This window comes from Panthera tigris, chromosome C2, assembly GCF_018350195.1.
Source record: "Panthera tigris isolate Pti1 chromosome C2, P.tigris_Pti1_mat1.1, whole genome shotgun sequence".
Taxonomy (NCBI): Eukaryota; Metazoa; Chordata; class Mammalia; order Carnivora; family Felidae; genus Panthera; species Panthera tigris.
In genome coordinates this window covers 4,290,087-4,360,142 of record NC_056668.1, presented here as the reverse complement: position 1 = coordinate 4,360,142, position 70,056 = coordinate 4,290,087, and the positions used below count along the sequence as shown (strand labels likewise).

Here is a 70,056-nt window from a genome sequence, read left to right as displayed (position 1 = left end):
TTTGGATTTTGTGGTGTCCCGGAGGACGTTTTTTTGTGTGCAGACAAGACTATTTGCAACCACCTTTAAAAATCCACTGTTTGATTTATCCATAACTGTATATTTTATTTTTTTAAATTATTTAGTGTGTGTGTGTAAAAGAGAGAGAGAGAGAGAGGCAGAGAGAATCCCAAGCCGGCTCTCAGCTCGAAGCCCAACACCGGGCTCAATCTCAAACCTCGAGATCATGACCTGAGCCAAAGTCAAGAGTCAAATGCTTCACCGACTGAGCCACGCAGGCGCCCCCAAAGCTGTACGTTTTTAAACCTCTGTTTTTTTTTTTTCTCCCTTGGGCTTAATGTTCAATTCACTTACTTTAATATAAATCTGGAGACTTTTGATAATCACTTATGGGAGGAGAGGAGGCTTCCAAAACTGTTTATTAAGTGTCCTTAAACGTTACGAATTGCATTTCTTATTTTATGTATTTAAAAAAAATTTTTTTAAACATTTGTTTATGATTGAGAGACAGAGAGACACAGAGCGTGAGCAGGGGAGGGGCAGAGAGAGGGGAATCTGAAGTAAGCTCCAGGCTCTGAGCTGTCAGCACAGAGCCCGACTCGGGGCTTGAACTCACAAACTGTGACATCGTGACCCGAGCCTAAGTCGGTCGCTTGACCAACTGAGCCGCCCAGACACCCCTACACTTCTTATTTTAAAATATTTTTATTTTTGGGGGGGGGGGGCGCCTGGGTGGCTCAGTCAGTTAAGCGGCTGACTTCGGCTCAGGTCATGATCTCACGGTTCGTGAGTTCAAGCCCTGCGTCAGGCTCTGTGCTGATGGCTCAGAGCCTGGAGCCTATTTCAGAATCTGTGTCTTCCTCTTTCTCTGACCCTCCCCCGTTCATGATCTGTCTCTCTCTGTCTCAAAAATAAATAAACGTTAAAAAAAAGTTTAAAAAAAAAAGAGAAAGAGAAAGGGGACACATTTATGACTAAGGAAGGACCTCCAAAGCCTTGGAAGGGGCTCACGTGTTCGAAGGACTTGCAGATTAAGCCATATTCGTTTCAAGGGAAATTCAACTCTTACCTCTGTTTCTCTTCAAAGCCTTCCCAGGGGTTCAAAATGACCTACCTGGACTGTTCTTCCACCACCAAAAGGAATGAAACGTTGACACCTGTGGCGTGGGGGACCCTCGACAACACGATGCTGAGCGAAAGAAGCCACGTATTGTGTGATCCTGTCAGTGGGAAAAGCCCAGAACAGGCAGATCACAGCACCAGCCAGCACATTCGTGGTTGCCTAGAAGTGGGTGTAGGCTCGACGGCCAAAGGGTGATGACAAGTTCCAAAACTGACTGTGGTGATGGACGCACAAGTCTGTCACTACACGGAGAACCACTGAATGGCACCTTTACGATGGGTGACACACTGGTATGTGAATCACATTTCAATAAAGCTGCTGCACAAAATCAGTTACCTGCCAACTAAAACATTTGATATTCTAGCCAAGTTCAGGTGATCCATCAGGCACTGAGGTCCCTGACTGGCCAGAGCCCATTGGTGGGGACTTTCACTCTGGCTGTGACATCCGAGTGGCCACCAAGCACCGAGCACTCGACTGACAGCAAGGTCTGAGGTGGGTGTTGCAATAACACCTCAGGACGTTAGGGGTGGTGGGAAATCCTCAAGGCCACCAGAGAGAGCAAACAGATGACTGATAAAAGGACAGAAATTAGCAGACAACAGACCTTTCGTCACCGATAGAGGAGGGAACAACCTCTCAGTGCTGGGCGACAATGGCCATCATGCCAGCATCTTGTTCTCAGCAACAGCTGAGTGAGATCCAGAGCGAGATCCAGAGCGAGAGTGAAAATAAAGGTATTTCCAGACAAGAGAAGATTCAGAGAACTTTCCTTGTACCATCTCCCTTTCAAAGAATATTAACATATGAGCTTAAAAAGTAAACTGAAACCAGTGTCCAGCAGGTGGTTTAAGAGGTAATGGAGACCACAGATGGGGGCACCTGGGGGGCTCAGTCGGTTAAACGTCTGACTCTTGGTTTTGCTTCAGGTCATGATCTCGCAGTTCATGGGTTTGAGCCCCACATTGGGCTCTGTGCTGACAGCGTGGAGCCTCCTTGGAATTCTCTCTCTCTCTCTCTCTCTCTCTCTCTCTCTCTCTCTCTCCCTCTCTCTCTCTCCCTCTCTCTGTCCCTCCCCTGCTCATGCTGTCTCTCTCTCTCAAAATAAATAATATTTTTAAGAAAATATATAGTATGGTGTTAAAGACAGATGGTCCCTAAAAAAATACAAATTCCAGGGGTGTGGAACCATCAGGGAACACGTCAGAGAGACCAGGGCGTAGAACAGAAAATGAGGGAGCAGACTTCCCTTTGTTGGGGACTGATGTGGGCTGCAGGTGTCACAGTGGAGATGAAGGCAGAGGGTGCCCGGGGAGCTGGAATTCCTGTCCCCTAAAAGGTCCTTCTAGCCAGCCTCAGAATCAGGTTGACATGAGACAGATTAACAGAGAAAATCAAATGTGATCGTGTACGTACGGGGAATCCACACAGACACGGGCATTCCAAAGACCGTTGGGCAACAGGAGGCATGCGTGGGATCCTGAACTAAGGAGAAAGGGCCAGGGGTCTGGGACCTCAGAGGGAAGCAATGCACCTCCTGGGCCACAAAAAGAGTAGATGTTTGGGTCACCTGCACAGCTCAGTCGGTTAAGCGTCCGCCTCTTTGTTTCAACTCGGATCATGATCTCACGGTTCGTGAGACTGAGCCCCGAATCGGGCTCTGCCTCTGCACTGGGCGTGGAGCCTGCCTGGGATTCTCTCTCTCCCTCTCTCTCTGCCCCTCCCCTGCTCTCTCTCTCTCTTTTCTCTCTTTCTTTGTCTCTCGAAATAAACATTAAAAAGGTAATTAGATGTTTGCCCTGCTAGACAGATAAAATTGATCTCTGCTAATAACCCTTATTTTGTAAAGACCCTCCCCCCAGTCGAGACTTGTCTATGTAGTTAAGGGAGGGGCAAAAGTTTCTCTTGAGCCCACAGGGTCTCAGTTGACTTCAGCTCAAAATAATCCGCATGGCAAAGTGACATCTTCTTGGGGGAGGTGCTGTTTCTAACTCCTTCACCCCTGACCAAAAGAAATACTGAGGGGTCCTATTGATTAGGGCCACACAACTCAGTAATAGCAGGTTGTGTGGTGTCCAACAGATGTCTCTCAATACGACACAGGGCCCCCTGAAAATTTGCTGAGGTTCCCCAGGGTGCCTTGACACCCAGTTTGGGAACCATCGCCTTACAGTCCTGGGTAATTCCTTTCCTTCACCTGTATGTCACTCAAGAGACTTACCTGGGAGGTGGGTGACTTCCTCACAACTTGGGGGTGCCTTCAACAGGGGGGGAACTGTCTCCGTGGACCCAGCAGCAAGGCGGCCGCTGATGGGATGAGGTCACTCTCTCGGGTCCCTGTCTCCCAGCTGCACTAGGACTGGGCGGGCGCTGGGCAGAGACACCGGGGGAGTCCAGTCACTGAAGCCAAGGCAGGGCTGGGATTCACTGCAACTTTGAAGTCTGGCTGGGTGGGGCTTGACTGGGGTTGGTTAGGGTCACAGGATTGGAGGAAAGAGCCGGGAGGGGATTTTGAGGGAGGGGACTGATAGAATCTTTGGGCTGTCTGTGGATACTGTCCGTTGGAAGGTTGATGGATCATTCCGGAACGTCCTACGCTGAGAGCTCAGGTCATCTGCCTGCGAGCAGACGCCGAGAGTAGAAAAGTCACGCTAGTGAGCACGTGAGATGGTGTCCTTTCCTTAGACGGGGGTGTGTGTGCATGTGCGTGTGTGTGTGTGCACGCGTGTGTGTGTGTGGTTTCTGCTCTCAAATCAGTTCATCTCATTAACAGATGCATTTCCGATAAAGTTACCGAAGCTAGAAGTCACAACCGCGTCCGAGTTTGTACCTCACATCGCTGTCACCTGCTGTGCCTTAGCCAGGTGATAAGGACAAGTCAAGAGCCACTTTCCCATACTCCGTGCCCTGTGTTCCAGATCACTTAGATATTACATTTTCTTCTGGAGAACAAAGTAGGTTCGCCCCCAAATCAAAAACCAACCCGGACTTTGTAAGGAGACACTTTGAGCAAAGTCTCACGGGAGGGAAAGGGACCCCAGGCAAGGGGAGGAGACCGTGGCCACAGCAAGATCGCTCTGAAGCTCAGGCCGCATCTCAAGAGCCAGGCGAAAGGGGGTTTTGTTCCTAGAGAGGAGCGGACAAAGCTCGAGGGAACGGTGTGGGGAAGTGACGTGGAGGAGACACGGGAAGCCTGAGAAGCCTGATCAGTGTCAGGAGAGGTTGCTGCCAGCTCAGGCCAAAGTCTGGTGGCCCGGAAGGGACCTGCACTCTAGTTAACCAGCATTTTGTTTCAATGGAGCAGTGGGGATGAGCAGTTGAGCTCATCATTTACGAGGCAGAGAACGGAGATTTGGGGGTCCATGCCGGGACGTGTCACCGGTAAACCAGGTGGCATCTGTGAGTCCTACCAAGTCCCGTGAGGGAGGGCGTTCCTTGGAGTAAACCACTTACTGCGGACGCAAAAGGGTAAGGGGATTTCATAACCCTCAGGTAAAGTTCAACGCTGTCCGTATTTAATAGACTATATTCTGAGGATGCTGTAGGGGTGGGGGGTGGAGATGCAAGTCGGGGAGAAAAGAATCCACGTAAAATTCCTGGCTGTTCAAGAAGAGCTGGTTCTTGGCTTTGTAAATGGCCAGCGGCTGGGGGCGCCTGGGTGGCTCAGTCGGTTAAGCGTCTGGCTTCAGCTCAGGTCATGATCTCACGGTCTATGAGTTCTAGCCCTGCGTCGGGCTCTGTGCTGACAGCTCGGAGCCTGGAGCTGCTTCGGATTCTGTGTCTCCCTCTCTCTCTGCCCCTCCCCTGCTCACACCTCTGTTCAGGGCCTGGAGCTCCTTCCGATTCTCTCTCTCTCTGCCCTTCCCCCACTCGCATTCTGTCTCTGTCTCTCTCAAAAATAACCATTAAAAAAAAATAAAAAAATAAATGGCCAGTGGCTGATGTCAAATTGCTGCGTTATGGAGATTCAACTGGATGCACTTTAAAGATGATAAAAGTGTTCTTTAAGTGTCAATATCCACGATGGGCTGGATTCCACACTTCACTGATTAAATGTATGCTAGTGTTTACGTAGCAGCTTAGAAAGTTCAGGGGCCGCATGGTCTTGCAGAAATGCCAAGTTATACGAGGGAGCATTTGAAGGCGGCTGCCCCAGTGGGTGGGTGGGTGGTCCCATGAAATTAATTACATTTAATTTAATTAATTTAATTAATTTAGTTTAAATTTAATAAAATTAATTAAATTAAAGATTGCTGATGTTTCGGAGGCACCAGATACGATCAGCCTGTGGCCCATTTACTGCACGTGCAAAAGCAGTATCCAGTCCTGACGCCCAGAGTACCTCCCAATTTGCTTACAGTCACGGAGCTGCTTCATGTCCCTGAAGACAGGGGACACTGGCCACCAAAGGCCCTTTCATATGAGAAAACCCATAAAGGATTTACTGACAGATTGAATCGCCAAACCTCTACTGACAATACAGCATTTATTAATCCCATCACACGCATGAAAAGATCAGATGTCGTACAAATAAATTCCTAATCACCCGAGGACTGAGTTTCCACACGCAGTTCAACGAAGACTTGCCTTTGAAGCGCGGTTCGTGCGCGTGCACGATGCGGACCCACACCTGTGTGTGCCATCTGGCAGCTTTCCAGAGGATGTTAGACGTCTTCACTTGGGTCTAATTCCCTTGAGCAACAGCCAGGTGACTGAGGAGGGTGCCGTCCCCTAGAGACTGTATCCCAAACTGTAAGTGCTACTTACATAACCCCTTTGCGTGTTAATCCTTTTGTGGGTGAATTTGCACAACACGGGCACCCTATTGTTTTTAACGTAGTCTTTAAAAAAAACAAAAAGTTTACTTAAAAAAATAAATAAAACAAAAAATAAAGGCTTCTTTTTAACACCCTAGTCCTCTGAGTGTGAGGTCATACTTTCTGGAGTAATTCGATCCTCATTAAATATCTTTTCTTCTTTATCTTCTGTTAGTGGTTCAACCAGGTGGCCACTCGAAGCATCCCTACTGAGCACGGACCGAGGTCACTTGAGGCTCTTGTGCTGCCAGGAAAAAAGAAGTGTGCTTTCTGCAAAACTGTGCTTCACGATACAAACATTGTTTGAAAAGCAATTGTGAGTGCCTTATAACATGAGAAACCCGATACGAACTTCCATAGAAGAAAACCTAATCTTTTCCGGGGGAGGATTTCTTTGGGGGAAGCCACGTTAGTGAGGGGTATACACAGTGGTTGTGATCGCTGAAGACTTTGAGGTCATTGACACCATCAGTGGCTTTTCTTTGTCACTATTCATGCTTTTTGCTCGTCAATTACTGTTAGGTTGGTTTTATTTTTTTTTTTTTTTAATTTTTTTTTCAACGTTTTTTATTTATTTTTGGGACAGAGTGAGACAGAGCATGAACGGGGGAGGGGCAGAGAGAGAGGGAGACACAGAATCGGAAACAGGCTCCAGGCTCCGAGCCATCAGCCCAGAGCCTGACGCGGGGCTCGAACTCACGGACCGCGAGATCGTGACCTGGCTGAAGTCGGACGCTTAACCAACTGCGCCACCCAGGCGCCCCATGTTGGTTTTATTATTAACTTACCTGGTTTTAGGTTGTTTGGGTACAGCAATGCCTTAATAGGGTTTTTGGTCTGGAACTTAATAGGGTTTTTGGTCTGGAACTTAATAGGGTTTTTGGTCTGGAACTCTCTCACAATTAAGCCCTGCATCATCGGCGTTCACGTGTGTTACCACCTCTCCCAGGCAGGGGTGGATGGAGGCTCGTGCTTGGGGAGCTTTGCGGAGGCAGTGACACTGGGCTGCCTCTGAATCCGCACAGACTAAAGTGCGTGCAAAATTCTCTGAAGGAAAGCATACTAAAATTATTGGATCGTTTGAAGTTTTATAGAGCGTCGTTTATAATATCAAATAGTATATACAGGCTGGTATTCTTTTCTAAGGGAGACATAACTAAATGAGGCATGTACATTTCTAGGCGATCTTCATTCACCTTTGTTGTTGTGACCGAGTCCTTTTCTGCCACAGAGTGAAAACGGGTAGATGTTGGCAGACCTCTGGGCCTTTGGCTGAAATTAAGTTCATTGAGATCGAAAAAGTGTGTGAGTTAGCCAGTCTTTAAATCTTATTTATTTTTTTTATTTCTAGGAGCCCAGGAGATATATGCACGGTGGACAGCACAATTGTGTGTGTGCACACACATGCACATATGCTTTCACACATACTTGCACGTGTACCATCATGACTCACACATGCACATACACGCACATGGCCACACAACATGGTGCTCAAACATGACAACACACATGGGCACACACTCACACACCGTCCTGTAATCCTATGTTTTCTGTGTAACAATTTTGTTCCCTGGGGCAAGATTCACACAGAGAGAGTGGGTTGGCTTTAAATTTTACTGCTGCCAGGGGAGGGGAAAGAAGGAAGAAGGAAAGGGGGGGAAGAATCATTACAAGTTTCAGACATTGCATATATGATCGTGTTTTATAGTTATATGTAATGATCAGATGTAGTTTATGGAAATTCTCATTCTCTTCCTATGAAGAAAATTACTTAAATGATGGATCTTGAAATAAAAACTGTCTGAAGATCAAGTTTCACAAAAAAGGAGAGAGGGCATGGTCTCTGACACTTGGTACTCAGTTGGCCTCAGACCATCATGAGCAACCCCCCAAGCCTTTGACAGTGGTCCCCTGGAATGCTGCCTCGGTCAGGCTGCATCATGGACAGGGCAGGGTAAGAGCCAGTCCCAGAGCTCTACCTGAACCCGGCTGGCTGTCTCCCCACCTGGCATGGTTGTCCTTATGGGACACAAGATCTCATTCAATCTTCAAAGCAATGCTCTGTGATAATCATTCTCTTTCTAGTAAGGAAACTGAGAGCATTTGCATCTTGGTAGTAGTCTTGGATCTGGGGACTTATGAAGGCTTTACAAGCCACTACTTTCTTTTTTTAAATTTTTTTTAATGTTTATTTATTTTTGAGAGAGAGAGAGACAGACAGAGCACGAGTGGGTTAGGGGCAGAGACAGAGGGAGACACAGAATCCGAAGCAGGCTCCAGGCTCTGAGCTGTCATCACAAAACCCAACGTGGGGCTCAAACCCAAAGACCGCAAGATCATGACCTAAGCCGAAGTCGGACGCCCAACCGACTGAACTGCCCAGGCGCCCCACAAGCCACGACTTTCAAATAACAAGTATCTTCAGAAGAACTGCAGAATTCTATAGACTGCCAAGCAAAGGGAGTTGTCATGGAAATATACCCTTAGATTCACCAGGTGATCCTCTGTTCTCTCCAAACTTAGCAGAAATGGTGAATGTCTCCTTGTCACCCATTCCGTCCCTGCCCCACCATGTAACAACAGCCCTGTGATTGGAGGACAGATCTCAGAGCTAGAAAAGCTAAGCCAATCACAGCAGCTTCCTTGATAGCAATGGGTCAGAACATTCCATCTACACCAACCAACACATGGCCTTTCTCTAGTGGACAGGAATTGGCTCAGGAACAGACACGTGAGTGGTTCTGGCCAATGAAACACCGAGGGAAGTTGGTTGCCCTCTCCCCAGGGGAGGTGCAGAGACAGACGGGGAGAGAGAGAATCCCAAGTGGGCTCCATGCTGTCAGCACAGAGCCTGACTTGGGGCTCAATCCTACAAATGGTGAGATCATGACCTGAGCAGAAATCAAGAGTCAGATGCTTAACCACCTGAGTTACCCAGGAGCCCCATATTTTAAAGTCATGTTGAATTAGCTTTTCTCCTTCCGGCACCCCAAAGCATCCTAATATACATACACAAAATACTTAATGTACACAACTATTCCACACACATATATTGGCCATAAATTGAGTGAGCAAACTCATGGAAGAGGCAAAATCAACCTGCCTATTAGTGTCCAGGCCTAGACACAGGCAGTACCACTGGAATGTCACTTCCAAGTGGGAAAGGACACCAATGGCGCCCTGTGTGTGGCAGGAGCCTGCTGTGGGCTCACTAGGAAACAAAGAGCAGGGCTGTGGCTTTCCTCTGGTGAAAAAAGAAACTGATTGCTTTTGATAAAGACTGTTTTCCTGGCATTGGGCCGGGGTGGAGACACGGGTGGAGTTAACCGTAAGCCATCAGCCATAATAGAAGAGAGTAGAGGCCCTGAGCGGACAAAATAGGAGCTTGCAAAAGAGCGTCCAGAACACAGGAGGGAAATAAATGCCTTGGAGGCATTTCCAGTAAGTACAACAAATGAGAGAATGCCTCTGAGGAAATCTGAACAAAAGAGCAATCATCAAAGGGATTTAACTCCCTGTATGCGTTCCTCAAAGACACAGAGGCAAGGGTAACAGTAGAAACAGACAACAGGACTCCACAAAACAGATCACAAAACAGATTGCAAAGCTAGGGATCAAGAAGCAGGTGAGAAAAATGACTGATTGGAGAGCCTGGAAATTAAAACAAAAAACTGGAAATATTGAGATAAACACTGTAATGAAACACAGTTAACCCTAAAGTCAACACCATTAAAGAGAAAGTTAGTGAAATAGAAGATTGCTCCAAGGAATTAATGCTAATGGGACAGAGAGGCAAAAAAAAAAAAAAAAAAAAAAAAAAGGAAAAATTGGAAAGGAAATGAAAAAAAAATGGAGGATAATAGGAGACACTGAAACACGCATCTAATGAAAGTTCTGGTGTTAGAGACCACAGGAAGGGTGGAGGAAATCCCCAAGTGATTTCCTCCCAACAGCTGCCAATTTATCAAAATTGAAGAAAGACGCAATTTTCCAAATAGAAAGATAACACAGAGGAGCGAGGGGGTTACACTAGAAACCCCAGTCAGATGTGTTGCAGTAAAAATGCATCAGGGACAGAACGACAATCTCAAGGGTCCCAGACAACCTACACGAAGGAACAATAATTAGACTATCAGCTGACATTTCACACTAATGATGGCAGGTGGTGAGTGAACGCTTTCTAAAGGCAGAGGAAAATGACTTTCACCCCAGAATTCTGTGTTAATTCTTGTTATTAAGACCAAGTGCACAAGACAGACTTCAGACTTCAAAAGACAGAAGAATTTAGCACAGACTTTTGGTGAAGGAATGACAAAATTAGTGACTCTGAACCTCTCAACCTTGGAGGCCCGTTAAACCACCTTGGGGGAAATTTAAAAATTCTAGGGCTCGGGCCACACCCAGAGTCACATGTCAGCTCTTTCACGTCCCCCTAGCTCGTTCCAATATTCAGCCAGGGTTGAAATCACTGTGCTACCTAAAAAAAATGGAGGAAGAAGAAAAATGAACCCAGGAGACATTCCCAACAGCACGCAAATCAGTGAAAACGATGGCGGTTAATATAATGGATTGTTGTTGCTTGGCGGGGGGCGGGGAGAATCCTCCATAATAACTTCATTGGTTTGGGTGAGGTAGTTATTGGACAATCTGATTTCACTGGCTTCGCACTATCTCAAATGAACTGTTGTCACTCACTTGTTAGGTGACTTACATTTGTTTGGAGGAGAAAGGTCAGTTCGGTGGCATAATTCCAAGAAAGAAGGCAGCGAAGGCAGTCCCACCTGCTGTGTACTGGAAACACCTGGGGAATGTTTCAGACCTCATAAGGGGGAGACCTCAAAGACAGGGGCTCTCGGATCTCCTCAAGGGCAATCAAGGTTGAGACCCGCTGAGTTAGGGATTCCCTGGGCCACAGGTGGGGGAAGCAGCAGAGAAGGCAGGCAGACTCAGGAGCTGATCTGTACTGGAACTACAAGTAATGCATTGCCGAGTCCCTTAGAAGGTACGTAAGGTACATTCTTCACAATTATTTTAAACAAAAAATTCATGCATTAACCAAATTAATGTCTTTTAGACACACGGGAAATATCTCCAGGGCTGTGGCTGATTTCTAGGCTTGTTGACCTCCATTACTCCTGGGCCCACTTCTGCATTTCACATCTGGAACCTCGGTCAGCTCGCTGTCGAGTGACGCATTCAAAACTCTTGTCTCAACTGCGTTCTTACTTGGGGGACTTTGGACAAATCAAGTCACTGTTTGGTGGTTTTACTTCCTTAATGGTAAAGTGGGGAAGCCTGACCAATCCCAAGTGTATGTGCGGTTATGGAATAACCTGCTATTGTGCTCTTGGGCGGGCCCTGGGCAGTGATGGAAGATAAGATGATTACCTGGGGCTTCTGTGCAAGCCTAGTGACCTTTGTCCAAATATTTCTTTCTACTTCGTTTCAATAAGCATTTACCCAGAACACCTGCATCAGCCTCTTCCCTGACAGGACACCACCCCGGCCAGCCCTGAATCTTGAAATCCGTCCCGAATAACCATTCCTGGAACGGGAGTTCCAAACCGAAGTGCCGAAGGAACCAGATGACGGTACTGAGCGGGTCCAGAAGGCGAGCTGATAGAGGGTGTTGTCTGTGTGCGTGCTCAAGTCGAGCATCGACACAGCTGTCTACACCGGGGTGTTTCTGGGCTGATTTAGGTGAGATCTTTTCATTAAAATAAAAGAAAAGCAGGGCGCCTGGGTGGCTCAGTCGGTTGACCGTCCGACTTCAGCTCAGGTCATGATCTCACGGTTTGTGAGTTCGAGCCCCGCGTCGGGCTCTGTGCTGACAGCTCGGAGCCTGGAGCCTGCTTTGGATCCTGTGTCTCCCTTTCTCTCTGCCCCTAACCCACTCGCATTCTGTCTCTGTCTCTCTCAAAAATAAAGAAACATTAAAAAAATTTTTTTTAATTATTAAAAAAAATCATATTCTGCTGCCTGGCTCGCCAGTGTTTCCCACTTTACTGTGCACAAAAACCACGAGCGTGCATGGTGCAAAATGCAAGAGCCCCCGGGTCTGTGCGCCCGGGACAGGGCTCAGGAATCTGCATTTTAAGCCAGTGGTCACACTTGGAGAAACGCTGCTCCGCTCTCTGCGGGCTTGGGCCTGCCTGTCTTCCTGCAGGCTCCATCCTGCAACAGCCAGGTGAGGTCCCGCGGGGGACGCTGACGTCCCCGGAGTGGGGGTCACTTCTGCAGCCCCCCGGAGTCCACCGCTCAGCTGACGAAGCACGGTGAGAATACGGAACCGTCGTTTACCGTTTCTTTCCCAGGACACTTTGCGAGTGTCGATGCTGCGTGTTGCAGACGCAGTTCTCATGGTGACAGCTATCACCACGCACAGCCATCCAGGGCCAGGGCTATGGGCGCCGTTCAGGGACCCCTCGAGCGGCGTGCCCCTGGGAGAGCTGGGTTATCTTTTCGTGTGTCTCAGAGAACGCTGGACCGGTTTGATTCCCTCATTTTACACGTGGGGCAACTGAGGCTGAGAAAGGCAGCTCCTCTGGTCCCTCTGCCCCCTCCAGACCCGCCCCCTCTCCTCCCGGCCTCACCAGATTCTTCCGTGTGGGCGCACCGGAAAAGCCGGCTTCTCACGGTTTTGAGTCCTTCCCCATCGGCACACAGCATCTATGGTATGCTGAGTCTCTGAGCCAACAAACCCACACGACTTGTCGGGAGCCGAGGTCTGCAGCCCTGCCGAGGTGGGGAGAGGTCCCAAAGGCCCCCTTCCCCCACCCCTGCTAGTAGAGCTGCTCTACCTGGGGCAGAATGGCCCTCCCTGTGCAGGGGATCGTCTTGAAAGCAATTGCAGGTCTGCAAAGCCACCTCTTATGTCTCAGGAGGGTAATGGGCTCACAACGCTCTCTCCCTCTCTGTGTCTCTGTCTGTCTGTCTGTCTGTCTCTCTCTCTCTCTCTCTCACACACACACACACACAGCCTTCCAGATCAGGGGCTTCTCTTGGTTTACTCTGGCCAAAATCACGGTTCTGGAGGAAAGGAAGGAGTGTCACCCAGGACAGCACCAGCCTCTTCCCACTGTACCCTCGCTGCCCACCAAACAATGCAGACAGGGGAGGACCGGAGACTTGGATCGAGGGCCCTCACCGTGGTGGCCGGAATGAGTCTTTATTCCCTGGGTTCCTGGAGCCCAAGGCCGAGGGGCACGGGCAAGCAAACCCCCCAGCAGGACCAACAGTCCGAGCCGGTGCCATGAGCCGCTGGCCACAATGACACGTGGCTCACAGCGTGTTGCATTTTAACCCAGATGGAATGCCGTCGGGGCTCTGTCTCGAAGGAGGAAAAGAAACCTCCACAAACCAGCAGCCACTCAGGAGAACGAGACAACTGCGAACAGCTGCCCCTCACCGCACCCCTCCACCCCCCCAAAACCCCTCAAGGGCTGGGCTTGTCTGTCCAAACACGTGCTGCCTTGCCAGGTCACCTGCAGTGGGACGTGGCTCCTGCAGGTGGCCTCTGTGTCCACTGTGTCCACGCTAACGGCTGCGGTCTGCATGTTTGCACCCTTCCAGATCCGTGCAGTAAATCCTAACCCCCAACGTGATGGTCGTACAAGGTGGGGCCTCTGGGGGCTCAGGTAAGGAGGGTAGGGCCCTTGCGAATGGCGTTAGCGTCCTTATAAAAAAAAAATAAGACCCCAGGGGCACCTGGGTGGCTCAGTCGGTTAAGCATCTGACTCTTGGTTTCGGCTCAGGTCACGATCTCACGATTTATGGGTTCGAGCCTCATGTCAGTCTCCGCGCTGACGGTGTGGCTCCTGCTTGGGATTTTCTCCCTCTCTCTCTGCCCCTCCCCTGCTCGCTCGCTCTGTCTCTTTCAAAATAAATAAATAAACTTAAAAAAAAAGACCCAGAGAGTTCCCTGCTGCCTTCTAACACGTGAGGCCACAGCGAGAAGCCACGTCCGTCTGTGAGCCAGGAAGCGGGCCTCGAAAGACCCCAGTTCTGCAAGCGCCCTGATCCTGGATTTGCAGCCTCCAGGACTGGGAGGGACAGACGCCGGGTGTGCAGAAGCCATGCAGAAGCGTGTGGTGCTCTGCTGTGGTGTCCTGAGCTGAGACGACCCTGTCTCACACTGTCCCTTCCCCTCCTTTCCTGGTCAGACCTCGAGGAACGGCACCTGCTACCTGCAGCCTCTTCCCACCTCCTGCTCTGCGATGTCTTATGGTGTGGGTTCCCTCTAGAACTCGGGAGGGTGCTCTGAGGTGGCCCTGGGACCCCCCCCCCATCTCAGTCCTCCAGCCGCTGTGTGGTCCTCATCCTCCCCAGACCCTGACCTTGCCAGCACACGTGTCTCCTTGGAATGCTGGCCTCTCTCGCACTGGGACGCTCGCCCGCTCCCCTCCAACGCCTCCAAAGGTATACACCTGCGGATCCCTGGCTCTGTGCTCCCATTTCTTCCCCTGACCCTCGGGCCATGCCTCCTCTGCTGGCCAGCCGACCCTCCACCTCTCTGTCCTCAGCTCTATCTCTCGGGCAGCCTTGGACCAGGAAGCTGGCCTGCCCGTCCTCGGAGGGGCCCTTCAGGTGCACCTGCAACTCTGAGATGACATGGCCGAGCAGAGACCCCAAGGACAGTGGTGGAAAAGATGGTTCTTTGCCCCTCGCGCAGCTCCAGCCCCGAGGAACGCAGGAGGAGGGGGCCCCTGCCCCGTCCCGCCTCTGTGCTCGTGTCTCTGTCCTGCCTTTGCCTCCGTGTCTCCACTCCCCCAACCGGAGGTGGCCTGTGGCCCAGGGGACCCAGGAGCCCCAGCTGGTGGATCCTTAGCCCCAGGTTTCAAGGGACCTGGGCAAGGGGTGGGGACTTTGGTGGGTGGAGCAGAAGTGGGTCTGGAAAGAAGGTGTCCTTTCCAGAAGTTTCCATGGAAGTTTAGTGTATCTAGGTGGCCACTGACCAGCGGGACAGAGCAGGTGGGGGTGTGAAGGCGTGGGCACGCTGCTCTTTTGGGAAGTTTGACAGGAAGTAGGAAGGGACTGCTGTCCGTCGTCTATCCGTCCGTCCTTCCATAGAAACCGGAGGGGAGAGGAAGGGGACATAAGTAATAGAGGCCAGTGGTGACGGGAGAGGAACGGGGGTGTCCTCACGGCCGTGTCTGCAAGACTCAGGCAACTCCTCCCTCCCTTGTCATTGTCGTGCTTCATTTTTTTCATAAATTTTTAGCGTTTCATTTTATTTTTTAAGAGACAGAGACAGAGTGCCAGTGGGAGGAGGGGCAGAGAGAGAGGGAGACACAGAATCTGAAGCAGGATCCAAGCTCTGAGTTGTCAGCACAGAGCCTGACGTGGGGCTCGAACTCAGAAACCACAGATCATGACCTGAGCCGAAGTCGGTCGCTCAACCGACTGAGCCCCCCGGGGGGCCCCTCGTGCTTCGTTTTTAAACAATTATTCTATTCAAATCCCAGGACCGTTACCGTGCCGTGTCATACAATTCCGGGTGTACAATATAGGGATCCAGGGCTTACAGTGGATACCCCGTGTGCATCACAGCACGTGCACTCCGTCACCCCTCCAGGCTTCATTTTTATGCAACTTCCAGAAAGAGGTAGATACTCACTACGGTTCTCCTTGACGTTAGCCCTTAGGCACATACTTTCAGCCTGGGGGTCGTGATTTTCCGCCAAGGAGAACATTTCTGAATTCGCCTGCAGACCACCCCAGCGGGGCTGTGGTCAGCCGTCAGGGCGCGGCCGGGGCAGCAGGGGCCACGGGGTTGCAGCCAGACCCTGACTCTGGGTCTGGCCTTTCCAAGCAGGTGACCCTGCCACCCTCACCTCCCCGAGGTCAGTTTCTTCCTGAGCGAGACCAGACTAATTGTTGCAAATACCCAGGAAATTCCTACATTACACTTGGCCCGTCGGTGACGCCCTCTGGCCTTTCTCCGTCTTTCGGCAAAATGCTTCGTTTCCAGGGGTGAGCGGTGTGACTTACATGTCACCTGTTCCTGCGAACTAGCGCTTTTTTCCAGTGCCTGGTTGCTTCCTTGTTGCTAAATCTGATCTTTGTTTTTAGAGCTTTCTCTTCAAAGGGTTTCCGAGGGATACACAGCACAGCAGGAACTTCCTTGGGGAGTCCCCTCTTTTCTAACCCCCCCATCTTCCTCTTCCTACATGATTTACCACCCCCAATGGCTCACAGACATGTGACCTGATTTCCTGGTGCCCTTAATCAACACACGATTCTCCTGTAGAATCATCACCTGCTGCTTACTTCCTCCTTAACCCCTTTCTCTCCCCAAAACTCTGAGTAGATGCCCCTGTATTACTCAGATGTTCGTCTCGAAGTATGGAGTGGATTAGTCTGAAAAAAGGAGTCAAACCGGTTTTTATTTTGTGGGATCTCTTGCAGTCTTTTCAAGCAACCGTCAGTGCCTTTTTAAATTCTGCCTCCCAGGGGCCGCGTTTCAAACCGGCTGGCAGGGTTTCCTGCTTGCCATTGGGATCTCCCTCAAGTGACACAAAATTCGGTGTTGTTTACATTGTGTGCGTTCTGGGACCCACCTGCTGTACTCGATCTTTAGGAAAGATGTTACTTATGGATGTGGCAGTGTAATAGAAGTCATCGCCCTAATCCGATGAAAATCCATAATCGAGAAAGTCCATATTCGAGAAAATATGGCTTTTGATTGACGTTTAGATTCGATGCATGGAGACAAATGGTGAGAAGGGGAAAAATGAATGAATCCTGATGTTTGAGCATATCCTTTTCTCGGTACAACCCTGTCAAGGGCTTAGAATAAGGATGGAAACCCTAACTCAAGCTCATGCCAGGTCTCATCCACCCTCCAAGGTGAAGCACACCCTCTCTCTTGCTCTCCCTTCCAGCCATGCTCACTGCTCACTCACTCCCACCTCAGGGACCCCACACATGCTGTTCCTTCTACCTGGACGCGCTTCACTCCTTTTTGCCGGAATCACCCTCAGCTCTGGCCTCAAAGCCTTCCTCCCTCAGTGAAGCTCCCCCTGACCTTTTGATGGGCTCAGATGCCCAGAATTTATGCGTTAACGGTGCGCATGCCTCTAACAGTTGGCCTGTGGGACTAGATGATGTCTGTGTTGTTCTCTGTCTACACCTGCTGCTGTCCCGTAAGCAGGCACGGTTCATACAGAGGCCGAGTGTGCTGAATGAAGGACTCACCTCCATAAACACTTTCAAGTCTATCCCAATGAATAAATCTGTGGCACCATTTTATGGATGAGGAAGTCGAAGCTTAGAGATAGTAAGTCTGTTGTCCAAAGGCCAACAGCTGGTGAATGAAAGAGTCTATTTTCCAAAGCCATTGAGCTAAAGCTTCCCCAACTGTTTCTTAAAACAGACCTGGCTTTGGCTGAGTTACCCGGATGAGCATACTACTGTCGACTTCCCTCGGCGCTCCCTGAACCCTGGTTTTTTAATCCAAAGGGCAAAGGGGTAATGTGGTCTTTCCGGGCTAATCCTAGGAGGAAAGGACAAACCAGGAGCTGAATTCTCATTTCCTAAGTGGGGCTCTTCTGGAGGGAGGGGCTGGGGTAACTGCCCCCAGGCCTCCACCTCTAGGAACCCTTGTGGAGGACAGGGGTGATGGGAACCAGTGTCCCACACAGGGGTAGGCCTGTCCTGTGACATGTGGGAGGGGTTTTCACCTGCTTCTCCAGTGAAATAAAACGAGTGAATGAATTCTATCGGCGTTGCCAATAATGGTCTGGGTGCCACTTTTAAAGAATGGTTTCTATATGAAATGGGATTTTCTCACGAGGTATAACTTAACACAAACCTTATCGGTCTTTTACACTTTAGTGAGAATTAGTATTCACTTGCCCTCTGACACTAGCTGTATAGAAAAGAGAAGGGCAGGGAAGCACCTGGGTTATAACAGGCTTAGGGGTCTAAAACACTAGGAGGGAATGAAAGGGCCTGACTACAGTCTTTGTCCAATTTATAGTCTTTGCTGCATGGGCCCCGTCTCCAGGAGTGACCTGGTACCCAAGAGCTGTAAAGAAGGGGGTCCCCAGAAGGAGCAAGTCTGGCTTGAGGATCCACTCACTCCCGCCCACTCCCTCCTCTGTGGCAGGCGATGGTGAGTAGGTGTGATCCTAGCCCAGGAAACATGACACGGGTGTGACAGGCCCCCCGGGACCCCAAGTGGCTGCGTATATGCCCAAGTCTGGCCCCGCTCTGGAGCCCTCCGGCACTCCTGTTGCCCAAGGCCACGCCGGGCCCCCCGGCCTTGCCCCCAAGCCCCATTCGCCTGACGGGCTGGCCGGGGTCTCATTCGGCAATCACGTGCCAGGTCCTGTTTGGGATCAGGATGTCGCGGTGGACCAACCAGCAGTGACCTGCCCCGGGGCTGGGGGGTTGCTGCTGGGGACTGGAGCCCACTCCAGAGGGGGGTGTGCCTCTGGAAGCCACACAGCGCCGAGCAAGGCTCGTGCACCGGGGGTTACGGGGCCCTGCCCCAGTCGCCCGTGTGGTGTGGCCGCGGGGTCTGGACTCCCCGCCGTGGCTCTACCAGGTGACTCTAGTCTCTGCAGGACTGAGTTCCCCTCCTTGCTGCCTTCCCCGTTGCAGGTTCTGCACCCTGGAGCCTCTGCCTCACCCGACGGGCCGTCACCCGACGGGCCGTGAGGCTTTGCACAGACCCTGCCGCCAGCCGCGTCTTCCTAACTTTACCGTAAATTGCCGGGAGCTGAGCTTCCAGAGCAAACACTCTGTTAGCTAGTGGGTCGCAGTTTGGGATACGAACTCTGGTTGTGGCCTCTCTGGGGCCATCAGCCGGGTGCAAACGCTGATGAGAGCCAGAGAGGCCTGGAGGACAGGCCCAGAAGGGAAACCGAGAGGGGAGAGATGGGCGGGTGGGCCTTTGGACCCCGGGGAGGGGGCAGACTTGGTGGGGGGCGGGGGGGGGGGCTCCTGCCGTGAGAGCGGTCAGAGAGCACAGTGCAGGCACTCCAGGGAGGGGAGCAGAGCAGCCCCCAGCCTGGGGACCGCCGTGCGGAAGGGAGGGGCAGGAGCCATCGGGGAGGAGGCTCTGTGACCTCACTAGCACTTTCTGGGTGTTTCACGGTGGTTCGTGCGAGTCTATGGCACGTAGCGGCGAGCATTTGAATTGCGACTCGGAATTTCCGGTGATTTTACAATGCTGTAACATACTAGACTTGGTTCCTATGGCTCCTGTAAGGTACACGGGGCCACTATTTCCATTTTATGGAAGGCGCTGCGCAAACACACAAGTGTTCCCTGGTCACACAGCCACTCACGACTAAGCACGGAGAGTGAATTCCGGAACTGCGGATCTCAGGGTGCTGGCAAAGTCCACAAGATGGATTCCTCCAGGCTGACGCCTTTGGGCCTGTTTCGTCCCCTTCCTGTGTGCAGGGCGCCCCCTCCAGAGAGCAAGGATGAGCACCGAGGCCCAGGGACGTGGGGAAACCCGGGTAAAAGGCAAGCGGGCAGAGGTGGTGAGGCAGCGGGTGAAAATGTTGGCTTGCGGCCTCATCCAGGAGGCATCGGGAGGTTCCCAGGCCCCAGACAGGACACCTCCGGGCTGCTCCCTGACCCTCTGGCTCTCAGGTGCCTGCCCTGAGCCCGGGTGAGCTTCCCTAACACCCCACTCGTCTCCTTATGGAGCCCCCAGGATGTCCTCCAATCCCCTCTCCTAAAGCAGGCCTGGCGATCACCCGGACTAGGGAGGTGTCCCGTCCTAGAGCCCATCTTCTCACAGACACACTCCCTGGAGACATCCAGACTAGCGGGAGACGGCATGTCTCCCCTCCAGAGGGGCCCGGGGGCCTGGGTGAGTCCTGCGAGTGGGGACAGGGCCCCCTGGTACAGATGGAGCTTCACAGAGCAGGTGGTAAAGCATCAGGTCCTCCGAGGGGGGCCCGAGGGGGGCCCACGCGGACAGCCGGTGTCTCCTACAATGACAAAATGACAAACGAATGACACGTAAACCCACTGCGCACAGGGAGCCAGCCGGCAAGTGCTCCCGGAGCGAGCTTGCCGTGGGTGGAGGGGAAAAGTCTCGTATGACAAGTCGTCACTACTGGGGCCCAAGTTCACTATTACGTGGGGGAGGGGAGAGGTAGCACAGGTTACATCTCCAGAAACAGCACAAAGGGACACCAGGGCCTCCTGATGAGGTGCACGTTTCTGCCCCAAATGCCTCACCTGAACTCAACTGCGAGGAAGCACTGGAAAACGCACATGGAAGGACGTTGTACTAAATAACTGGCCAGCACTCCTCGAAAGAGCCAAGATCCTAAAGGGCAAAGAGGAAAAAGGACAAGAGAAACCAGAATAAAGGAGGTTAAAAAAGCATGACAGTGACACACAGCTTGTGACTCTGGACCAGAAAAAGGACATCCAGGGTGCCCTCGGGGGGTCTGACTGTGCATGCAGGTGAGACCGTGGCATCAGATTGATTTCACCCCGGAGTTTGGTGATGCACTGAGGTGTGGACGGCCTCATCATCTGCGGAATCTGAGTGAGTGGAGAGTATTCGGGAATTCTGTGTCCCTTGTTTGCAACATTCTTGGGCCTCTAGAATTATTTCCAAGTGAAAAGTTAAGCGGTGAAAACATTTAATAAAGCAAGCTGAAGGATACATTTATTGATTTGTTTTAAAATGTCTATTTACTTTTGAGATAGAGAGAGATTGTGCACAAGCAGGAGAGGGGCAGAGAGAGACACACACAAAATCCAAAGCAGGCTCCAGGCTCCGAGCTGTCAGCACAGACCCAGCGCGGGGCTCAAACTCACGAACTGTGAGATCACGACCTGAGCCAAAGTCGGACGCTTGACTGACTGAGCCACCCAGGTGCCCAGGAAGGATATATTTTATTTTATTATTTTTTTTAAAAAAATTTTGATGTTTATTTATCTCTGAGAGACAGAGAGAGGGGGAGACACAGAATCCCAAGCAGGCTCCAGGCTCCGAGCTGCCAGCACCGAGCCCGCTGCGGGGCTGAAACCCACGAACCATGAGATCATGAACTGAGCCGAAGTCGGTCGCTTAAGACTGGAAGACTAGGAGGACAAAAAGATGGAAAACACTTGGGAGAAACGGAGTCCCAGAAAATGGGGTAAGAAAATCTAATGATTATCTAAGCGGAATTCTATAAGGATATAATAGGGACAGTGGGAAAGCTGCAATACTCAACAAGATAATGGCTAGGAGCTTTCCACACCGTTCACAGACATCAACTCATAGACCTAGGAGGCCGAATGAGTCCAAAGCAAGTAAATAAAAAGGAAATCTATATCTAAACACATCAGAAAAACTGCAGAGCACCAACAGAAAAGAAAAACTATGGACACAGAATCATACTTAAAATTGGAAAGGAACAGGGCGCCTGGGTGGTTCAGTCGGTTGAGCATCCGACTTCGGCTCAGGTCATGATCTCGCAGTTCATGGGTTCGAGCCCTACATCGGGCTGTGTGCTGACCTCTCGGAGCCTGGAGCCTGCTTCGGATTCTGTGTGTGTGTCTCTCTCTCTGCCCCTGCCCTGCTCGTGCTCTTCCTCTCTCTCTCAAAAATAAACATTAAAAAAAAAAAAAAAGTTATGATAACCAAGGCAGAGCGGTATTGGCCTGGGATAGACAAATGGACCAGCGCAATAGAACACCATCCAGAGGTAGACCCACACTTATCTGTTTGATTGGTTTTTGACGAAGGAGCCAACGCATTTCAGTGGAGAGAGGACAGCCGTGAAGCTGAAACAAAGGATATCCATATAAAAAAAACAAAACAAAACAAAACAAAAAAACCACACCTCAGCCCCTCCCTTACACCAGACACAAAAATTAATTCGCAGTGGATTATTGACTCAAATGTAATAACTAAAAAAGCAAACCTTTATCTTCGAGCAGGCAACGATTTTTTAAGCAGAGCACAGAAAGCGCTGGACATGAGAGATCAAACTTGATCATTAGATTTCATTTGGGATCCTTCTAATAAAAATCATGAGGCAAATTAACAGGCAACGCGCAGACCAGGAGAAAATATCCCTAACCCATACATCTACCAAAGGACTTGTATCCAGAATATACAAAAAGCTGCTACAACTTGATAACACTCATGATGGTTATAGTCTTCTAGTTTCAGAAACACAGTTTCCTATACACTTGTCAATGTTTCAGTAATAAATAGAGTCCAAGCATGGGTTAGCTGGATTCTCTGTTTAGTCTTACGCAGGCTGCACTCAAGGTATCAGCTTGGCTGTGTTCTCATTCGAGGCTTGACTGGAGAAGGATGTCTTCTAAGCCACTCTGACTGCACGCTTCCTTGTAGTCGATGGGCTGAGACCTTAGTTTCTCATCAGTTTTGGCCAGAGGCCACCTTCAGCCCTTAGAGACACCCCAGATTCCTGCCACCCAGGGCTACCCAAAAAGATCCCTTGTTTCCTCAAAGCCAGCAAGAGAGTGAGGGTGAGGTTGGGGCGGGGGGTGGGGAGGAAGGAGAGAAAGGGGGAAGGGAAGACAGAGAGGGAGGAAGTCCAACAAGGATGCTGAAGCCTTATGCGATCGTGACCACATACACCCGGACACCACGGTGGTGTTTACTGGTTAGAAGCAAGGTGTACATCTCCCCACACTCAAGGGGAGGGAGTCGCACAGGGTGTGAGCCCCAGGACTGGGGGGGCGGGTCACAGGGGCCACTTCAAGAGCCTGACTACCACCGAAGCAAGTATAGATCCAACTTTTACTGGACTTTCTGGAAAAGCTGTAATATACCAGTAGAGCTATAACAAATAAACAGAATTGAAAAATGTGAAGGACACAGAAATTATTCTGTGGATAGAAAAAAACATTTTTTTAATGATCGTGAGTACTTTGGCCAGATTAAAATTATAAAGCAAACGCTGCATGATCTGAAAGAGAAGCTATCAGAGAAAAAGAAAGCATGTATGTAAAATACCAATCTAATAGTCAATATAAAATTTCAAAAATTAGATTGTAAATAAAGGCAAGGAAAACTCTCAGAAAATAGAAGCTCACCAAATTTCTAGTTTTTTCTTCCCCATATCTCAAATCAATAAAAGTATAAATAGTGTATTCTCAGTATTTAAAAGTTATGATGGAAAATTCCAGAAGACATGAGGTGAGCTTTGGGGAATGGAATGGGTAGGGGTAAGGGAGGGAAAAGCTGTTTTATGATGACCCTACTTTGTGTGTAATAATATTGCTTTGATTTGTAAGATACATGCATTTGGAAAAATAAGACCATTGTTAGCCAATAATGGCACCAGCACCAGAGCTGCAACCAGACAATGAATGACAAATCTAAGAAGACTCACAGTCTGGCATATTTGGACAAACATAAAATGGTCGAGATTTTGGCTCCCAGCCTTATGGATTCAGACCCCTGGCTTTTGAGTGGATGCTTTTGCAGCAGTAGACTCACATTAATCAACTTAATAGACAACACTGTATAAACCATAACAATAACTTACAATTTATAATAAAATATACAATTGCCTGAGGGGCAATTTTTTCACCATGGACACTCGGCCTAGGAAACTAAACACTAACCAGAAAATTGCAATGGTAGATCTGGACCCCAAACAAAGGAGTTGGTTGAATGAATGGGGTGTAAAGGATGTTTTGACGGAAGAGTCTTATCTGGGGTACGGGAATAGTCACAGTCCTTGCCCTGGACTGTGCTTTATGAGCCCAGTCAATGTCTGTCTCTGTGGCCATCTTTTTTCTCTGCTTCCTTTAGCTGATAAGTCTGCCCCACATTCACACACCCAATGAGATTAAGACATTACAGCATTCAGGTCATTGTTGGGACTCAGGGCGGGCTCAGTCGGTAGAGCATGTGACTCAATCTAGGGGTTGTGAGTTCAAGCCCCAAGTTGGGTGTAGAGATTACTTAAGACATTACATCATTCAGGTCATTGTCAAGTCAAGCTTTCTGGGAGCTATGCTGTACAATTAAGAAAGTTTTGCATATCTTTGCCCTCATGAGCTCTTTCCCTGTTTCAGTTTTACTCTCAGAGGGCATTCTTAGTTTTTAGTTTCAAGTACTTGAAAAGCTGCTCAAGTATATTCCCAAAGCACCAAAACAGTTACAGTGTGTTAGCTAAAATAATCCGAGGTTTATTATTCATCTGTCAGTCAAATTAAAGAGTGATCTTTGAAAATAAATTTGTCTAGGCCTGCTTTAAGTTCCTCTGTTTCCATAACTTTAAAATAGTCTTTTTGCCCTAGTTATCTGAGAGTGATAATAGAGTATTTTTTTAGAGCACTTCAGCTTCCTAATAAGAAAGCTCATACAAACTATGAGCTCAGTTCCCTATAAAATGAAGAGAAAAACTAAATCACCTCCTCAGCCTCTATTTCTTCAAATGTTGCTCTGTCCGTTCTCTCCTTTCCTTCTGAAATGCTGTGCTTTCATTGTATCCCCCTCGTCTTGTACCTCCTTTGTCTTTTCCATCATTTTTCTCTGCCTGCTTCCATCTGCATATTTTCTTTGGCTTATCTTCCCGTTTATATATTCTCTCTTCAGCTGGGTCTAACCTGCTACAAAACACACTCATTGTGTGATTAATGTGTTCCAGTTCTAGAATTTTTACTTTGTCCCAAACTGTTCTCACTTTTTTAAAGTTTTCAGTTTTCTGTTAAGAATTTTAAACCTTGCCTTTTAAAACCTTGAACACCATAAGCATAATTACTTTAGAGATTGTGTTTGAAAATTCTTTTCTCTAGAGCCCTTGTGTGCCTTTTTGATTGCCTGGTGTTTTTCTCATTCTAATTTATGGTGTGTTGTCCCCTCATGTTTCTGGTTATCTCGGATAGGGTGCCAAACATTGTATTTCAGGGGTTGCTTAGAAGTAGTTTGAGGGCTGGTAGGATGTCACCTTTCTCCAGAGATGACTTTCTTTTATTTCAACCAGGTACCTGGAGGTACCATCAACCTGGGATCACCTTAATACAATTTCAGTGGTTGACATACTTGGGGCCACTTGGGGAACTTGAAGTTGAGTGGTGGTCCATGTGGGGGTGAGTTACTTTTTCTTTCTTCTGACCTCTAGGCTGTGACCCATTGGGCTCCCAACTCAATGCTTCAGGGACTCATGGAGACCCAAACTTGGCAGGCCTGGATTCCTGCTTTTGACCTCCTGCTTCCCAAGGTGGCCAAAGTGCTTCTCAGATTCTGGCCTCCTCTTCCTGAATCAGCAGAAACCCCCAGGACAGAGGCAGCACCCAAGGTTGACCATTTCTCTGCGGGTTTCCACCTTCTCCTGGATCTTTACTCATACCATTTTATGACCTTGTTAGGGCTCCAATTCCTGGAAACAGTGTTCAAAGACATTTTACCCAATTGTTTTCATTTGGGGCTTTTGGTCCAAACTCTCTCTTCAGTCGAAATAACCGGAAGTCGATCTCGCTCAAAGCCATGACGAATAAACGTGACTTATCACATGCTCTCTTTTCGTTACTATATATTCCTCCGAGTCTCGGACATACAGTGCTCCACACTTCAAATATTTATATCTCAGTTTATACAATCCACAGCCATTCATTTTAATAAACTCAAAGACCAAAGTGTTAATTATGAGTCACACTGCAACAGTGGGTCATTTGTATTCTTTGTGATCCATTCAAGATTATTCTTCATAACCTGCACATCTTCAAACAACAGGAAGTGGGGTTATTTATTTCAAACAAGAAAAACATACAGAAAGATGGACTGGATCTGAATAAACAGGTGCACCTGTTAAAGTGAAATGTGGCCCAAAATTTTAAGAGAGGGTTTGTAACACAAACATACCCGCTTACACCTCTTCTGTTGGGTGTGGGTTGTTGTGGGATCACAGAGGGGGCACAGTTAGCCTTCACCAAAGGTGGTGACGTGTATGTATCTGATCATGAGAGATGATCTCACGGCCACAGCAAGCTTCTCCAGCAGTTACTTATTCTTTAAAAACAAACAAACAAAACAGAAAAGTGCTGAGACACATCTTCTCTGTCGCACCACAGCTGGGGCATCTGCTCCCCTAAAATGGGGGCTCCCCGGCCTCAGGGACTCTGTGCATTGAAATTCACTGTCGTTCTGTCAGGGCTGCAAAAGATAATTTCCATTATTTGCAGAATCAATGAACAAAGGCCGACATTACCAACTGTCCGTTCCAGGAAGTTCCTCCAGGGGCAGCCACAGTGGACATGGGGGCAGTTAGGGTGTTGGGGTTTGCAGGGACCCAGGTCTGGGCTGCTCTGTTTCCTTAGGAAGTGATTTAGGATAATATGCTAATGATGACGGTTGGGCTTGGCAAACCCAGCACATGCCACGGTGAATCCGGCTGGGGGCCAAGTCAATGGCTTTCAGGCTTTCCTTCCTCAAGTCCGAGGGGCACTGCCCTTGTTTCCACCGGCTCCTGAAAGCCATCCAACAGCAACCTAGGTCCTCGGCAGGTCTGCCCCCATGGGTGCTCGGGGTCTCTGGCTTTCCCCGAGAGCAGAGCGGGAGGTATTTGGGGCTTCAGGAAGCCAGAAGACCAGCTGCCTTGGACGGGGGATATGGAGACCCAGGGGTGGGGCTGCCTGGCCGGGCTGCGGAGGCAGAAGGGGAGCCGGGGCATCCTCTTTGGGGACTGGCAAGAAGTCTGCAGCCTGGAGAGGGCCAGAAAGAGGGGCCCACTGGACAGGTTGGAGGAAAAGCAGGGGAGGAGGGCGTGGCCAGAGCCGGCCTCAGTTTCTCTCTCCTTGGAGCGGGAGACTGCACTTGGCCACAGAGGACTCGGGCTCCTGACAGCTCTTCCCCTGCCTCCCTGCTGAGCTGACGTGACCCAGTTCCCCACCTTCCTGAGTCCCCCGGCCCAGTGACTCCCCCAGGTGCACACCAGACAGAGCACACTGTCCACCTGGGAGGGACACAGCCATGGAGCCGGTGGGTGCAAATGTGCTCTGCGTCCCACGTGAGTCAGGGGCAGGCTTGGCTGAAAGTCGTCTGGGACCAAGAAAGTGGGACGCAGCTGAGCCTTATGAGACAGCTCTCTCCACACTGTCAGCTGGTGCTCCCCCCACCTGTGGCCCGGGGACACAGCCACCAATACGGAATCACGGGGAGTCAGAAAGCACCTATACGTCCCCAAACCAGAGTCGCAAGGGGCAAGGCTCTGCATCATTCCTGACGTCGGGCGGAACCCCACGGGGTGATGTCTGCAATCACTGAGGAACCACGTCCCAGAGGCTGTGATGGGTGACGGGCAGGTCGCCCGAGGGCCAGAGGCCGGTGTGTACTTTCTGGGCAGGGGAGAGGGCTGCGTGGCACCCGCCCGTGGCCTGCTCTGCCTGGCACTCTGGGGATGTGCCTGGCTCCCCGGGGCCAGCCACAGGGCTGTGCCTCTGTTTATTCCTCGTTTACCTGGTTCTGAGGGCTGGCAGGCTGGCAGACATCCACGGCGGGCAAAGATAAAAGGTGGACCCAGGCCAGGGGGCGAAGACAGCCGCGGAGGGAGGGAGTCAGGGCTGCGGCTGGGCCCCAGCGTCCACTCCCTGCCAACCAAGTCCTCAGCCGAATGCAGCCTGTCCACAAGGCCCCCACTGCCTGGTCGTCAGAGGCGTTTGCCCGGCCCTCCCCGGGGCCTTGAATCTTGGGTGTGCTTGACCTCCAGGGAGCAGGCCACATCTGGGGGGGTCTCGAGCCCAGACCCTCACAGAGGATGGGGGGACACGAGCCGGAGGCAGGGTGGTGAGGGCTGGGGATGGTGTCCGTGAGGGGACTCCCTGGATGGAAGGAGCCTGGCCCACCCCGGGGAACATTCTGCAGAGCAGCAACAGGCCGTCCACGCCTCCCAGCCCACAGGGGACCAGGAGCTGAGCCTGGATGGGGGAACGGTGACCTTCCTGCCTGCCGGTGGCGCCCTGCCCTCCCCCACACTCACCCCAAGCTCCATGTCTGTTTGCTTGTGTCCTCCCGGGTCTTCCGCTGTCCCCAGGGCCTGATCTGGGGCCTCCCTCCCTCCCATCAATGACACTGGGACGAAAGGCCCGTTGTCCCTGGCTTCTGTGTTGATTTCCTTACGGGTCCAGGGGAACACCCGTCTCCCCAGACACGGGCCGAGGCAGGACTGGAGCGGGAGCCCCAGGGGAGGTGACCACGCCGTGCGGTTCTCTGCGGGTCCGCAAGCTGCGAGTTCGGGGCCGAGGCGCAGGCACTGGCAGGGGCGTCTGGCAGGAGGGTCCACCAGGGTGTACGGGGCCAGGGACCTCAGACCCAGAGACGCTGCTGGCGGATGCAGGTGACGGCGGTCCTGGGTGGGACTCTGGGGAACGTGCACGGGTGTGAACTGGGCCCCGGGAGGCTGCGGACCCCAGTCTCCACCGGAGATCAGAGACACCTTTGTTTTGCCTGTGTGCATGGGGATTGTAACGGCTTCCTCGTGGCCACGGCGAGCCCGTGGGGCCGTGCCCAGCGCATTGCCAGGGCTGGGTCAATATTTGCCATTTTTTTCTCGCATGTTTGTTTTCTAACAGTAAACACCCCTGGATTTAGGTTTACCTCTCGGGGGGAAAATGGGTCAGGGAACTTGGATCCAGAATGATGTTGCTCTGAGGGGCACTGGGTTTCCGCCCTGACTGTGGTCAGAAAGCCAGCATCCAGGGGCGCCTGGGGGGCTCAGTCGGTGGAGCGTCCGACTTCGGCTCAGGACACAATATCACAGTCCCTGAGTTCGAGCCCCGCCTCGGGCTCCGCGCTGACAGCTGGGAGCCTGGAGCCTGCTTCAGATTCTGTCTCCCTCTCTCTCTGCTCCTCTCCCACTCGCACTGTCTCTCTGTCTCTCTCTCTCAAAAATAAACATTAAAAAAATTTAAAAAAATAAAGAAAGCCAGTGTCTGCACTGAAAATCCCGCTAAGCAGGCTAGAGCAGGTGGGACGGGCCTCAGGGGCACGTGGGGGGCCACGGGCGCTCTCAGACCTTCTGCCCTATCAAGAACCCTCCCACACAGTCCAGAGAGAGCTCTCGGGCACACGGAATTCTCCAGACCACTCCAACAAATGCACTGGCATCCAACGTCCTCCGTTATTTTAGGTGAAAATTCTATTAACATGCCCTGAAGAGTGGGGGAAATTTAGCGGGAGGACCGTGTGACTATTTTCGTAAGACACGGAGAAAACACGGCCTGATGGCGTGTGCTGACCTGTGCCCGCCCTGGATTTCCTGCTTTTTAAAGCATATGCCCTCCCCCCGCACCGGACAGAGATTCTGGCTTCCTCACTTACCCACCAGGGTGGACGCCGCTGGCTGCCAGCCCAATATCCAACCACCCACGTCCTAACTAACAGGGCAGATAAGGCGCCCAGGTAAAAGGAGTCAGCTTTCCAGACTCTCTGAAGCTAGAGGTGGCCCTAGGAACCTTCTGGCAAACCTGCTATGGCTTCTGGGGAAACTTTACTTCCCTGGAACAGACACCATCCCCCTTCTCCCATTCTTTCTTTCTCCTTGAACCACGGGAGCAATGCCCGGAGCTACAGCAGCCACCTTGTAATCACGAAGCAATGATGTGCGGAATGAAAGTCAGCGGTAAGGGTGATAGAGGAGGGAGATGGGGAGAGCAAGGGGTCTGATGGCACCGTGGGGCCACTGTCCCCAAGCGGGGCCGGGGTTAGTCAGGGTGCGTGTTATTTGCAGGGGAACGAGGGTTCGTATGGGGGGCTTTATAACGTGATCAGAAGAGACCAGGGTTGAAGTCGGGGGGACGTGCTGGCCGTCCCTGTATTGCTGCTGACGAGGACACGGGAGGTGCGTGGCAAGGACACTCACAGGAGCCCCCTGGAGGAGAACTGAAGGCTGAAATGCTGTGAGGTCCCACCTCTCCCAGGACCCCCACACGTGGCCGGATGTGTGGCATGGCCGTGGTTCTGTGGGTTCCACCAGCGAGATGCCTGACAAGAGACAAAATCTCTGCTTCTCTGGCCCTCAGTTTCTGTTTGTCGGATTGCGTTTCTTTGTTCTTGACTCTAAATTCAGGTTTCTTCCTCATCTAGTCTCCACGCCCGGCTGAGGGGGCAACATGGCCAAGGGTCGGGGGGGGGCTCCCAGGAAGCCTGCCCAGAAAGCCTGCCAAAAATTGCCCTTGGCAACATGACCAAGGATGGGGGGGGAGGGGGGAGCAAGAGAATTCGTTGGAAACCCTCTTCCGCCTCTGATACAAGGCCACGTACTGTTGGGGATGGTGGTGGGGAGGTGTTTCCACATAAGACAGAACTATTTTTACCGAAGTGTTTTGTTTTTCTTCCTGTTTTACAAGAACACACACGAGGTATAACAGGGGTTGGTATGAACTCAGTCACCCTGAACCCAAATATTTACATTCCAGGTACCTGAGTCTTTCTCTCACGCCTACTGGATCCAGTCAGGTGCCAACAGGTATACGGGAAAAAGTGCCCTGCCCCGAGATGGGGACGGCGTGGGGCTCCTGAGGGCGGTCATTGGAGGGGCATGTTCTTATCTGCCCTCCTACTTATCATCAGCGATTCTTACTTCCAGTACTCCCGTGCACAACCTTGACTCCTCCTAGCACAGTCCGGGGGTGGAAGGTGGAGGAGACAGGCTGGGGCTAATTCCGCTCTAAACAGCAGAGAACCCCCCTTCTTCCCCTCCCCCCATCCAGGGCGGCCCCACCAGGCTGTCGGTGCTGAGGAAGTCAGGGCCAGGCGGTGGATTTGTATCGCTGGCCTCAGACCTGGCGTTTGTATACGATAGGTGCTCAATGCTTGGTTCACTGCGGTCTCCCTTTTCTGTTTGGAAAAAAAGGGACTGCTTTTGCCTTAAGGAAAGGACTCTTATTTGCACGTGAAACCCAAACAGAAATCTGGTGATGCTCCGGGCATCCGGGCATCTTGGTGCAGCTTGAGGATTTCACGTAATTCACATCACAGCGTGTTTGATGCTCACCGTGGGCCCATTTGGGAGAAAGTTACTAGAGAATAACACACACACACACGCACGCACACATCCTAGGTCACAGGGAATCAAGACTGAGGTCTCACCCATAGTAAAGACGCCTCGTACCTCTCAGCCCGTACCTCTCAGCAAAACTAACAGGGGCCGACTAGGTACACGCCGACATGTCATGTTCTGAAAGATCATCTCCCCCTTTCAGGGGTGTTAGAATGTGGCCTTGACTCAGCGAAAGAGTTCGTTATCTTGACTCGATGGGTGACGCCACGTGGGAGAGACCAGATTCACACGCCTGAAATAAATTTAAAAAACGAAGACAATCCACCGTCATGAGCTACACGGTTTGGCAGAGGCGACAGGTGGTGTCGGGGTTCAGAAAGGAGGGGTGCCAGCCGGTGCTGAGAGACGCGGGAGGCTTTGGAAAGAAGGTGAAGTTATTCGAGCCCCCGAAGGGGAAGCTCTGGGTGAAACGGCAGTCCAGGAAGTCCAGTCGTGGGCAGGACTTGGCACTTGGGCGTGGGGTGGGCACAGCAGGGGCAGTGGGTGTTCAGGAGGCCAGTCAGACGACTGCGGCACAGGCTGCGAGGGTGGGAACGCCTGTCACCCGTACAGGACACCCAGCAGGCATGGAGCTCTCCGTGAGCTGTCACATTTGATGCCCATAACGGCCCCGTGAGAGAAGCAGGCTTCCCGGGAGCCGAGCCTGAGATAAGGACGCGCGCACAGAGTGGTGCACTCGGGAAGAGGGTCCAGGAGGGGGAAGGCAGAGAGGGGAAGCAGAAGAAGGTAAACTAGGCCAATAGGAAGGAGCCGGGCTGGTCCCTGTCAGCCCGGAGCTGGCGCAGCGTGGGTGGGCATAAAGCCCCAGGCGCTGCAGACTCAGTCACATGTGTGGTGACGGCTATGCTCCCAGGAGAACCAGGACAGGGATGGGGGGGGGGGGGTGCTGCTAGAAGCTGTCTCACAGAAGCCAGGGGAAGCACGCAGGTGTGGTGGGTGATGGGGTCGGAGGGCATCTGGGAGCAGCACCAGCGACATTGGCCACAGCAGGCGTCATTACCCTCCTGTACAGATGACGCGTCAGAAATACCCAAAAAAGTGATCGCAGTCCCTATGGGGATGTTGTGAGGACCTAGAAACGCGTTCTCTCGCTCCGGATAAAGCACTTCATGCATTTATCCATTCAATGAACAATGACTTCTTATTATTCACTTGTGAGCCTGAAAAATAAAGCTGCTAGTTGTTTTACCAGCAAAAGAAGACGGGAGTACTTGGGAATAGCAGAGAATTACAGTCTCAGACAAGTTAGCTAGGGCAAAGCCATGGGCAAGTCTGGATAATGGAGGAGCGGAGGCTCTTTTGTAGATGAAAGTGAGGCTGAGGGTGTTGTAAGCACAAAGCTCATTGGCGTAAACCGGGAGCTGGAGGTGTCATGGCTTCTTATTGGCTGGGCTGTTGCCCTGGGAGGGAGAGACGTCCTTCCTCCTCCTGTAACGTAGTAGCTAAGGGCAGGGCGTGTCTCTTCTTGTTGGCTTTGCAATGGAAGATGAGTGGTGGGGCTGAGAGCTCCCCCTCCCGGCCCCCCACTCCATTTTAGTGAGGTCTGTCTGTATTAATTTGCACCCACCCTTTCACGACACCCAACTTACTGGGTAAAGGGTTTGCTTGCATGGGAGAGAAATTGGAATTACAATAGGGAATACAGAACCATCGGTGAACTGTAGAATTTTTCAATTATCTTGTGTTCCCTTTGTTCTACATGAAGATGGGTAGATGATAGATAGATAGAGACCAACAGTCGAGCCCGATCTCACACCGTATACAAAAATCAGCTCAAAGTGGATCAAAGGCCTAAATGTAAGAGCTAACATCATAACATTCTAAAAATAAAACACAGGGGCAGATCTGCATGACCTTAGATTTGGCGACAGTTTCTTCGGTATGAAACCAAAAGCACGGGCAACAACAACAAAAATGTGTAGACACCCTGGACTTCATCAAAATTAAAAAAGATTTATGTATCAAAGGACGCTATCAAGAGAGTGAAAGGACAATCCACAGCACAGGGAAGATATTTGCAAATCCTAACTCTGAGGAGGGCCTAGCGTCCAGAATGTGTAACTCCTGTCGCTCAACAACAAAAAGACGTACAACCCAATTGAAGATGGGCTGAACACTTTGGTGGACATTTCTCCAAAGAGGATACACAGGTGGCCAACAAGCACTCAAAAGGACACCCCGTGTCATTGGTCATCGGGGAAATGCGCGTCCAAACCACAAGAAGATGCCACTTCACGCCCACTAGGATGGCTCCAATGTTTTTCATGCCGAACACAATGGAACCGGTGTTGGGGAGCCCGCGGAGGAACTGGGGCCTCGCACCTCACTGCTGGGAATGTAAAATGGCGCGGCTGCGGTGGAAAGTGGTCTGGCGGTTCGTCGAAAGGTAGACACAGAGTGACCATCTGCCCCAGCAATCCCACTGCTAGGTATATACGCCCAAGAGAACCGAAAAGAGCTATTCCAACAAAAACTTGCACAAAAATGTCCACGGCATCACTGTTCACGACAGCCAAGAGGTGGAAACGACCAAATGTCCACTGACTGACGAACGGGTAAGTACAATGTGGTCTCCCCGGTTGGTGGAATATTACTCAGCCATGAACAGGAGCGGAGCAGGGACACCTGCTACAACGCGGACGAACCTGGAGAACATGATTTTCAGTGAAAGTAGTCAGACACAAGAGGCCACGTGCTGCGGGATTCCTTGTTTGTGGAATGTGTGGGACAGGAAAAGCCATAGAGACAAGAGCAGATTAGTGACGGACGGGGGCTGGGAGGGGGGCTCCGAGATAGTGCGGGATTTCCTTCTGGATTGATGAGAATGTTCTGGAAGTAGAGGGTGGTCGGGGTTGCACAACATTGTGACTCCGGTAAATGCCACTGACTTGTACATTTTAAAACAGTTAAATGTTCGGGTGCTTGGGTAGCTCAGTTGGTTGAGCATCCGGCTTAGTTTTGGCTCAGGTCATGATCTTGGCGTCGTGGGATCAAGCCCCATGTCAGGCTCCACACAGAATGTGGTGCCATCTTGAGATTCTCTCTCTCTCCCTCTAACACTTGTGCACGCTCTCTCTCCCCTAAAAAAAAAAAAATATATATATATATATATATATATATATATATAGTTAAATGGTAAATTTTATATTATGTGTTCACACACACACACATACACACACATGCACACACACCCCACAACTGCTAAGGGATTTCTAGGAGTGAGACCCCACACTCAACAGCACTGGAAATTATCAACACTATATATTTTGGCTGATCTGACAGGTGGGACATTTATGCTTTAACTCGAGAAACTTTATTAATGAGCTCAGATAGCTTTCCATACACTTACTGGAAATTCGAGTGTTTTGAATTTTGTATTTGATTCTTTTGTACCTTCTCCTGCCTTGGTTGTGGGGACTTTTAAATTCCGTATTGATCTTTCATCCGTCATGCACACCGCCAATATTTTCTGGCAGTTGGGTATCTTCAGTTTGCATGCCGAGAAGATTCCCTTTGGGTTTTGGCGGAAATGACACCGGTGATGGCGGATCGGGGCCAAGTCCCTGCGTTTCCCACCCGCGACTCTCTCGGGTCCCCGGCGCATGTACATTGCCTGCGTTCTGTGGTCAAGTTTGACTCTCTCGTGCACGTCTTACCCTCTTAACATTCCTTGTAGGCGCTTCACGGCTTGGCCCGCAAGGGCCCTGGGTGTCCGTCCCTCGGAGCGGCTGGCGGAGGGGACGTCGATCGCACACTGAGCGGCGGCATGAGTGTGACGTTAGAAACCGTGACAGTCACCCAGCAAAACCTGCCTCGAATATTTCTGGAGCCAAACAAAGGACAGAGAAAAACAGCGTCCTGCAACCGACTCACAAGACGACTGAGTAAAATCCAATCGTAGAAAATAAAGCAGCGCTAATGAGGGCTTACCCTGCAAGCAGCTCTCAGACCAACAAGGAAGGAGGCGTGTGAGCCGTCGGCTGGGACAACACGCAGCCGGGAGGTATAAAAGCCGACAGACAGCCGGAGCTCCTCACACACACACACACACACACTCACACACACCCACACCCACTCCCTCCTGCAGCCCCACCGCCCCCGCCATGGCCGCGTCCACCCTGTCCGTCTGCTCCAGCGACCTGAGCTATGGCAGCCGCGTCTGCCTGCCCGGGGCCTCGGACTCCTGCCCCGACTCCTCCTGGCAGGTGGACGACTGCCCAGAGAGCTGCTGCGAGCCCCCGTGCCGCGCCCCGGCCCCCTGCCTGACCCTCCTGTGCGGCCCCTACTCCCCCTGCCGGGGAGACTGCTGCACCCCTGCGTGCTGCAAGCCCGTCTGCTGCACCCCTGTGTGCTGCAAGCCCGTCTGCTGCACCCCTGTGTGCTGCAAGCCCGTTTGCTGCACCCCTGTCTGCTGTGAAGACTCCCCCTGCACAACCTCTTCATGCTGCCAGCCGTCCTGCTGCACCTCCTCCCCCTGCCAGGGAGACTGCTGCACCCCTGTGTGCTGCAAGCTTGTCTGCTGCACCCCTGTCTGCTGCAAGCCCGTCTGCTGCACCCCTGTGTGCTGCAAGCCCGTCTGCTCCACCCCTGTCTGCTGTGAAGACTCCCCCTGCACAACCTCTTCATGCTGCCAGCCGTCCTGCTGCACCTCCTCCCCCTGCCAGGAAAACTGCTGCACCCCTGTGTGCTGCAAGCCCGTCTGCTGCACCCCTGTGTGCTGCGAGGACTCCCCCTGCTCAGCCCCCTCCTGCTGCCAGCCCAGCCCCTGCTGCAGACCCTCCTCCTGCGTGTCCCTGCTCTGCCGCCCCGTGTGCAGGCCCACCTGCTGCACCCCTGTCTGCTGCAAGCCCGTCTGCTGCACCCCCGTGTGCTGCGAGGACTCCCCCTGCTCAGCCCCCTCCTGCTGCCAGCCCAGCCCCTGCTGCAGACCCTCCTCCAGTGTATCCCTGCTCTGCCGCCCCGTGTGCCCCCGCCCCGCCTGCTGCGCCCCGGCCTCCTCCTGCTGCCGCCCGGCCTCCTGCGTGTCCCTGCTCTGCCGCCCCGCGTGCCCCCGCCCTGCCTGCTGCTGACCGGCTCCAGCTTCTGCCTCTAGAAGACCTTCTGCCATCTTTGCTCCAGAGCACAGACGTCCTCTCTCAGGAGCCCCGGAACCCCTCTGGGGGCGCCAGGAGGCCCCCTGCCCCTCGGTGGACGCACGGCTGCTGCCTTCTGGGGATCCGGACATGCCCGGCTTCCCTTTCTGCAAAGACAGGTCCCTCAACGGGGGGTGGGAGGGCTGCTGCACCCTGGAGCCCTCCCCTGCAGGGCTGGTTGCTCGCATTCCGGGTGACAAAGGCCACTGCCATCATCAATAAAATGTCTGGATCATGAAACAGAGATGGCTGTGTTGTTCCCTCTCCTCTGAGCCCAGAGACCACACCAAAGCGGGCAGCGTTTGCTCTGCCTGGTGGAAGCAAGCGACAAAGACGCAGCCTCCAAGTCCAAGTTCAAAGCCCCCGAAAGAGGAGATCTGCACGCGGACGCCGTCCGCATACTCCACTTCCCTTCCCACCCCGCGGCCCCACCCTCCTCCCGGGGAAGAGCCAGGCCTTCCCCGGGCTGGGCCCGGCACGTGAGTGCGGCTGCAGAAGCCTCGCACCCTGAGTGGGCCTCGGGCCCTGCCCACGCCTGGCCCCCTGCCCGTGCAGGTTAAAGGTGAGCTGGGGGCAGCACGACCCTACCTGGTGGGAACCCGAGGGCCCAGTAACACCGCGCTGACGCCCTTGGAGAGAGGCGTCCACACGCAGGAACGCCTGCGTGCTGGTCTGGGCACGAGGGCTGACGCTCTGAGCACCAGCAGATTCCCGCGGGCCCCAGGAGGGGTGCAGGGGTCGGTTCAGGCATCACGCATTCTGCTCGAGGTTTCAAGGCCTGATTGAGGAGACAGGGAGCAAAACGCTGCCTTGTGAACAAATTCTCAGGACAGTGGAAGAGGACGAGCCTGCAGTCTCAGTGGACCACTAGCACTAGAGAGGGTCAGCGAGCACCGGCCAGACCCACCAGGTCAGCATCAGGCTCCCTATTTGTCCCTTGTGCCAGGGACAGACGGAAGAGGCCCTCGGGAGCAGAACAGCAGAGGCCGGCAGCCGGGAGCGGGAGGTACCTCCTCGCAGAGGCTGGCTCTCCCCACCCCCCTCCCAGGGAAGCAGAGACAGAGCAAAATCCCCAGGGGCCTGTGAAGAGAAAGGGGCTGGATTGTTACCTGCCTTGACTCCTAAATCCCTCAGTTTCCCCACATTTATTCAAAACCTCGTCCATTCGAATTTTAAGAAAAATTCCACCGTCTGCACAGATAGACGGGCAGATAGGATTCCTCACAGCACAGAGTGAGAGACGTGAGGAAGTTCCGCCTCATCCGGAACCAAAAAGAGTGCAGCGCACGGATGTTGACTCACGTGGAAACCGGCAACCCACAACGCACAACGGTGCCAGGATAGTGCATGGGAGGGAGGGGCAGGGCCCCTGCAGGACGTGCCCCCGCCCCCACCCCTGCCCCGTGGCACAAGAACATCCAGGACTTTCTGATGGCTCCCCGGGAAAGTCGGTCACATCTGCAGAAGGCGGGGCCGGCCACCCTGAAGCCAAGCTGCTCCTGGCTGGGGCGTCTACATGGCCAGCTGGACTGCTCCCAGATGGGGCATCTACACGGTCAGCCAGACTGCTCACAGAGGGGCGTCTACACAGTCAGTAGGACTAGTCCCAGCTGGAACATCTACATGGTCAGTGGACTGCTCCCAGACAGGGCGTCTACACGGTCAGCCAGACTAGACTGCTCCCAGACGGGGCATCTACATAGCCAGACTGCTCCCAGATAGACATCTACATGGTCAATCAGACTGGACTGCTCACATTCGGGGTATCTACACAGTCAGCCGGACTAGACTGCTCCCAGGTGGGGCATTTATACGGTCAGCCAGACTGCTCCCAGATGGGGCGTCTCTACACCATCAGCCAGACTGCTCACAGACGGGGCATCTACACGGTCAGCCAGACAGCTCTCAGACAGAACGTCTACACCGTCAGCGGGACGACTCCCAGCTAGAGCGTCTACAGAGTCAGCGGGCGACCGCTGCCCAGGAGAGAACGAGTCGGAGGTGATGGCTGTCGTTACCGTTGGAAGCTTCTTGAACGCCGTTCACGGTGCAGCATGTTCTGGGACCCTCCAGATCTGGGGGGAGCCCGTCTGTGGGCAACTCCCGACCCCAGACACCCCGTCACCCGTCAGGCCCGAGACCAGGACAGTCGCCCCCTCCGAGGCATCACTGAGGAGACTGGGAGGGCCTCCCCGCTGCCTGGTGGGTGGGCCCGTGGCCCCGGGGTCCTGGAGGGAGGGTGTGTGCAAGACGAGGGCCTGACGCAACGACTGAACACCTGTGACGGTGAGACAGTGGCTGGCGGTGGGGTCCGAATGGGACCAAGGACGAGGAAGGGCTGCGAACGGCCGGTGCTCTGAGAGCCGCTCCTGAATTTCACATCCTCTATTATCCCGTGACCTCATGATAAGGGAAGTTTCCAGATATGTGTCTGCTGCAGGAAGGACCCCCCCTTGATGGTGTTCCTCTTACACTATTTCTCGGTTCCCAAACAACTTCCCCCCGGCACCCCGGTGTGCCTCGGCTTCCTTGTGCCGACGACCACGCCCTCTCTGTGCGTCTCCCGCCTGTCCCCGGGGTGACACGGGCCCGCCCGGCTACTCCAGGGCGTCTCCGGTTGCGAGACCCTCCATGTACCCCATCTGGGAAGCCGCCTCGCCTGTAGGGCTGCAGTCGCTGATTCCGTTCATGGGGACACGGACATCTCTGGGGCCCACGGAAGTTACCCACAAAGCCCTGTGCCCCCGGACGTTTGCAGGAGGAGCTGTACTCTGTATGGAGCGGACAGTTTTAATGGTTAGACCGGGGTGGGCTCGCATAGTAATTGCCGAGCGGGGGACTTTTAACCTCACAAAGTCAGAGGGTCACCCTGGGTCCCGCCCAGAGCTGAGTGAGAACTGACCTCACGTTCAAGGGACACAGGAAGCCCTGGGGGCCCGTCGGGCTGAGCTAGGAGTGCCCACGCGCCAAGGGGCCGCCTTTGAGTGGTCAGTCCCCTGGGCACAGCCATCTGGTCCCCTGTGGCTTCTCTGCAGAAGGAGCTTTCCAGAAGCCTGGGAGCGAGCCCTGGAGGAAGCAGTTTGAGGAAAGCACTAAGGAGAGACAGCACACGCTCGGGTGGGCTTCACATGCACTCTGGGATTTATTAGAGCTCAGTGCTGGCGGCTGCAGAGGCTGGGCACTTGCACCAGCCAGGGTGGGTGCCGTGTGGACGACCCGGGCTGGGGTCGGGGGACGGGGGTGACTCTGTCTGCTTGGTTAGTGGGGATCAGGTGGCTTTGCTGTAAGATGGTCTAGTCAGGTCAGAAGGTCTCAGGTGGACGAGGTCTGCCTGCCGGGAGTTCAGACAGCAGCTACTTCTGGCCCCACGGAGGAGGGGTCCTAGGAGGCCACGGGCTAGCCACAGTTAGGGGTGCCGCAGGGAACAGGCCTGAGGACCAGGGTGGGGCAGGAGGGCCGGCAGCACCCGGAGGACTGGCAGGAGGGGGTCACACACACAATGGGCTTGCAGCTCACAGGCAGGTACACAACAGGCTTGCAGCTCACGGGCACGCGGCAAGACGTCTGGCAGGAGCTGGGCACGTAGCAGGACGCCTGGCAGGAGCTGGGCACGTAGCAGGACGCCTGGCAGGAGCTGGGCACATAGCAGGATGCCTGGCAGGAGCTGGGCACACGGCAGGCCGGCTGGCAGCCAGTGGAGCCGCTGGTGTGGCACATGGCGATGTAGGGCTGGAGTGGAGTCAGGGTGGAAAACGGGGCCGGTCTGGAGCTTCCTTCCCCAGGCGGCTTTTATACCCAGGCTGTGGCGTCCTGGCAACAAGCCACACGGGCGCCCTCCTCCTGGTTGCCTGCTTGTTTTCTTCCTCTTCCTCCTGTGTGCGTCTCTTCCTGGAGGTTCTGCTGGAAGTGACTCAGTTCAGGAAACTCTGTCTCAGCCCCCAGGCTCACTGTGACCCAGCGGCCCTGCGATTTCTGGATTCAGACCCCAGGTTGGACGGCCAAGGACCGTCAGCAGGGACAGGGGACTCCACATCAGGACGTTCAAGGTCCTCCCCAAGTTTATACACCCTGCCCTCTGTCCACACAAGTACCATCCAAGTCACCAGACCCGGGGTGGGGGGGTGGGGGCGGTCCCCCCGTTTTGATTTGGAAACTCAGTGACCTACAAGGCCTTCCCCCCCGGCCAGGGCCAAACGGCTGGGCTCCTCATCGGGGAGAGCTGTGGCCACGTTATTGCAAGAATAACAATGAGGGAGTCCCAGCTTTGTGCCGGGTGTTGTGCTAAGCATCTCACGTGGATCGTCTCATAACTGATTAGTTATCGGTCCCTGCCACCATTCGAGGGGCAGGTGTGCCCCACTTACACGGATGTGCAATCAGGTTCGGAAGGATTCCGTGCTGTGTGCGCGTTCTCACTGGGGCGGCCAAGCAGCAGGAATTGGAAGCTGCTGGGTTTCACTCTGGAGTCTGTGGTCCTCACCATCAGGCCAAATTATGCTAGGGCTTTGGGGGTTTTCTGAGTTTCTTGGAGCTGTTAGGTAGAATTTTTTTAATAGATCAAACTTGGGTATTTTGTCCATTATTCAAAACATTCTTGTGCTTCAGTATCATTCTCTTCTCCTTCTTGTGTTGAACTTGCTTGTTGTTCGACTTCCCGATATTGTCCCAGGGATTGTCCCAGGGACCCTCTTCGTTTTTCATAATTCTGTTCTCTCTTCTTCGGATTGGATGATTCCTCCCGACGTGTCTTCAAGTTGACATTGTCCTTCTTCTTCTGTCGGCCCAGGACTGGGATGGCTGGACCCCCAGCTGCACGGTCTGAACCCGTCCACCCGCACCTAAAGACGAGCGTCCACGCCGCACTCGTCCACGCTTCCCGCTGCTCCTGGAGCATGCCCATCCTGCAGCAGTGTCGTTAACACTCCCACGGCTGCCTCTGCTTGGAACACCGCCTCCCGACCCCTCCGCATCACCCAGGAGCCAGCTCAGCGTCGCCTCCACACAGAGGCCCCCAACCACCCACCAACACCCCATTACTCTCTACCTGCTGAGCCTGCTTTCCTTTCTGGGACTCGGCCCTCTCTGTAATTATTTCAGGCGTTGATTTGTACGCACTCATGTATCCATTGCCCCGGAAGGCCCATGAGGCTAGGACATCTCTATAGCCAGCACAAAGTATATGTCTGTTGCACGAACAAATCGATGATTACATAGATGACTATAAGGCAGAAGCTGGTCACCTTTCTATAAATGGAAGACAGTAAATGTTTCAGCCTTTGCAGTGACGTGGTCGGTCTCATAACCACTTCACATTACAGCGCAAGCCCTCGACGGCACGTAAGCAAACGAGCATGGCCGTTTCCAATAAAACTTTATTTGCCAAACAGGCAGCAGGCCGCCTTTGTCCCACAGACCTCTGCTCCCCAGTTTGCAGATCCCTACTTTAATGTTTTCCGGTGCAAAATAAAAGCTCAAAACACACTATTGCCCCAAAGCCTCCACTGACGGCAAAAAGGAATAAAGGCTACGGTGCTGAGTCAAACCGGTGGCGCTCCGGGCACAGTAGCAGCCTGGAGAAGTAACAAGGACCCCAAGTAAAGTCGAACCAGGACGTCCTGTTTACAGAAGAAGAAACTGGCCTCTAAGCTAAACTTAATTTACAGCGGAGCATCACCCGGGGGAGGGCGTCTCAGGACAAGAGGCTGTTGGGGAAACGTGATGGAAAAAGAAAGCTATGAGGAAGTCCACAGCTGTGCCTCTGGGCGGCCAGGACGCCCACGGCCCGGTATAAAGGCGGCCCAGGCAAGGAGCCTCCAGACGTCCCCGCCCTCCTCCCTCCCGGACACCGGCCGAGCCCCACGCCAACATGTGCCACACCAGCTGCTCCGCGGGCTGCCAGGCTTCCTGCGGCTCCTCTGGCCCCTGCCAGGCGTCCTGCTGTGTGCCCGTGAGCTGCAAGCCCGTGTGCGTGCCCGTGAGCTGCAGACTCGCCGTGTGCGTGCCCGTGAGCTGCAGGCCCGCGTGTGTGCCCTCCTGCCAGTCCTCCGTGTGCGTGCCCGTGAGCTGCAGGCCCGAGTGTGTGCCCTCCTGCCAGTCCTCCACGTGCGTGCCCGTGAGCTGCCGACCCGCCGTGTGCGTGCCCGTGAGCTGCAAGCCCGCGTGTGTGCCCTCCTGCCGGCCCTCCTGCCCCACCCTGGTCTGCAGACCCGTGTGCTGTAGCTCCCCGCGCTGCTTCTGACCAGGGGTCTCCTAACACCTGCTCCGGGGGCAGAGGGGGCCCCGCCCGTGCCCCTCCGGTGAGGACCAAGTCTTCGCCGGGCCTCCAGTTCTGCGCGCGGCAGGTCAAACACTCCCGATGAATCGTCTGAACCCTGGGGCGAGGAGGAGCAGGACGAGCCGGATCCCCCCGTGACCCTGCGTGTCTCCGCCGGGGTCCTTCTCTGTCTCCGGCAGGGAACCCAGCCCGTGTGAGCCCAATAAATCGTGCCTCCCTGAGGCAGCTTGCCCCTGTCTTATTTTCACAGACTCTGAAGTTCTTTCCTCCACGGCAAATACAAACCATAAGCGCGGCCGCCCCTCCTCAAAGAGCCCCCTTTCCAACAGCTCAGCTGGAGGCGGGGGCTCCTCGGAGGCCGCAGGGGGGGCGGTGCCATCCACACACCCACCACCGAGACTCACCCTGCAGAAGGGGAAGTGCAGGGGCAACCCGCCCCGCTGAACAGGGGCCGGGAATCGGGCCGGGCGCCGGGCCTGACGCGGTGCCTTCGAGGATCGCTACAACAGGGAGGGCGGGGAAGCTCGCACAAACCCACCCCCACTACAAAGGGGAGTCTGACCACCCCGGGGAGGAGCAGCCGGAAGTGAGGAAGCCTCGCCCTCCAAGACCCAGGCCCGCGGGCCTGCTCAGGACTGACCCGGGGCCAGGACAACAGAGCCCTCCTGCCCCCGACTCGGCCTGGCCGGCACGGCCGCAGGAGCGGCAGCGGTCACTGGGGGGAGGCAGGCACGTGGAGGGTCCCCTCCGTGGGCGGGGCACACAGGGGCTGCTGGAGACTTAGGGCGGAGCAAGAACCCTGCGCCTCCAGCCCTCGCCCCACGCACACGGCACTGGAAGCCCAGCACGAAGGAATCCGAAGCCTTAGTACCTTGAAGGTCATCGCAAGAACAACAATGCCCAAGCCCCACATATGGCTCTGCAGTGAGGGTCGAGCCTGCTTGAGATTCTCTCTCTCCTTCTCCCTCTGCCCCTCTCCCTGCCACTGCTCTCTCTCTCTCTCCATAACAATTTAAAAGACAATGGAATGACATCTTTAAAACACTAAAAGAAAAATCTGTCAACTCTATGAAATTTTAAGAAAGTGTCTTTAAAAATTAAAGGGAAAGAAACATTATTTCAGATAAACAGAAACTGAGAGAGATTAACAGCAGACACACACTGCCAAGAATATTAAGAAAGTTTCTTCAAGCCGGTGATTCTGAGAACAGAGAGAAACCTGGACGTACACGAGGGAAGCAATGGGTCTAGAAACGATTCTAGAGAGAAGATAATTATTAAAAACTTTACAAATAATTGACTGTCCAGAGCAAACACTGTAACAATGCACCTCAGTTTCTTCAGACGTGTAAAAGTAAACTAGACAACACTCACTCAGACGGTATGATGCGGAAAAACACTGCTAGTGTCCCCACACTACAGATGAACGGCATAATATCATTTGGAGGTAGACTGTGTTCTGTTAAAGGAATAAATTGTAAACTCTCGACCAATCCACTTCTAAAAGATGTGTGACTAATGAGGCCAAAAGTAGAGATGTAATGGGATAATCGAAATTACCAAACCTGAAAAGAAGAGAGAGAAAAGAACAGATGGCATAATACAACACAACTAGCAAGATGGCGTTTTACATTTAAATATGGCGACAATTTCCATGGAATGCAAGACGTCTACACATCAAAATCAAAAGACAGAGGTCTTCAAATGGGATAAAAAAAGCAAGACCCAACTGCTTGAAATCCATCAGAAACCTAGTTTCAATACAAAACCATAATCATTTCATATATATATGTTTATGTATTGCATATGTATATAAGCACGTATGCTTCCGTATATATATGTAATATATGCATAAGCATACATGATCAGATATATTGTTGGTTTATTATTGTGAACAAACCGTATGCCAAATCAATTAAAATAAGAAAATTAAGGGTGCCTGGCTGGCTCAGTCAGTTAAGTGTGCAGCTTCAGCTCGGGTCATGATCTCACGGTCGGTGGGTTGGAGCCCCGCGTCGGGCTCTGTACTGACAGCTCGGAGCCTGGAGCCTGCTTCGGATTCTGTGTCTCCCTCTGTCTGCCCCTCCCCTGCTTGACCTCTTTCTCTCTCTCTCTCTCAAAAATAAACAAACATTAGAAAAAAAGAAGAAATTTAAAAAAAAAAAAAAAAAAAGACTGTCTTGCAAAGCTGGTCTACTGGCAAAAAATTCCCTCAATATTTGTTTGTCTTACGTGAGACAGGATGGCTGGGGGGGCTGAGTTGGGTATTTTCCTTCCCTAGTGGGTTAAACTCCAGTTAATAGTGTTTCCTGAGGGAGCCTCGTTGGTAGGCTGGAAACTTCTTCCTCCAGCAAGGTTCTCGGCGGCGAAACTCACATAAGTGCGGGAACCCCCATGACCAGGTCCCCTGAAGTTTTTAATTTCACAGACTGGTCCACACGGAATCTCCCACGAGCTGTGAATTACTGTCTGGCCTTCCCTGCCCTGGCCCCTGGCAGTTCCAGCCCCAGCAAGCTGTGATTGTCTGCATTTGTCCTTGGCATCTGCACTTTGGGGGCAGCGGTCTGCCCTGTGACCTCACCTCTCTTCCAGGTCTAGGAAGGGCCTTCGAGGCTACGCATGAGTCCGACAGCGTGAGCTTCCTCTTCCGGAGACTGACCCGGCCCTGAACCAGGGCTCAGCCTTCCCGCCACAGAAACCAGCACTGAGTCCTTGAGAGGGCACAGTTCCTCAAGGGGACCAGCCAGCCACAGGGGCCAAGCTGACTACACTAGACACGGGGAGGGGCAATCTCCATTTAGCAAAACTGGACACATATTCCGGGCCTGGGCTTGGGATCCCTGCCTGCGGGCCCTTGGCCGGAACCGCGGTCCCCGAGCTCACAGACTGATCCACCAGCATTACCGGCAGTGTGTTGGAGCAGGGGGCTCAGTGCGGGGCAAACGAGGTGGATGAGCGGGGACTTGGCCACGGGATCCATCGGTCACATCACATCCCGATGCTCAATACAGCCCAATACAGCTTGAAATGGCCTTTTGGCCAGCTTGGTGGTGACCTCTCACGAGGAGGGCGTACCGCCATCTAGAACATCATCAGACACTCCACATCAGTGGGGTTCGAAGCGGTTTTGGAGTGGTGCTGGGGGTCTGGAGCCAACGACGACCAAGAAAGAATTCCTAAACCGTCTCTGGTGCAAAAAGGTGGTTTTGTTAAAGCACGGGGACAGGACCCGAGGGCAGGAAAAGCTGGCCCGGGATTGTAAGGAGAAACTGATTACATATCCGGGAGCTGGGGCAGGAAAAGGCCAGGGGAAGTTCCCAGAAGGATTTTCTCATGCTAAAGAAGACTCACAGGTTCCCCAGGCTTAGCTGTTGACAAGCTCAGGCTGCTTTTTCCCTGGAGCAAAGCATCAGCATTAAAACAGTAGGGAGTTTTACTCTGGGGCACCTGCGTGGCTCAGTCAACTCTTGGCCTCCTGAACTCATGCTTTGTGGGATTGAAGGCTGAGGGGGACTCTGGGCTGCCAGCTGACAGCGAGAAGCCTGCTTGGGATTCTCTCTCTCCCTGTCTCTCGGGCCCTCCCCTGCTTGCGCTGTCTCTCTCCAAAAATAAACTTAAAAAAATAATAATAGTAAAAGACAGCAGGGAATCCCCGGACAAATGTTATATACTCTGACTGCTTCAAGTCTTTGTCGATGGGCTACAGGTTATAAGGACATTTCATTCTATGTGTGTTTCCTTCTGCCTTTGTTTCCCGCGTCAGCCTTTTTACGGCACCGAGTCCAGAATGGGTAGAAAACATGAGTCTGAAACCAAGGAATGGAAAACAGGAGGGTCCCCACTCACCATGTCGCCCAGTGACCCACGTGGGGAATGTGTGTATGCGGACCCCGCAACGGTGAGCTCTACAGGTTTGGGGGTCCCGGTTCCCGAAGGACAACTCTTTTCCACCAACAGGACACAACAGGAATCGCCCCGAACGAGACAGTAGTTTTCCACTGTTTATAGTCGGGTGTTTCAAACTTGTATAAATGCTCACGGTATATACATCACGTAAGTATCAGAGGTATGTGTCCCTCCACACACACAGTTTTGTAATGTGCTTATACGTAATCAGTTGGCTTCTCCGGGTAAAATATCAAAGGCTTCTTCCTCGCCCACACGCATAGATCGACCTTGTTCTCTTTAGTGCCCACGTAGTAAGTATTTCATTACACAGATACGTTAAAATAACGTTATTGGTCTATTAACGGTTTTCTTCTTGTCTCTTTTGTAGTTGTCATTGTTGCTATCACAACTGATGTCATCATAAACACCTTTTATGTGTATCTCTGTGCAAGCATTTCTGTTGGGACTGAATCCTGCCAGAAATATCCACTTTTTTTTAAAAAAAAGCTTTTTTAACTTTATTTTATTTTTGAGACAGAGAGAGACAGAGCATGAACAGAAAGAGAGGGGAGACACAGACTCCGAAGCCGGCTCCAGGCCCCGAGCTGTCAGCACAGAGCCCGACGCAGGCCTCGAACTCATGAACCGCGAGATCACGACCTGAGCCGAAGCCAGGCGACGCTTAACCGACTGAGCCACCCCAGAGCCCCAGAAATATCCACTTTATAAAAGAAGGGTCGGTGGGCCCTGAAAGGCTGGCTGCCCAAGGCTGCAATCAGCTCACGGCAGTGGCCACAACCAGCCGCGTGATCCCCAAAGCTGGTCCCCCCCGCCATCGGTGGCCCCCTGCTCAGGAGGCTCTTGGGGACCGCGAATGCATCGACCGTAGGAGCCTCTGGAGGGGCTGGCGAAGCATCCACCAGCTGACAGCTGCTGCAAACATTTGACCATTCGAAACCTGCAGTCACTGAACGTGGGGACCAGGAGGCCCCCCACGGTGGAGCAACGTTTCTCCCTTCGGTATCCAGTAAACAGACGGAGCCCATGAGCCCCCCGCTCAGCGCTTGGACAGTCCTGCGGTAACAAGGTGAGGTGGCCGATGAGACAGCGGCAGGCAGAGGACCCCTCCCCCCCCGCACCTCCACCGGGGATCACACTTGGTAACACACACCAGCCGCACCCAGGGGCTTCGAGAGCCATTCCGTTGAATGCAGGGCTCTGGAGCAGAGAAGACAACACCGCCTCTTGAGTGGGTGGCCTCCAGAGAGGCTCCTCTCTCTTGTCCCTTTCCAGGGGGCAGTGGGGCCGACCTGGAATCAGCCTTCTTTTCTGGTATCTCCCCCAACCTGTTCTGTCCATCTCTGGAGAAGGAGGGGTTGCCTAGCAACTGGAGAAGGGCAATGACGTCCTTGGACTATTCTGTTCCACTCCTGTGACACTTAACCCTGGTTGATTATTAGCGCACAGACCGGGGAGGCGACAGCCGTCCTTAAAGAAAAATGAGTTCTGTAAAGTCACCGAGGGGCAGAAAGGGGGTTTCTAGCATGGCTTTGGGAAGGGGTCTGGCAGGTGCCAGACTTTTCGGTTCTCAGAAAGAATCTTTCTTCCTTAACCTGCAAGACTCCTTGGGCAAGCCCACAATAGGTGTTAAGAAAACCCTTTGAAATATGATCCATCCCATTTACTTTCTAATCTGTAAAGCTGCAATGCAAACGAGGTATTTTCTGGCCTGCCTCCCCTGACATTTGTAGCCTCTGTGCTTTGTAAGTGTGTGAAGCAGTTGCAAAACAGCAGCGGTGCAGGCAAAGGGGCTACAGCACTAACGGGCATTTCTGAGTCTTTTTCTGTAAGAATGTGTTAATAATTTACACTTTAACAAAGAGTTACTGTTGACACAGCGGTGGAAAGACTTCTCGAAGGGCCACTTGGATCACCAGGCAAACAGTCCTAGGTAAGCATTTGCTTACCCCGAGACTCAAGTATCTTGGAAACTTCAAGGTATGCCCTCGGGAAGTTAATCTGGCTCCTCTCCTGGTGCTCGGTAAACTGGCACAAAAAAAAAAAGAAAACCCAAAACAAAAAATAAACAAACAAAAAACCCCCGCTTGTTCACACAAAGGAGACAGGGTGCTTTCCCAGAGCTCAGGGTCCCAGACTCCAGAGAGGGCAAGCATGATCTTTGCTCAGTGTTACAGGCCGTGCTGCTGGGGTTCCTTCCACCCCACAGGTCAAAATCCCCATAAAAAGGGAAGGGAAAGAAGTCACCCCACATGCCCGCTCCCTAGAGAGCCACTGTTCAGACTTTGGTGCATTAAAAAAAAAAAAAAATCCTGTCTCCGTATTCTGCGTGTTGCATCGGAAGGGAGTCTGTGTTTCTTACAAAGTCATGGTCACGTTGTTGGTCTAAATTGGTTTCCTGCTGGGGTGTCTCAGGGGCTCATCAGTTGAACTGCTCAGGTCATGATCTCACGGTTCGTGGGTTCGAGCCCCGCATCGGGCTCTGTGCTGCCAGTGCACCTCTCTCTCTCTCAAAATAAATAAATAAACTTTAAAAATAAGCTGGGTTTCTGCTTTGTTTTCAGAAGCCTTGTTTGTGATACAGACCTACTAACCTTTTCAATCAAGTGGCTGACACCCCAAGAACAGACTGGGCTCCCCGAAGCGGCTCGGGTGGCCTCCTTGCTTTCTCCGCGGAGACCTTACATCCCCTCCGGGTGAAATCCTGGCATTTCCATCCTCCGTTTCCTTGGAGCTGCCAGCAAGGAGCTCCTGACTGACCGCTGTGGCCACAACAATCAGCCTGTGTCCCGGACGGACAGAGTGAACTGTCAGCTCCCTTACGACGTGCTGTGGGCCTGCAGCGTCGTTGGGGCTCTGTCTCAGGGTTCACCCAGGGGGGTTGTTGTTCCAAGTCTGTCCTTGTATCCCTCCCACCAAAAAGATACACACGCTGAGGTCTGGGCTCCTGGTGCCTGTGAATGTGACCTCATTTGGAAACAGGGTCTTTGCGGATAAGGTCACACTGGGTGGGGACGGGCGTGTAAGACGCGCCCTTATAGGAAGAGAGCAGTTTGGATAGAGACGCAGAGAGAAGCCATGTGAAGAGGGGGGCAGAGACGGCAGTGACGTAGCTACAAGCCAGGGGTCGCTAAGGACCACTGGCCGCCACCAGAAGCCGGAAGGACACGAATAGGTTCTCCCCTATAGGTTTCTGAGGGAGCACGGTCCTGCCTCCGCCTTGATCCGGGGCTTCTGGCCTCCAAGCTGTGAGACAATAAATGTCTGTTGTTGCAAGCCCCCTGACTTGTGCTGTTTTGTCACAGTAGCCCCAGGGTGGTGACATACAGGGTAAGGAAGGGAATTTGGGGGGGGGGGCAGTATCTGTGATGGAGACAGCCCCTAACTAGGTCATGGGAACACAGACCCCTGTCTTCTGGGCAGGCCCGTGTCTCCAGGAGCTCCACTGGGGGTGGGGGGGGAGGGGTGGGCAGCTGCTTTAAGGCAAGGAGAGCTGGGCGGGGGGGGGGCAGCTGCTCTTAAGCACAGCAAACCACAGCATGGGGGTCCCTGAGCCTCACATGCCCCTCCCATCAGCAGCAACGAGCTGTGTCAGCACCCCGTGACCTATCTGCCTTGGCTGTCCTGTCTCTAGTCTCCAGGGTGGGCTATAGAGCAAGCCGCATCCAGGGAGCTGGATCTCAGGGCTCCCGGGAGAGTCCCCTGGGGTCGACAGGGGCAGAACAATCCTCAGACGGGGGCAGCTTTGCTGAAGGAACAAACAGTGGCCTGGGAGGGGGTGGCCTGTGCGAGGGCAGGGCGGCGGCCTGATGGGCACCGTGAGCCTGGCAGAGCAGACCTCTCGTGCCCCCCCCCCCACCCGCTCGGGCCCTGGCTGGTGTGCATCCGTGGGCCACTGTAGGAGCCACGGCCCTGGAGAGCAGGATCCAGGCTCGTGACACGAAGGCCCCGAAAATCGCACCGCTGATAGGATTCAAGCCCGAACGCCAGGCATACCACTGTCTCTCTCCCCGAGAGGGCAGCCCCAGACTCCCTCTGCATTTGCCCACTCCGGGTGGGGGTGGGCGTGGGGGATGCACGGAGTATGACAGCAGGAGGGGTGCAGACGGTGGCCTCTGGGGTCCCAAGGTCATCTGTGGATCCCCGGCACGAGTCCTCACCTCGGCCAGTCTACACCTGCTCCCCTGTGGGTGTGGATGGGCCCGAGGTGCCCCTGGAGCGGGGAGGCAGAGGTGCCCCGAGCCCGGCAGCACAACCGAGGGCACCCCACCAGCCTGCAGTCACCATCTGTGGAAGGCCGAACGGTGCCCCAACAACCTACCTATGTCCTAGGCTCTAGAAACAGTGAGTGTGGCCTGGTAAGGTGAAAAGGACTCTGCCGGTGCGATTAAGTCAAAGATCTTGAGGTGGGGAGATTGCCCTAGACTATCCAGACAGGCCCTAAATGCCACCGCAGTGTCCTTCTGAAAGAAAGGCAGAGGGAGGCTTCGCATACAGACAAGACAGCAGGAGGCCATGTGACCACAGGGACCGAGATCGGAGGGAAGCGGCCACCAGCCGAGGGTTTCTGGCGGCCACCAAGCTGCAAGAGGCAGGGAACAGACCGTCCCTTTGGCAGCCTGGTGACACCGATCTTGGACTTGCGGTCTGCAGAGCGGTGAGAGAGTAAATTTCTGTGGTTTCCAGCCTCCCGTCTGTAGCGCTTTCCTCCGGCCCCCGCGGAAGCTCTCCCGCCCTCGCGCCCCACAGGGTCCCCGCCAGGCCATCCCAGCTCCACACTCGGGGTCCCACAAGGCACAGAGTTCAGGAGCAATTATGTGCGGCGATCGACGTGACCGTTGCCAATGTGGACCTCGTGCGTTCTGACCCCAAACACTTCCTCTTTACTCCTGCTTGTTGATCCAGAGCAAGAGACATACACAGGAGACAGACTTTAAGGGGATCTTCGTTCATCCGCAGTGTGCGGACCCTTCACCTCCTAGCAGTGGGGAAAAGGACTCATTGATTCGGGGCCCGTGAGCGGGTCCGCCGTCCGTTCCTGGAAGTGACAATCCAAGGGCTAGGGGACAGGCGGCTCCGGCCGAGGGGAGGGCCATCCCTTCTGCGGGATGGGCCTGTGTACCCCCCACCCCCCACCCCCCTCGTAAATTGTTTATCTTGCCTCTGTGGCTCGTCATGCCTGTGTGCAGAGGAGGCCGGCCCGCCGCGGCCCTCACAGCGTTAGCTCTGGGAGGCCCCACGGCGAGAGGATCGCTGGAGCATTGTCGCAGCAGCTTGGTCACCGTCTGCTGTCCTGTCACCTGTAAACCCAGGCTGCGGGCCATTTTGCCAAGAGTACACCTTGGCTGGTGGCAATGGGTGTTGTTAGGAATGTCAGGGCAGAAGCACACATCCGACGGTAGCAGGTTCCAGAATGTGCCGTAGCCCGAGGACAAGCTTTTACCCCCTCCCAGCGCCAAAATCCTGCCCCCGGGATCAGGGGAGCCTAACCCTGGCGCCTGGTATCTCCCCCGTGACAAGGTCCTTCATCCAAGTCATTAAGCTACAGTCCTTTCATCCTTCACAATCGGGCCCCGTGCCGCCGCCTCCAGGAAGCCTGCACACACTGAATCCTGCAACTCTGAGAACGGCTGAGATGGTGATGCAGGAAAATTGAACCCCTGCAGCCAAGACGATCCAGGTCGGCCGGAGGCTCGTCATTAATCATCAAGGAAAAGCCACTCACTGTCTCTGAGTCTGTGCGTTATCAGATGTTACTTGAGGAGGCAGACGGGATGGGTGTCTGACGTCAGAGGCATTTCACGGGAAGCTCTGGGCGGGGGGCTGGCGTGTAATGAGCACATGGTGAGTGTCCCTTATTGCTGCTGGCACTCAGCTCCACCCCAACGCCCGGTGCCGGGCGGACAGGATCCCCATGGCCCTCGGTGATGCCGCCCTCCGGTGCCCACATCCTGCACTGTCCCTTTCCCTCCGGTGGGGGCGGGTCCTAGTGACGTGCTTCTGACGAACAGAATCCAAGAGTGATGGGGTGTCACTTCCGTGAGTAGGTTCCAGGACTGAGTTGCAGCCGGTGGGACTCTTTGCCGACCCCCTGCTCTGTCTGCACGCTCCAATGAACCGTGGAGCCGTCGCAGAGGCCTGAGTCCACAGGCAGGATCTGAGCGCAGCCTCTGACCGTGGCCAGCGAGGAGCCGAGGCCCTCCAGCCAACAGCCCGGCTTCAAGGAGCCAGATCCTGCCCATACCTGCCGAGTGAGCAAACAGCCAGGCAGACACGCCCGGCTGGACCTCGGGATGACCGTGGCCCCAGCCGACCTCGCTGAAACCTTGGGAGGGGCTCTGGAGAAGAAGATTCAGCCAAGCTGTTCCCGGACTCCTGGCCGGCGGAAACTGTGAGATAATAAATGTTCTGAGCCTTCTGGGTTAATTTGTTACTCGGCGATAGCTAGCCTAGCGACAGGGAGCCACACCCTCTTTGCACCTGCAGAAACACATTTCTTGAGCTCATTCCACGCGGATTAACCCTGGTCACGGACAAGACACATGTGAGGATCCACAGATAAAAACGAACGCCTGTCCTTCTCTTTGGAAACGATAAGCCCCCACGGTGTCCGCAGAAGGGGTGACGGGAACCACAAAGAACCACAAGGCACAGCGTCTGCCCTGGACCCCCTCACAGACAGAGCCGAGGGTCGAGAGGTTGCTCAGCAGGACGCATCCGCAGGGCTGCGTCTCTTGTCCCCGAAGCCCTGCAGGACTGGTCCTTAAATAGCTGCTTCCCCAAGAAACCCCGAGTGCTCCCTGTGGGGACCTCCCTAAAGAGGTCAGCCCCGGCTCGTGGGGTCCCTAGGGCCCTGCCCCTGCACCACGGCCAGCATCCACCCGCTGGATCCGTGCCCGGTGCCGTGCACTTGTAGGGGGACCAAACTTTCTTTCCCCCTCAGTGTCTCCGGCTGGGCCCGAGAATTCACAAACAAGAGGCAGGTTTAATGCAAGTTTCATGGGCCATGGGAGCCTTCCTAAGGAAATGAAGATCCCCCCCAGAGAAGGCAGCACCTAAATGCATTTATACCCGATTAAACAGAATCGAACATGAACATAACTACAATGTATGGGGACGGAAAGGGAGCTCGGAGGTATTTTAACAAGGCTGCTTGTACAGAACTTCCCGCCTCTGGAGACGCGAATACGTCCTTCTTCCGGGCACAGAGAGGGCTCCGTTCCCATGGGACTGTCAGCTGTTGCTTTCAGGAAGGAAGGGGACTCGGACAGCCTGTCTTCACCCACTGTTTTTCAAGCACCTGAAGCTCAAAATAATCCTTATTCCAAAGTGGCCGTTTGGGGGAGGTGTATTCTGCCACCATCACGGTGGTGAGGTATTAGGAACCTCAACTGGGTTACGTGAGTCACGCAGAAGTCACCCCTGTGTTAGAAGTACCCAGTTGGAGGGGCGCCTGGGTGGCGCAGTCGGTTAGGCCTCCGACTTCAGCCAGGTCACGATCTCGCGGTCCGTGAGTTCGAGCCCCGCGTCAGGCTCCGGGCCGATGGCTCGGAGCCTGGAGTCTGTTTCCGATTCTGTGTCTCCCTCTCTCTCTGCCCCTCCCCCGTTCATGCTCTGTCTCTCTCTGTCCCAAAAATAAATAAAAAAAAAACGTTGAAAAAAAAAAAAAAAGAAGTACCCAGTTGGAGAATATCTGCCGTGCAAAGGCCCGGACTACCTTTCTCCCACAGGTAGTCCACAGGGGGCTCCGCCCACAGCCCCGATGACCCTTTTGTCAAATTAGAGAAGACGGCCCTCCGTGGTACATGGTCAGCTGGCGAGGGGCGGACAGAGGGACGTGGGCCGGACCCCGTGCTCATGCCCCACTCGGCCACGCGCTGGCCGTCCAGGCCCGGGCCCGGCGTCTGGTTGCTGGGCATCCGACACCCACCGAGCCCTCAGGAGAGTGTGTGGAGCAGCTGGTATTTGAAGGAAAACAGTCCTGGTTTCCACCCCACCCCGGCCCCGGATGGACACACAATGAGCCATGAGCCAGGATCCCCGCCGCCCCTGCCCCCAAGCCCCTCAGGAAAGCCTCACCGCGGGGCACCTGTGCGCCCACCCCTGAGACCGGCATTTGTCAGAGGCTAGGAACACAGCAAGACCAGAAGGCTAGGGCAGGGCAGGTGGGGGCAGGGTGGGCGAAGGAGCCCTTGCAAAGAGCTGTCTGCAGTGCTCGGCACGTGCTGACGGGGTGGGGGTGGCCAGAATCCGTCCCCCCGGCTTTGGGCCGCGAACGTGTCCCTGCTCAGCACTGGGTGAGCTCGCTGGTTGTACCCAGGTAAGCCTCACGCCGTCCTGTGTCCCGGGGCAACATCAGGAGACACTCACTCCTCCTGACCACGTTCCGCCCCCCCCCCCCCCCAGGAGCCAACCACGTCACCCCTGATGGGTCCCAGCCAGAGAGCTCCTGGAGGTCACGTGCTCTCTCCTCCACAACAGGGGCCTGGGGACCTTTCCAGCCACGTTGTTAGGCTCTTCAGGGTGACCTGAGGCCCCCAGGCCACGAAGACGCTATTGGCCATGGCATTGCAGGGCCTAGAGATCCCCTTCCTTCACCCCCCCCCCCCACCCCTGCACTGTGGCTGTGGCTCCTTCCCACCCGCCTGGCAAAATCCGGCCCCAACCGGCCCCTGCAGGAAACCCACAGGCTCACAGGCAGGAAACCCGGAAAATCCACGCCCTCTGGCTTTGCTAGCCTCAACCGGCCTCCCCGCTGACCCACGCCACCCTCTGCCGTGGGATGCACAGGTGTTTTCCCCTGATCCTGGTGACGGCCGTCTTCACGCTGGGTCCCTGGCCTGCGCCCGCTTCTAGCCCACAGCGGCGACCTCCCTCCGTTGCACAGGAAGCCCAAGCAGGTGAGGCCTCTCAGTTTTCTGCCGTCCAGGCTCAACCCCACCTCTACGAGAGGAGGGAGGAGGAGGGCGAGCTCCTCTGTCCCGGCCCCCCACCACCCCTGCTCCCCTGGCCTCGCTCTGGGACTCAGTCTCTCCCGTGTCCTCCCTTCCGGTCCCTGCTGGTCCTTCACGTGTTCGGTCCTCCCGTCTTCAGTGGGGACCCTCCTCCCCGTGCCCAGGAGCTCCCCCCACCCCACCGCCCCCAGCCAGGCCTCTTCAGATGAGGTCCCTGCCCCTTCTTTCCTGCCCACCCCCTCGCGTAAACCCTGACGAGGCCTGAGACTGAGAGAGGGGCACTCTAGGACCTTGTAGAGGGGGCAGCATGGCCGCATGCTCTGGGGGGTGGGGGTGGGGGCGGGGTAACGTGAACGTGCAAGAGCTTTGTTCAAGTAGTAACAGAACTTTCCAGACGGCGGCAGCACAGTACTGAGCCTGACACAGGGCCCCTGGGGGCAGGCCCTTCTGAGCCCAGGGCCCTGTGACCGTGGGGACTTGTGACCTTGGGGCCCCGGGAGCTGGGGACTCTGTGACCTCGGGGTCTTGTGACCTTGGGGCCCAGGGAGCTCCACCCTGTGAGATTGTCCAGGTCACGGCCGGTGAGGTCAGCCTGGCCAGGGGCTTGCCCTAGAGAAACCACTTGGTCCTCACAGGGCAGAAAGGGGCAGGGTCCCCTTGGGGCCGGGGGTGTCCCCTGAGCAGGTTGTAAATTAAGTAAACAAGGAGGCCAAGGCACTGAGGGGGCTCCGACGCTGGGGCGGCTGGCTCGCCTAAGCAAACGGAAATCTGAGTCTGTAAAGGCCTCAAGGTCGCCAACTCCGAGCTCTAAGGACCACAATCATCACAAGCAACCACCTAAGGCTTTAAGCTGCAGCCAATCAAACAATTCCCTTCCTGCTCCCTCGCTTCCTCTAGGGAGTCCTCCCCGTGGCCTGGGTCGGGGGAGCACTCCCCATGCAGATCGATTCTTGATCAAGTAAGGAAGCTCTTAAAGTTGTTAACGTGTCCCGGGTTATCTTTCAAGGCAGGAAGTGGAAGCTGTGCCTGTCTGCCAGAGCAGGCATGACATGGTCCCCTGGAAGGGGACAGGAGGCAGCGAGGACCCGGAAGGGACCCCGGATGTCACGTCTCAATACACAAATGGAGACGGGGAGGCTCGGAGTGACAGAGCCACCAGGGTCCCCCGGAGGGAGCCCGAGGCCCCACACTAGTGTGCAACAGGCACTGAGCCGGCTCACCCCACGCGGCCCTGGGGACCGCGGTCCTAGTAGCCCACTTTACAGACGAGGAGAATGAGTCCCCACGGGGCTGAGCACCTTCACCACGTCCCCGAGGCCGCAGAGGCAGAGCTGAGCTGCGACCTGGGACGAGGTGCCTCCCGAGGCTGGTGGTGTGGCCTCCGGCTCGCCACACGAGCCCAGGGCTGGGCCAGGACTCCAACCCGCCAGCTCCTGATGCCCCACTCAGCCCCCTCCCTGGCACGGAGCCGCTGTCCGGGCTGGTCAGGCCAGCTGCCCACGGGGCACGAGAGGGCAAAGGCTCGTGGAGCAGGCCCTGGGTGTTCGAGAAGGCTCTGTGCCAGACCTGCCGGCCGGGGGGCCGGGCAAGCCGCTCTCACGCGCAGAGCTGGGGCCCCTGCCCGTTGACTTCGGGGGAGCCCGGGGCAGCTGGAGGCTGGGCTTACGAGGTGCTGGCAGGGGTTAAAAGCGGGTGCTGAGCACCTAAGCGTGTTGGAGCCTGACATGAGACACCGGCGGGGGAGGGGGGAAGACACCACTGGCCGGGGGCATTGTTCTCAGGAGGCTTTGATCCAGGACTCCCACTGTCTCAGGTTAAGGAAGTTTGGGGCTCCACATTCTTGAGGTTTCTCAGCTATGCCCTCAGAGCGGCTGGCTGGGTTCTCTCCACTCGCCGTTCCCTGGGGAACCTTTCTCGTTTTTGCAAATAGCTCCCACAAAGCATGATGCCGAGCTCACCCAGCTGTGTGTGGGCTTTCTCCCATTACTGTGGGTTCCTTGTAACCGCCCCCCCAAAAAAAGATATGTCCAAGTCCTAGCCCCCAGCACCCGCGGATGTGCCCCGATTCAGAAATAGGAAGACGTAATCGAGGTACGATGAGGCCAGTCTGGACGAGGCTGGGCCCCAAATCCAGGGACTGGTGATCTGGAAGAAAAGAGGCACAAAGAGACATACCAGGAGACAGAGACAGAGATTGAGACTGGAGAGACATCTGCAAGCAAAGAATCCTGAGGCAGCAGCCAAGACAGAAGCCAGGATTCTCAGGATCCACAGAAGTCCATGGGGGAGGGGAAGGAAAAAAAAAAAAAAAGAGGTTAGAGAGGGAGAGAGCCAAAGCATAAGAGACTCTTAAAAACTGAGAACAAACTGAGGGTTGATGGGGGTGGGAGGGAGGGGAGGGTGGGTGGTGGGTACTGAAGAGGGCACCTTTTGGGATGAGCACTGGGTGTTGTATGGAAACCAATTTGACAATAAACTTCATATTAAATAAATAACTATTCTGTTATACTATCCAAAAAAAAAAAAAAGAGTTATTTCACTTATTGCGCAGTATTGGGTCTCTGATTCTTATAATATGCCCAAGGTTAAGGTCTTACACTTGAGTTCTTGGGTCATACCTGTTAGCAGACACAAACCTCGTAGAAATTAATATTAAAAGTCTGAAGGCTAAAAAAAAAAAAAAAAAAAAAAAAGACAGAGGCCGGGGGCGTTCTCCCCCTGCAGCCTTTGGAGAGAGGCCGGCAGACCCCTCCGTCTGTGACTTCCCGCCTCCAGACTGGGAAAGGAACTTCCTGTGGCTCAAGCTGCCCAGTGTGTGGTCCTTGGGCGCAGCAGCCCCCAGGGACCCCTACCCCTCCAGGCCCCTCCTCTGCCAGGCTGTCTGCCATGCTTTCCCCCATCCCCGTGTTACATTTCTGTGACCCGGTGACAGGATGGAGCCCTCCCGGACCACGGTGGTATTATGCCCCCTGGGAACAGAAGCAGAAGGACAGGAAAGCCACACGGAGTTGCAGGGCCTGGGACAACCCCGGGGAAAGACCCGTGGGTGCAGGGGGAGGCCGGAGAAGCCAACCCCCGATCATCTGGTGGGTCGGGCAGGCTACCCCCCACCACCAGGCCGACAGGCCCAGGACACGACGTCCAAGCAGGAGGACTGAGATCGGAAGCGGAGGCCGGGGAGAGACTCGCGGGCTCTCTTCGCCGCCCCCACCAGGCTTGTCCTGCCAGGGGCTCCCTAAGCTTGAGTGTCCCCACGGCCCGGGCTCTCCTGGCTCCACCCTGGCCCAGGACCTGTGTCCTCTATCCCTCACCTGCTGGGTATTTCCAGGAGTCCCTCTTTTCTCCCTGCCAAGCCAGCGTCGTTCTCCCCTGGCCTGGGCCATCGCCAAGGTTGGAAGGGGAGGGGCTTCTCCCCCGGGGTCTCTGGAACTCCCCTCATCCCCGTAGCCCCTCCTGGCCGAGCCAGGCCTTCCTCGTGTGACCCCAAGCTGGTGCCCACCTCCCCGTTTAGCCCCACCCCGCCCTGCCTCCCGGGGAAAGACCTGCTTCGACCACTGTCCTGCACAGGTCCAGCCTCCCACTGTGTCAGGTGAAGGAATGCTCTGCCCCCAGGGGATGCCAGCCTGCCGGTCTGTGCCCACCCACTCCCTTTAGCATGCCGCATGTTGCCTCCTCCAGGAAGCCTCCTGGGAAGCCGCATGTTGCGGAAGGCGCCCGCCTGCCGGAATTTACCACACGGTTGGCTTGATCACTTCCATGCACCTGTCTCCTCTGCTGTCCACGGCGGCCTCCCTGCAGGCAGGGGCTGTGGGTGTACACGCGGGGCCCTGCTCAGCACGGAGCTGGTTCCGGGGGCGGCCGGTGAAAGTCAGGGGAGCAGACAGAGGGGTCAGCAACGGGCGAGGGGCTAATTCTCTAATCCTCTTCCCTTGTCCATATGCTTCCTGTTTCCTCCGATGTCCTGCTCAGGCCGGTTCTCCTGCTTGGCCCCGAGTTGCTGTGCGTCCGTTAGTGACGGGGACGTGGTAAACATCACTAAACGCCCATCTTCGGGACCGTGGGCCGCCTCCAGAGCGGAGGCAGAAGAGCAAGTTGGGGAGGCGTGTGGGCCGGCCTCGCTGGCTCCCTCAGGCCTGCAGGGAAGGAGGAAGAGGCCAGGCGGTGGGTGGGCCAGGAGCCCGGGGGCCAGTGGGCGTCCCTCCCCGCTGGCACACCGTGCCAACACCTGGGGGGCACTCCCCGGGGCTCTGTCACCCTACGGGCCCGCAAGAGTCATCCAGCGGCTGCAAGCTTCCCACCCTGCCTTGTTATGTGGGAGAATCTGACGAAAGTTCTGTCCTAATTACTGCTCGGCCCCCAGGGCTTGCAGGTGCTGGCAGGAATCCACACTCCGCGCGTGGCTGCTCAGAGTCAGGGGCGGCCCAGTGCGGACGGCACGCACCTGCTGGGGTCCAAGCGCTTCCTGCCCCAAGAGGACACAGGAAACGCTGCCTGTGTTTCCAGAAGCTCACGGTAGCTACCGGCTTCTCCAGGCCCCGAACGGCGGCCCTCCTCACCCGCCAGCTACTCTCGCCTCGACATCCTCCCTGCGGCCACCGGGCGGCTCCCCGGGTGCAGAAATGTTGGCCAAGAAAAGGCACTTTTTTCTTTTGCGTTATTTTCTTTTTAAGAAATCTGTGCGGCAGAGGAGGGGACAGCACCTGGGTGAAGTTGGTTGAGCGTCCGACTTCAGCTCAGGTCACGATCTCACGGTTTGTGAGTCCGAGCCCCGCGTCGGGCTCTGGGCTGACGGCTCGGAGCCTGGAGCCTGCTTCGGATTCTGTGTCTCTCTCTCTGCCCCTCCCCTGCTCATGCTCTGCCTCTCTCTGCCTCTCTCTCAAAAATAAATAAACATTAAAAAAAAGATTTTTTAAATGTGTGTGTGTGTAAAAATATATATGCAGATACTTAGGGGTGACATTGTGTCCCCTTAAATTCACACGTTCAACCCCCCAGGGGGGGACCTCAGATGTGACCTTATTGGAAAGACAGTCATTACAGAAGAATTAGCAAGATGAGGTCATACTGGAGGAGTGTGGCTCTAAATCCAATGTGACCCGTGTCCTTATAAGAGGGGACATGGGGACAGAGAGAGAGAAGGGCCGTGTGACAATGAAGCTTCCAGAAGCCAAGGAACCCCGAAGGCGCCAGCAAAACCCCAGAAGCCGGGGGAGGGGGTGGAGAAGATTCCCCGTCACGGCCCCACCAGCCCGGCCCACACCTCAGTCTTGAACTTCTGGCCTCCAAACTGTGAGACGAGACATTTCCGTTGTGCAAGCCCCACCCCCGCCCCTGCCCGCCCGCCACTCCGTGGGCTTTGTCACAGCCACCTTAGGACACTACCACACGCACACGCACACGCTCACGCACAAAATACACACCTGTGGACTAAATACGGAAAATAGAAGAATCACAAAGAAGAAAATAACCCCACCTCTCAGAGACGCCACCCTTTTTGGTCTATGCCCTTCCAGGTTTTGCCCCACGTGTGTGGTTTTCACGCTGGGTTTACACTGCACACTTTCCTTTCAAAATATCGTCACTATGTTCCTGCGTCGTTAAAGCTTCCTTGAAATGGTTCTATAACGTCCCATCATAGCTAACCGGTCTCAGTTCGGTTGTTTCCAATTGCCTGCAATGAAAAAGAAATCCAAAATGGACGTTCTCACGCATAAATCACTTCCTCTGTGTCTAGTTCCTAGGGATCGTTTCTAGAAATAAAGTCGGGTCTGAGGCAACCACCCCACACGGCTTCTGCAGAGATTCACTTCCAGCATCCGGAACTCTCCCTACGTAACACAATGGTCGAAGGTTTGCTTGAACCCAACCAGATACGTCTAAGAGCCCAGAGATTAGTCCCTGACCTGGGCCTCAGGTTGCCAATATAAAGAATTCCCAGGACCAGAGAGATGCTTCGGAATGAACCTGCAGCCTGCTTGCTGCTCTACGGACGTGGGCGACGTCTGCCCTCACAGAGGCCCGAGGGACAAAACTCTTTGCTCTTTGAGAGACATTCTGGAAGCCAGTCTTCTTTTCTCCTGGATCGCACAGCATGAGGGTGTGATGCTTGGAACCGGTGCAGCCTTTTTGTCACCATGAGGGAAGCCCCTTCGGGCAGAGCCAGGTCGAGTTATTACTTGCATCATACAGTTGCAGCAGGCGCAAAGCCCACCGGCTGCCACAAAGGAAAAAGCTGATAAAAGCAAGCTTTCTGTTCACACTGGTCCCTGCATGACTCAGTTTGTCAATGCTTGCCTCCACCATCCCGTACGAGTTGGTGATAGGAGAGGAAAGCGTTCTGGCCAGAGCCCGCGTGCCACCCGGAGACGAGATCACCCTAGATTATCGAATGAGCCCTAACCCTGGTGACTGGCATCCTTATCAGAGGAGGAAAGGACTCAGAGAGACAGCCGTGTGAAGGCAGGGGTGGAGTCTGGAGGGACGCACTCACCATCCAAGGAATCTCACATGTCTTTATAAGAGAGAGGAGACACTTGGGACACACGGACATGGCGGGGTGGGGGTGGGGGGTGCGTGAAAACAGAGGGGTCCGAGTGACGCCTCTATAGGCCAAGGAAAGTCACCGGTTGCCGGGAACACCAGAAGCCTTGAGGGAGGCATGGAACACATTCTCCCTCGGGGTCTCTAGAAGGATCACATTCTCCCTCAGGGTCTCTAGGAGGATCCAGCCCTGCCCACGCCCTGATGTCAGGATTCTGGCCTCCCCGGTGGTGAGGAGAATACATTTCTATTGTTTCAAGCACAGTTTGTGGTCATTTGCTCCGGCGTCCCAGGCCCCTGATGTGTCTGGGCATCTTCTTTGACTCTGAACCTGAATCAGCCCCCCAAACACAAAGTCCTGTGATTATAACACAGCCTGTCTGAACGATTCCCGTCCGGCGTCCCTCATGCGTGTCCCACCCAACGCCCCCAAGACGGGAAAAGGTGGTCAGCAGACGAAGTGTCAGGCTCGGTAAAGCTGGGAAACCACATCCTAAAATGAAATGTCCCCTGTTGTAGGGACATTCATATTCGCTCGTCCTCAGAGCTGAGATGCCCAAGAGGAAACATAAAACTTAAGGCCAGAGGTTTTAACGGGCAGAGTTTCTGTCAGTAGAAACTTTCCTTTAAACAACACTTACTAATATATCGGAGAAGAAGAGACACAGACACAACTGGGCAATCCTGGGCGAATCCCCTGTGCTCACTGTCTAGACGCTGAGACGAGCCGGACAGCGGTGAGGTCACGTGGTTGCTTCTAGCCCCTGGGTCTCAGTGCAGGTCTGCACCCTGCCACGTTGTCTTCCTGGGAAGGGAAGGGCACCCCGGGCCTTCTGGAAGATCCGAGTTAAATTCGCAGGCACAGGAAAATCACGCTTATTTATTTATTCATTTTTCAGCGCGGAGTGGAGTTTAAAGCAATGGCGTAGGGTTTGTTTTGTGGGGGAGAGGGGTGATGGTGGAGTCTGCAGCCTTTTCTGTCCGCAGCTCTGTTTCCCCACCCCCGGCCCTCCTTGCAGCTCGGCTGTCTCCGGGGCCGGGACGGGAGAGCTGTGCCGTCAGACCCAGGGGCCCGCTGCTCAGAGGACGCACCGTGTGTGAAATGCTCACTGGCCTTCGAAGACGGTGCAAAGCAGAGGATGTAAAATGTCTCCTTAGTGATGTTTTGTATCATTATGTGCTGAAATGATAGTATTTTGGCTACAGGCGGTTAAATTATACTATTGGAATTCATTTGGGGGCACTGGGGTGGCTCAGTTGGTTGAACGTCTTGACTCTTGATTTGGGCTCGGGTCATGATCGAGCCTTGCATCAGGCTCTGTGCTGACAGCGTGGAGCCCGCTTGGGATTCTCTCTCTCTCTCTCTCTCTCTCTCTTCCCTCTGTCCCTCCCCTGCTCACATGTGCAGGAGAACATACCCTCTCTTTCTCTCTTAGTCAATAAACACCAACAAAAAATAATACTAAAAAAGAGAATTAATTTGACCTGTTTCTTCGAACTTCTAAAAATGTGGCTAACATTACGTCTGTGGCTCCCATCCGTGGCCAGCATCATATTTCCACCAGACAGAGCCGTGGCTCAGGTTTTCTGGCGTGTGTGACTGAGGAGGGAAGGGAGGCCCCCCCGCCCCCAGACTTCCGTGGAGAAGCGATGTCAGCTTGCCGGGCCGGGGACACTTGCACCGTAAGTTCCCAGAGGTTTCTAGGTGTTCACGCTTCGGGTGCAGGGTCTAGGCTGGGGCCGCTGTCTTCGGCTGCGATGACCCACAGGGGGCACGGGGAGCCTCCACCGCCTGCCAAGGAACGAAATGCCCATTCCCCCACCCCTTTCCACTCACTCTGATTTACGGCGGCATTAACGGTCTACTCAGCCTTTGGGTGGACAACCTGGGGGGGGGGGGGACGAGCTGTGTTTGGCTCTCTGTCCTCCAGCCTCCTGTAACGATAGCAGCAGATCTGTGTGGGCGCTTGGTGCCTGGAAGCCTGCAGAGTCATCTGTGAGTTCTTGAAGGACAAGGGCTGGCCGGATTCAGGCTTTCTAGGACCCCGGCCGGCCGGCACTGAGCACAAGGTAGCCCTTGACGGGCCGCAGGCGGCCCCGGCGACTTTGAGGCCAGAACAGGTTCCGTTTACAGCCTGTGCAAGCTCATGGGCTGGCCAGAGACCTGGGGAGGCGTCGAAGCCCCCCTGTGATTGCACCCCACCCTTGCCTGCTACAGAAGACATTTCCTTTACAGCAGCTGCAGAGCTGGTAGGAGGCAGAGGGGTCGGGGCAAAAGTAGGGGGGTGGGACTTGGCACTCTCTGGCCAGCAGGGGGCAGCGTGGCACAAGCACCTGCTCCCCCACTCTCCCAGAGAAAGCATGGTTGGTGCGGTCCCCGCCCCCCCCCCTCCCCCGCCCCCGGACCTGTGCGCGTGATCTTTTATTTTTTTTTGGAGGGCACCGTTGCTGGCCTGGAGGGATCTCGGGGGCTTGAGATGTTTCAAACCCATTTTCTAAAAAGGGCTGATTCTGTTTCGACATGAATAGAGCCACGGTCAAATACTAGGAACACATTGGAGAGCCGTCATGGAAAGACCCCAGCGGATTTGAAAGGAGAGGGAAGCCGGGAGCAGGGAGAAGCCACCAGCCCGGGGTCATGCGTTTGGGAGAATGAAGGTACGTGCGATAGATTATAAATCAGACATTAGTAAATTGTGTGCATGCGACTCTTCAAGGACTAAGGTCTAAGAGTCGCACTGCGTCTCCAGAAGCTGGCCAGCGGGGAGAGAGGCCGAGGACCACAACCGCTCCTTTTCCTCTGCTGGGACACCTCAGAAGCGTCTCTGGGGGTTGTCTGCTTACTTTTTGTCACTTTTATTTTGTTTGGGTGCTTTGCACTGATCAAGTCAGTGCTGCACATGCCGGCTTTGGAAGATGCCTTCCTCTCCTGGCATTTCCCGGCAGGGTTTATGGGGACCCCCCGAGGCTCAGCTGGTCGGAACGGGGTGGAGGGGGGCGGGTAGCCCCCACCCCCATGAGGAATGTATCCCCTGGGCACGAAGGTGCAAATGTCAGACCCCAGGTCCAGAGAGTTAAAAAAACAATAAAATCCCTGCCCGCCTTTAGGAACGATCGACTGGGACACATTTGACTCGCCCCACACCTCTTGTCCCATTCGGGCTTTCCCTCCCCTCAGAGCCGCCCCCGCTGGGGTCCAGGGAGCCTCCTCTCGAGGGTACGGGATCCGCTTCCTCCTGCCCGACACGTCCCACTTGGCCTCGCGTGGGCTACGTCTATGAGACATGTGGTTTATTGCACCGTGTTTTACATCACCTTGATTGTTCAATTGCCTCTAATTTTTATGAGAAGGGGGAGTGCTGTAAAATGCTTGCATCATCAAACAAGCACCGTGGTTGGATAGGCAGAGACAGCAAACTCTTGCACTGGGCTGCCGGCCGGCCGAGGCGCATCCGGGCCTGGTGCACGAGGGTCTCGGTGGGAGGTGGGAGGCACGGCAGGCCACCGGCTAGAGAGACAGTCCTCTGGTGCCGCACCGGCATCATCAGCCCCCGGGGACCACGGAGGCAGCCCAGCGTCTGGAGCTCCATCACACCTGTCGCGCACAGACCAGTCGACTCTCTGCACCGAAGTCCGCTCGCCTCGGGTGAGGAGGGGAAGGGTCTGTCTGTGATTCCTTTTGGCTGGACCCCGGCTGGACCTGAGCAAGACAGAACCTGGGTTCAGGGCTGTAACTTCCAGACGAGGGAGCTCTGTCCTTTGCCTTGACCATAGGCTCAGCCGGCGGTGACCCAGCTGCCTCGCGGCCGCCTCCGCTTACACAGACCCAGAAACGCGGGGTGCTGGACACAAGGAAGCACCCCTACCCGGGAAATGGGGGCGGGGAAGCAGTAGAAATCCTGAAGCCCACCTCTTGTCCCTTTGCAAACACCTGCTGTGTATTCTTGCATATCCGGGAAGGTGATGTGAATGTTCCCTGCCCTCATCTTGAGGACTGCAAGCATGAACGAGGTGTTTTCTTTTATTTTTTAGCAAAACCAGTCCCCACTGAACGCCCTGAATTCTGTTGCTGGAATCCTAGCCCTCCCGTCGCTGCAGAAGTTTTCTGTCTGAGCGATGGGACCCCACACACCGGGCACAGGCAGGGGGGGACTGGGGGCATGGGGCAGAAATGACAGCAGGGGCTCCGCACCCTTCACGGCCCCCGACGTGGCCTCCGCACCCGGGCCATCCAGCCGGGCCAGCCCTCGGCCTCTAGGAGGGCACCCGTGCTTCTGGGTTTCAGAATGCGTCGTCCTTCAAACAAAGGCAGGGCCTCGCAGATTCCTATCCTGCCCTCTGCCAGGGAGCCTCGCTGCCAAGACTCACAGGCATGTGTGCCCGCCTCCAGCAACTCTAGCCGAAGGGCCTGGCCGGGGCTTTGATCTGGGTCCTGGAGCGCAGTGTGGGAAGCTCGCTGCAGCTCAGGCCTGGGAACAAGCCCGGGCATCCCAGCTCTCTCCCTCCCCTGCAGTGCTCGGTAGAGGGGCCGTGAGGACAGCCAGAGGCGCCCAGGACGAAATGCCGATCTCATGGGGGAGGCTCCAGATGTCCAGGTGCGAACCGTGTCCCAGCCTGCAGCCTGGATGCTCTGAGAGGACCCACGCCTTCCCACGAGGTCACAGAACGCACGCTCCCGGCCCCCCCCGTCGCCCGTCCTAAATCAGCCGGTGCCTGCTAGTTACTCATTCAACCACCCATCCGCCAAATGCACCGGGTCCCCACACCCCGGGCGACGTGCTTCATCCAAGGGTGGACAGTGAGTCGATCTGAGCCTCTGGCCGGGTGAAGACTGGAGCCTCGCCCCAAAGACATGTGGGAAACGGAGCCTCAGAGGTGACACTTTCCTGCTCTGTGGCTGGTACATGAGAGAGAGAGACAGCATCCTTGGGAATGGAATGCTTTAAAGATTTTATTTACTTATTTTTTAAGCTTATTTATTTTGAGAGAAAGAGAGAGGGAGAATCCCAAGCAGGCTCCTCAGGGTCAGCGCACAGCCTGACGTGGGGCTTGAACTCACGAACTGCGAGATCATGACCTGAGGCGAAACCAAGAGTGGGACGTTTAAGCAACTGAGCCACCCAGGCACCCCTAAGGTTTTATTTTCTAGAGCAGTTTTGGGTTTATAATAAAACTGAGAGGAAGATGTAGGAATTTTCCATGTACCCCCTGCCCCCACGCTTCATAGACCCCTTACTGTCAACATCACACACTCAACGGTACAGTTTTCACCAAGGATAACCCTACGTTGACACGTCATAACCACCCAGAGTCCGTGGTTTACATCTCGGCTCCCTCTCCGTGCCGTGTGTTCTATGGGCTTGTATGGGCGTACGACGACAGGTATCCCCCACTAGGGTATCATATCGAGGGTCTTACTGCCTGAAAACTCTGTGTTCTGCCCCCTGATCTTCCCCACCCTCAGCCCCTGGCAGCCCCTGATCTCTGGACCGTCTCCACAGTTTGGCCTTTCCCATAATGCCCTTTGGGCGGAACCATACAGTAGGCCGTCCTTTCAGATTGGCTTCTTTCCCTTAGTGAGATGCGTGTAGGTGCCTCCTTGCCTTTTCATGACTTCAGAGCTCGTTTCCTTTCGGCACTGAATGCTACCCCATTAACTGCGTGGACCTCAGCTGGTTTATCCGTTGGCCCACTGGAAGGGTAGCTTACTTACTTCCGAGGTTCGGCGACTGTGCGTAAATCCGCTATAAACACCGCGGGTGGGTTTTCACGGGGACCTAAGTGTTCAGCTCCTTAGGCTGCTGCATCATATGGTAGGAGTGTGCTTAGTTCTGTGAGAAGCCACCAAGGCGGCCTCCAAGGTGACTCCGCCATTCTGGGTTCCCCCAGCAGCAAGTGAGCGCTCCTGAGGCTCCCTATCCTTGCCGGCGTTTGGTGTTGCCCGTGTTCTGGATTTGGGCCATGCTGGTAGGTACGCAGTGGCCTCTGGGTGACGGTTTTAATCTGCTTTGCCCTGATCACATATGGAGGAACGTGGACAGCCGGTTAGCCTATCACCAGGGTCTGCCACAGGCATCAAAGCGCTCATTCCTTCCTTCCACGTGCGTTTGTGGATATGATATTCTAGGCTCTACTTAAATAGCTGATGCACGTGTTTCTTTTTCATTTTTTTATTACTTGATGTTTATTTATTTTCGAGACACAGAGCATGAGCGGGGGAGGGGCAGAGAAAGAGGGAGGCACAGAATCCGAAGCAGGCTCCGGGCTCCGAGCCATCAGCACAGAGCCCGACGCGGGGCTCGAACCCACGGACCGCGAGATCGTGACCTGAGCCGAAGTCGGACGCTCAAGCGACTGAGCCACCCAGGCGCCCCTATGAACATATGTTAAATAGACTACTTGATATGTACAGAATACATTTTTATAAACACAGAGAACTAAAAGTTTAGAAAAAGGGGGTGTACTACTTTAATAAAAGATCTGAATAGAATGTGGCATTATACATTTTCTTTTTCTTTTTTTTTCAAGTTTATTTGAGAGAGACAGAGACAGTGCCACTGGGGGAGAGAGAGGGAGAGAGAGAATCTCAAGCAGGCTCCGCACTGTCAGCGCAGAGCCCGACGCGGGGCTCCAACCCACGAACCATGTGATCATGACCTGAGCCGAGACCAAGAACAGACATTCAACCGACTGAGCCCCCCAGGCGCCCCCGCATCATACGTTTCCTTAAACGTGCTTTGAAAAGACTACCCCTGGGCATTCTGGAAAATGTTCCAAAGCCTGTATTGCAGTCTGAATAGTGCCACACTAGAAAATAGAAGTGTTAAAAAAAAAAAAATTTAAAAAAAAAAAAGGGGGGGCACCTGGGTGGCTCAGTCGGTTAAGCGTCCGACTTCGGCTCAGGTCACGATCTCCCGGTCCGTGAGTTCGAGCCCCGCTTCGGGCTCTGGGCTGATGGCTCAGAGCCTGGAGCCTGCTTCCGATTCTGTGTCTCCCTCTCTCTCTGCCCCTCCCCCGTTCATGCTCTGTCTCTCTCTGTCTCAAAAATAAATAAATAAACGTTAAAAAAAAAATTTGAAAATAGAAGTAAACGTTTATAGAAACCCACACATCGAAAGATGTTTCTGTGGGAAAGGTAAAGGAACAAGGCACCCATCCGTACATGGGAGAGGGCTCCACAGCTCCGGCCGGAGCAGGACTCTTGTCCTTTGCTATGGCTATTAAATTTCCTTTTCTTCCTGAGGGATGGAAGACTTATCTTGGGGAGGATGGTCATAATAAATTTTGCCTTGTGAGAAAGTGTAAGGCAATGGGGGGAAAAAAAAAGAATTAAGGGGAATGATCGAACTGTGGGGTTATATATAAGATCCTCAAAGAGACAAGTAACAGGGATGGGATCCTCTAGAACAAAACTATTCCTTCGGCTCGTTTGAAACAAAGTGTATTAGTGTGTTTAAGACTTTGTCGCTCCTAGCTCTGATCTCACGAGTAAACAGCGTAAGGGGGGAAAAGGCGGGAGATGAGGTGGATCCCAGGAAGACGGAGTCCCAGTTGAAGCAGAAGCACGCCAGCAGGTGCAGGAGGGGGAGGAGTCGTGAAAAGGTACCCGGCCTCTGTGGTCGGACGTAGCTGAGCCGGCCCGATGGGCTGGACACAAGCTAGTAGGTGACGCTTCGGATGTGCTGTGTGAACGTGAGGTCTGGCCTGGGTTTCGCAGACCAGGGGGCCCTGCTCAGGGCTGGATGGGTCACTGCCTGTGCTGGACGTGGCCGTCGCCCCTGGAGCACGTGGTCCAGCAAGAGAGACAACGAGCAGGGAACGGCACCAGGGGCTACGGCAGGAGCCGGGAAGGATAAGCATCAGGGAGCCGCCCGGGGCCGGGCAGGCGGGAGGGCACCCGTGTGAGCCTCCGCCGGGGCAGAGGAGACGGGGCGAGGCAGGGAACACAGGGAATGGAGAAGCCGTCCCGGCAGGGGACAACAGAGACCCGGAGGGGTTTCTTCCAGTCCCCAAGGGAGCAATGACCCCAAAGAGCCCACGCGCCAGTCCCCGTGACCTGTAAAGAGGCTGCATCACACAGCAGAGGAGAGTTCAAGTTGTAGGCAGATGTGAGATCGCTAAGCGACCGACCCTAACACAGGGAGATGATCCTGTTTTGTCCCAGCGGGGCCCCAAGTCACAAGGGGCCTTCACAGTGCGAGGTCCTGACCCGACACAGCTGGCTGGGAAGGCGGGGAAAGAGGCTATGAGCCGAGGGGTGCGGGCGGCCCCTAGAAGCTGGAAAAGGCAAGGAAGCAGATGCT

General features: G+C 54.3%; 3 protein-coding genes and 1 long non-coding RNA gene across 4 annotated transcripts; 2 read left to right on the top strand and 2 right to left on the bottom strand.

The window, feature by feature from the left end:
• Nucleotides 1-19,037: 19,037 nt before the first annotated feature.
• LOC122230587 lies at nucleotides 19,038-24,686 on the bottom strand. The gene is made up of 3 exons (XR_006207577.1): nucleotides 24,304-24,686; nucleotides 20,146-20,236; nucleotides 19,038-19,892 (listed from the first exon to the last, which is right to left on the bottom strand). It is a non-coding gene; the product is annotated as an uncharacterized LOC122230587 (long non-coding RNA).
• A 10,364-nt stretch (nucleotides 24,687-35,050) lies between these two features.
• On the top strand, nucleotides 35,051-36,016 carry LOC122230533 (keratin-associated protein 10-4-like). The gene has a single exon (XM_042956385.1). It carries the CDS (start codon nucleotides 35,051-35,053, stop codon nucleotides 36,014-36,016), a length of 966 nt encoding a protein of 321 aa, XP_042812319.1.
• Nucleotides 36,017-39,475: 3,459 nt separating this feature from the next.
• Nucleotides 39,476-39,796, bottom strand: LOC122230535 (keratin-associated protein 12-1-like). The gene has a single exon (XM_042956387.1). It carries the CDS (start codon nucleotides 39,794-39,796, stop codon nucleotides 39,476-39,478), a length of 321 nt encoding a protein of 106 aa, XP_042812321.1.
• Nucleotides 39,797-41,945: 2,149 nt separating this feature from the next.
• Nucleotides 41,946-42,317, top strand: LOC122230534 (keratin-associated protein 12-1-like). Its single transcript, XM_042956386.1, has one exon. It carries the CDS (start codon nucleotides 41,946-41,948, stop codon nucleotides 42,315-42,317), a length of 372 nt encoding a protein of 123 aa, XP_042812320.1.
• Nucleotides 42,318-70,056: the final 27,739 nt, after the last annotated feature.

Excerpts from the sequence above, each read along its gene's own strand:
- LOC122230533 (XM_042956385.1), top strand. The coding sequence starts at position 35,051 with ATGGCCGCGTCCACCCTGTCCGTCTGCTCCAGCGACCTGAGCTATGGC.
- LOC122230535 (XM_042956387.1), bottom strand. The coding sequence starts at position 39,796 with ATGTGCCACACCAGCGGCTCCACTGGCTGCCAGCCGGCCTGCCGTGTG.
- LOC122230534 (XM_042956386.1), top strand. The coding sequence starts at position 41,946 with ATGTGCCACACCAGCTGCTCCGCGGGCTGCCAGGCTTCCTGCGGCTCC.